General features: G+C 38.0%; 1 long non-coding RNA gene across 1 annotated transcript; it reads right to left on the minus strand.

Annotated features, from left to right (window-relative positions):
* Positions 1–30601: 30601 nt before the first annotated feature.
* Positions 30602–54259, minus strand: LOC116480838 (uncharacterized). Its single transcript, XR_004251364.1, has 3 exons — positions 54202–54259; positions 53758–53935; positions 30602–32513 (listed from the first exon to the last, which is right to left on the minus strand). It is a non-coding gene; the product is annotated as an uncharacterized LOC116480838 (long non-coding RNA).
* Positions 54260–72089: the final 17830 nt, after the last annotated feature.

Below are 72089 nucleotides of genomic sequence, written 5' to 3' on the forward strand. Positions count from 1 at the left end.
AAAGCCCTGAGAACTCATGGTCTCTGCATAGGAAGTGGAAGTGAGGGTATGCTTGGTCAGGGAAAAGGGAAAGTGAATACGAGATGCAGCAGGTATAAGCCAGCCAGGCTTGGTCTTTTTAAAAGAAAATTGAAGGCAAGTCTCCATAATCCATATTTTGGAATTGAGAAAAGCATATTGTGCTTCTAAAAACATTTTTTTTGAGATAGAGTCTCACTCTGTTGCCCAGGCTGGAGTACAGTGGCACAATCACAACTCATTGCAGCCTTGACCTCCTGGACTCAGGCAATCCTCCTACCTCAGCTTCCCAAGTAGCTGGGACTACAGGCCTGCAACACTACACCCAGCTAATGCTTTTTTAAAAAACTTTTTGTAGAGGCAGGGTCTCACTATGTTGCCCAGGCTGGAATACAGTGGCACAATCACAACTCATTGCAGTCTTGACCTCCTGGACTCAAGCAATTCTCCTATTTCAGCCTCCCAAGTACATGCATTATATACACCATACCCAACTAATGCTTTTAATGCTTTTTTAAAAAAAACTTTTTGTAGAGGTAGGGTCTCACTATGTTTCTCAGGCTGGTCTCAAACTCGTGGGCTCATGTAAACCTCCTGCCTCAGTCTCCTAAAGTGCTGGGACTACTGGTGTGAGCTGCTATGTCTGCAGATGCTTGTGCTTATTAGACCATATTCAAACTTGCTGAAGTGGCTGCAGTTTTCCTTTTCACTTCCTAACTGGAACTGTTGGGTGTGCTGCTGTTTTGTACTAGAGAAGGCATATCTGAGTCAAAAGGAAATGCCAGCAATTTAATAGAAGATAAAAGGATCCAACACGGCTCACACACACAATAAATGAAATGAGAGGAGACAGACTTATAATGTGTCTTTAATGTAATCACAACTGTATTCCAAGGATGAAGGTGTAATCTCAATTTGTATGGATGCACACAGCTTTCTCATTTGCAATCATCATTAGTGGGTTGTGTGCACCGTGGTGAAAATGGGAATCTGCCCGGTGCAAATCTAATACCCTCTAATGAAACTAGAAAACATCAATTGTGACAGAAGGGACTCGGCTGAGTCAGACCACCCACGCAGCTCAGCGGCCTGATTTCCAGTGGTCAATACCAAAGATTCTTAATTCTGCCCCGACTAAGAACAATAAAATGCACTGCCTTTGGAACACTCATGTTAGAAGGAGGACCAAGCCTCCATCTGTGCTGACATCAAGGAAAAGGCCCTATGGGGCCTGTGTGGGCACATCTTGGGTTGGGTGCTTGGGGTCATTTGACATCTCCAGTGTATTTGATTTATAAAGTGGATTTGATCCTTGTTCCTATCCCTTAGCAAAGGAAACCTATTTACATTTTAAAGAATGAATGCATTGCTAGTATTTCCCACTCCCCTGGATTACCATGACTTTTTATCTGTTTCTTATCACATTCAACCTGTCTCATGGTTATTTGTGTCTGAGGTTTATTTTCCCCAGCAGACTGTGAACGTCTGATATTAAAGTCCACTTTGTAATCATCTTTGTAATCCCCCCTTGCACTTAGCACAGGGCCTGGAAAGGAGATGACTTGAACTGTTCTTGGTGAGCTAAATTGAAACTCTTTCTCTTATACCTGCAAAAAGGACTGTTCCTCTGAATTAAATCTGTGTAGGACTTAAATTAATCAATTTTCTTTATTTTTCCTTTGTGTTAGCTCAAACCATAACATTTGTATTAGCTAAGAGTGAATTCCAGTAAAATACTCTCTTGCCAGACTTTCAACTTAGCTTACAAATAAGTTTTACGTTTGCCAAACATTGCAAACATTTCAAACTCCTCAGCAACTTATACTTATAACTAAACATAGAATATCTTTATCCAAATTTAGTCACTAACTGTAACTGAGAGATTTTGAGGATGAGTGTGACGAAGTAAAGTCTTAAGAACTAACAGATAGCAGAGCTCATTCAGATTGTGCAACTCATTCATCATATGGCCTTGGGCAAGCAACAACTTCCTGCATCTCAGTTTCTTCAGGGTTAAAACACTTGCATCAATGCCTGTGCTGTGTATCTCATAGAGTTTTAATAAAAATATCGAAGTGATTGATATCAAAGCACCTTGTAACCTGCAGAGCCATATATAAAATATAGGAAATATGGAAAGTGAAAATGGAAAGAACTGGAAGTGCTAATGTCTCTTCATGCTAATAAATCAAGGGGAGAGAGGGAGTCTCAAAACGAACCTGGTGAATGTTCACTCTAGGATTCAAAGACACCTAAGCAAGACTGTCCAGTGCATGGGGTGGGGCCAACAGAGGTCAAATTGTATAAATCACCCAGGAGCTTTCTGGGAAGAGAATGCAATTTATAAGAAAGTTAAGCACGCAAGGGTGTTCCAGTGACAGTGGGAGAAGACCCAAGTGGGAGGGGCAATTGTGAGTGTGTGACTTCCAGCTTTTGGTCTCCACCTTTTCCCATAATCCCCTAACCCACTAAATAATTCCACTGAAATCTGTGCAAGACTCTGTGTGGTGAGGAAGCTCTGTTCCAGTTCCCCTCTGACAAAACATTACTCCAGCAGAGTGAATGCCCTTTTCCTGCCTCAGCATGGGATACAGATGAGCAGGGATACAGTGAGAGTTCCATAAGGCATAGCCTGGCCTAGTCACATTGAGGGTCCCATATCCCAGCTGCAGCAGCAGTGCCTAGATCCTGTTACAGCAGTTGTGGCCCACACCTCTGGAGGCAGTAAACACCAATGACTATGAACGCAATGGGGGCTAATGGCCTTGCCTAGGACATCTGCATCTGCTTTGAGGACAACAGGCAGCAAAGTGGCATCCCTGAATGAGAGGCACTGTCATTCAGGGATGTAGGCTTGGTATCATGCAGTGTTTTGGCATGATTGACAGGGACTTGGAGGAGTGGCAGTGATATCATCTAAGAGGATTGGTATGGCATCATTAATGTTGGAAGAATTTCCATGAACTAATTAGAAAACACCAGTAATATAAATTATAGAAAATTGAGAGAGGGTATTTGTTATGGTGCAAGTGGTAGATAGAATCCAGTCTAAGAAAGCACAGATGACACAAAACTGTGAAGAACTGAGTGTCGCTCAATTCTTATTGTTTTAAAAAGGAAAGAACTGTAGGCCACTGGCCAGTGTAGCTCCGGCAGCATCTCATGGTTTTAAATAGGGGGATAATACACAGCCAGTATGCAATAACTGCTAATAAGGAATGCTGGAGCCCGTAGAGCCTCAGGGAAAATTATCCTCCGTTGTAAAGAGAATGAGAGTATGCTTGTTTCTTCCATTTACTATTCCCCAGAACCACAGCCTTCTTGAGCTCCAGCGAGTGCCTCCTTATTCCTTAGAATTTTCATTTCACAATGTTAAAACAAGATCTGTTATAGATAATTTAGCCCCAGGAAGCTTAAGCCAGGGACAGCCAAGCAGGGCTTCAGTAACAGAGAACGCCAGGCCTCTTTATTTCCTTACCCTGGGACTTTATTTCTGAGCCGAGAAGCTAACGCATCTTAATAGCAAGCAGCTGAGTTAACTAGATAAAAGGTTTCATAAACAGTTAGTGAAATCTTGAAATCAGAGAAACCGGAGATTCACAGACTTACCTTGCTTGACTGGATCTAAATGTACATCACAGAAAGCAACACAGAAGGCGATGGTGAGATACTAGGCAGTGCTCCCGTGAGCCGAAACACACCGGTTTTCATTCATTCATTCTACAGATGGATATATATTTAATTCTACAACACAGTTTCCTCTTGGCTTAAGACTGAGGATAAAGGATACAAAAGAATCAATCAACTAAAACAGATTTAATGATCTAGACAATAACGATTACATTAAACTAATGAGTACATGGAGCTAACAAAAGGCCCGTTTTATATACTGGTTGATAGTTGTTGATAGTTCAAAAATAGAAGACCTAAGAAGTTTAAATTTATAGTAAATAATGGCACACAAAAAATATGAAAAATGAGTTAAAATGAATGAACTGACATGTATTAGCAGATAGTAATAGTAAAAGGATCAGGATTATAAGTTGTGATGATTCTATGGTTAAGGGGGAATCACAGGTGCACAAAAACAGAAAAATCTCAACAAAGGGGAAGAAAAGCTACTTGGTGAGAGGGAAGAGCTCAGAGAGCTTTTTAGGATGTTGACTTTGGTGGAGGAAGGAGCTAGAACTGGCACTGGAGGTGCTGAAAGCCTGGGGCATTAGATTAGGAACTTCAGACTTGTGAACGGCTGGCTCTCAGATTGACCACCCGCAAGCAAAAGATTTTAAATAAAGTACAAATTCAAGAAAATTCCAATTACTGTGGCAGCAGTAGAAAAAGGGAATATCAAAGGAAGTATCGAGGGGAAAAATGATTGATTCTGAACAAAGAAAAATTAAAGATCAAAAGCAAAAAGATAAAGGAAATCATACTGGTTTTGGACAAAGACTACATGCATTCAAAACCTATAAATAGATAAATAGGGAGCAATTTTCTGAATAAAGTTAATGAAATGGAGCAACAACTGAGATATGGAAAATAATGATTATGTGACGATGGGAATAAAGCCAGTCAAATACTACCACATCAATTAAGGAAACAGCAGGCCTCCAGAGCAAAGACAAAAATAATACAACTTCTGAAGATCCAACATTTACAAGACAACATAAAAGAACCAAGAGAAACATGTGCCTTTCATTACTAATCTGCCTTTACATGAAATATTACAAAAAAAACTTTTAAAAACACGATTATGATTCAAATTGTAAAGCAAATTCTTCAAAGCACTGTGTACTTCATCGGAGCAAATTTCACTCAATCTCCCATGTGATCACTAAGCCACGTGCCCTCATTTTTGTAGGTGACCACTCTACAGGTAATGTCACCAACTTTGTAGATTGTTAAAACCCTTCAGTAGGGACAGAAGGGCCCTGTGAGCTTGGTGTCATGAGCATTTTTGGCAAAGTTGACAGGGACTTGGAGAATGCCTTTGCATCCCCTGAGCTCTGCATTGACTCTAAGCTTCCTTTAGAGCCAGGAAGCATGGTTTTAGCCATACCTTTTCTGGTTCCCCCCACCCAACTTCTGACACTAATGAGTAATCTGTCCATGGAGTCCATCTTGAGACACACCTGCTGAGCACATAGTTGGATGAACAGTTGGACTGAAGGATTCAGTGTCCCTGATAACCTCTCTCTTCCAAGTTACCAAACCAAGGAAGACACTAATGTTCTTTCTGATGTCATTAATTAGCTGTGCCTGACTGTTTGTAGATGGCACCGTTGAAATTTTGTTCTCAAATCTTCTCTCTTTTACTCTTTTCTCTACTGTTTGTTTTGACATCTGTTTATTTCCTCGCATCTTCAGAGCCTAGCGAAGCACGTAACTCATTGTCAGTGTCAAGAATGAAAGAACTGGCCTTCCTTCATATGGAATCCACTACACCAGCCCCTGCCTCCACTGTCTCTTCTCTGCCCACTTCTCTGGCTCTATTTCTCGTACACTCCAGCTTCAAACCGTGGGGGTCTCCCAGGATATCAGGATATCCTCTTGTCCTTTCTTCATTCTACTTTATGATTTCATGTCCCTTTTATACTCTCTTCACTTCTCTCTCTCTCTGTCTCTCTCTCTCTCTCCTCTCTCTCTCTCTTTTCCTTTTAGAAAAGAGATTCCAGGCATGATAGCTTACATCTGCAATCCTAGCACTTTGGGAGGTTGAGGTGGGAGGAACACTTCAAACCAGGGGTTCAAAACCAGCCTGGGCAACGTGGCAAAACCCCGTCTCAACAAAACAAAAATTAGCCGAGTGTGGTGGCAGGAGCCTGAAGCCTGTAGTCCCAGCTACTGGGGGAACTGAGGTGAGAGGGGTGCCTGAGCCCAGGAGGCTGAGGCTGCAGTGAGCTGGGATCACACCCATGCACTTCAGCCTGGATGACAGAGTGAGATCCTGTCTCAAAAAAACAGAAAGAAAAAGAAAAGATACATATTTCATTTTAAGGCAGTGGATAGATCACCAAAAGGAAAAAAAAAAATCAGTGAATACCATAGTATTTCTTGTCTTTGTTTTATTTTATTTCATTTCTTTTTATATACGTTGGCCTTTGTAAAGACAGAACTCAAGATCTCGTTTAATTCCTCCTAGGCACTTCTCTGAGTATGATTTCTGAGATATAGGATTTCTCATGAGCTTATTTTAAAACAGCAAACACAAATTAAAAAGCATACATATTTCTAAAACTTATATAAAATATATACCATATAAATATCACAATTTAGACAAAACTAAAACACAAATCTGTAGTTACAATGGAGTATGATTTCTACTCATTTATAACTATTTCTAGTAATTTGAATCCCATATTGGCCTTCATGCTTCTTGTTATTGCTTTTTCGACTCATCCGAATTTTTAAAAATTTGAGTTGTAAACTTCTGGTAGTGGATTTAGTAACTCTGAATATCTTATACTGACTTTGTAATTACTGTTTTAAAAATCGTTATTAAGGTACACACAAACGTAATTTAAAGAGTTAACTACTTCTTCAAAATTTCTCATGAAAAATTGGTCTGTCCTCTCCTGCCATGATTTTCCATTTTTCATGTGTATTAGTTTTCCGTTGTTTATGTAACAAATTACCAAAATCTTAGTGGCTTACAACACAGATTTATTATCTTATAGTTCTGTGGGTCAGAAGTCCAACCTGGGTCTCACTGAGCATCACTAGGCATCACTAGGGCCGTGTTCCCCTCTGGAGGCTCTAGAGGAGAATCTGCTTCCTTGCCCACTCAGGTGTTAGCAGGATTCAGTTTCCTATGGTTGTAGGGCTGTTGCTGGCTGTCAGCACAGGGCTGTCCTGAGCTCTAGTTTTTGTACATACTCCCCACATCTGAGAGTTAGCATAGGACAGTGGATCTTTCTCTTGGGGTCATTTCTCAAGTTCATCTTCTGCCTTTCTCTTCTTTTAAGGATTCATGTGATTACATTGCCCCATCGCACCCCAATAATCTCCCTTTTTCAAGTTCTTTAATCTTAGTCACATCTGCAAAGTTCCATCTGCAAAGTTCTTTCACCATGTAAGGTAACATTCAGAGGCCCCAGGAATTAGATCTTGGATATCTTTTGGGGAAGGAGTGTTATTCTGCCTACCACACTATGGTACCCACAGTCAGGCTCTTTTAGATACTTGTTTGGTATTTACTCCACTGTCTCTAAATAGTATTCTGAATTAGAGCTTGTTTGTTTTCAGTTTTTGTAATTACTCTTTGTTTTCCAAGTATAGAAGATGATGATTTAAGTACCTTTCACACTCAGCCTCTCATAAAATATGTCTGTTTCTTGTTCCTTTGTCTTCCTAATATAATTAAATTTAGATCAAATATAATTTTTATACTACTACTATTATGTAAACACTATCCATAGCTGAGTTATGTATTATAATGTTGATACTATTTTTCTGGCAAAAGTTTTTGGTTGTTAAATTTCCTACTATTTGTCTCTCAGTTATCCCATGGTCTCTTCCAGTAGTGTACATTTTTTCTCATCTTCTTGAAGAGCACTTGCTAAGAATTTTCTGACCTGTTCCAATCTGGATTTGCTGATTTCTCAGCATGCTGCCCAATTGCTTCGTAGGAATCTCCCTGTGATTTCCACCCTGAAGATGCCTCTCACCTCTTACTGTTTCTTTTTTCCCTATTTTCTCCTTCATTTCATTTGAGCACATTCTTCAGGAGCTGCTTGATGAAAAACGTAAGGGGGTGATATATTTTAGATATATAATGTATTTGCATGCATGAAAACGTATTTTTCCTGCCCTCGCACTTAACTGAGAGTTTAGCTGGTTTGGAATTTCAGACGGATACTATTTTTTCTCAGAATTTGCATTCAGTTGGAAATCTTGCGCTTCATCGATCCTCCCTGTTTACAGTGCCTTCGTAATCCCTGCCCTTATCTCCTGGTCCAGAGACATTCTGTTTTATTCTCTCCAGAGAAAAACCTTTAGGCTTCTACTGTGGGAAAGAGGTTGCATGGAGTGGGAGGAGGGACTGGGGGGTCTAACTACTTCATAAAAAAGACTTCCTATGAATCCTCCTGCTTTTAACCCAATATTTTAATTCATCCTCCCAAACAACACCTTTCCTGGGTACCTGGTTCTTCCAATTCCAGTGCCTTTGGAGATTTGGGGGTAAAAATGAGAGTGTTGCTTGGCTTTCCCCAGAATAGGATTTAACATTCTCCTGTCCACTAAGGCAGTTAGCAGCAACTATTTTCAAGCCTCAGCATTTCATCATTGTTGTTCCCGTTTCTGTTCTCTTTGCTATTGTGTTTATGTGCTTGTGTCAGTCCGTTTTTGCTTTGCTTGAAGAAATCCCTGAGACTGGGTAATTTATAAGTAAAAGAAGTTTAATCAGCTCATGGTTCTGCAGGCTATACAAGCATAGCAACAACATCTACTTGGCTTCTGATGAGGGTCTCAGGAAGCTTCCACTTATGACAGAAGGCGAGGTAGGGGCCAGCACATGGCATGGCAAGAGTGAGCAAGGGGATGGGAGGTGCCACATGCTTTTGAATAACCAGATCCCATGTGAAATCAGAGCAGAGTGAGAACTCACTCATTACCACAAGGAGGACACCAAACCATTCATTAGGAATCCACCCTCATGACCCAAACCTCCCATCAGGCCCCATCTCCAACACCGGGGATTACATGGCAACATGAGATTTGGAGGGGACAAACATCCTAACCATATCAGTCCTTTCTTAGTTGCTTTACCATTGTTTTCTTTCTTTGCTTATTTATTTTTGGTGGTAACTGAATCTCATTTGCATGGCCAACCTGCTGTTTTTAACTGGAAGTCCTCACAGCCTTTAAGAGCTCAATGATCTTTCTTTTGTTGTTGCTGCTGTTATCAAGATGAAAGTTTCTAGATGTACCAGCTTCCTCATGGTCTATTTTTAAGTAGACTCTATAAAGGACAGTTTTATCTAGATATTCTGCCACACTGCAGCTAAAACTCAACTGGAAAACACTAAAACATTCCTTTAAACCAGTGCTTCTTTCTGGCCTACCCCTTGTAACCATGGATACTGCCATTTTCCAGATTTTCAGGCTGTTCTACTCTATTCTAATTTGTCCCTTAGACCCAATCTATTAGTAAGTCATATTGATTTTTTTTTCATGACATCTTTCAAATGTGCCCTCTCTGCTCCTGGCCTTTTCTTTCTTCCTAGTCTAGGCTCTCATTATCTCCAAACAGGATTATTGCAAAACGACCTATTGACAGTTCTGATCACCCATTACCCACTTCTTTTTCTCCATTCTATTCAACCTTTCTCAATACCACTGTCACCATGACACCTTCTAGCCCTATACATAGGGCCTCACCAATCTCCTTGCTCTTTAGATCAAGTCTAGACTGCGATGTCAGTGCCTGAATACAGAAAGCATTCAATAAACGTTCATAAAGGGAGGAGCTGGATGATGTCCAAGGACTTCAGTAAGAGCTTTTCACTATATCTAACAAAGTTTTTCTCCAGATGAATAACATCAATCCTTCCTGCCTCTCATGACTTGTTTCCCCCTTTTTCTAGTCCTAATCCCACTTGTATCCCTAGGTTTAAGCTTACACTTTCCTTGGACTTTTTCCCTCCCCATGTAAATCTGCATTTCCTAGGCCAGGCATAGTGGTTCACACCTGTAATCCAGCACTTTGGCACTTTTGGAGACCGAAGCATGTGGATCACTTGAGGTCAGGAGTTTGAGACTAGCCTGGCCAACATGGCGAAACACCGTCTCTACTAAAAATACAAAATTATTCGGGCGTGGTGGTGCGTGCCTGTAATCCCAGCTACTCGAGAGGCAGAGGCATGAGAATTGCTTGAACCTGGGAGGTGGAGGTTGCAGTGAGCTGATATTGGGCCACTGCACTCCAGCCTGGGTGACAGAATGACACTGTTTCTCAAAAAAACAAAACAAAACAGAAAAATGCTGCATTTTTTTATAAGGATCTGCTCTAACTCTAACTGCTCCTGGAAATAAGCCCTGACTAATCAAGGCTACACAGTCCCCATCTTCCTATGAATATCAGCAAGACTTGGAGCTAGCTTTCTCAAAATCACTTGTGTGTTGTTTGCTCTTTTGCCTGTGTGTTCATTTTCTTCCCCAATTTCTTTAAGAGTAGGGATTATATCTAACATTTATCTCCAACTCTTTGTGGTGCTGGATACATGACTTGGCATACACAAATTAGTAAGTTTTTAACGCTTGTATAAAAAATATTCTTAAGCAAAGAAGAGTAAGGACCTTACCCTGAGACCCACATAGAAAGTTTGCCATTTTCTTGACTTATCACATGAAATCTTACTTTGTGTGTGTGTGAATTTTGCATTTTAAGCCCCAACATATTTATATCAATAGACTGAGTCCACAATTCGACTTCACTACTTAATACTGCACAACCTTGGTCCAATTACTCAGCTTCTCTGCACATCAGTTTTTTAATTTTTAAAACAAGGATTACAGCCATTCCTATCTTATTGCTGAAGTGAAGAAATAAATTAGTTCACAAAGAACACTGAATAGTGCTAAGTAGTTGGAAGATGCTCAATAAATACTAGCAGTTTTAAGAAAGATCATTTAGATGAGTTTTCCTCCATACTTAATATTCAAGTTTCTCCAGAAATATGTCATATCTGTCTTGTGGTCTCAGAGTACCAGGAGGAAGGCACGCGGCAGACTCTTACACAACAGAGTTGGGAGCCAGCAGGGCAATCACGATATATTCCTTCTTGGAATGGCTGAGAATCAATAATCTCAGCCCTGCCCCACATCACGGAGGAACTAAAACCCACACCCCCACACTGTGGCACCCTCATGCATGGCCCTCACAGCACACAAACATTCTCCACTCTTTACAACAGATGGACCTGGATGATCTGTGTCTCTCAAAAGATTTCATATAGTGGAAACCCCTACACGTCTAGATCTGGTTTTTGTTTTAGAATTGCCAGAGTCCCTGAAATAAAGAAGAAACACTTATGTCCTGAGATCAAACGTGACTCTTTTCTTTATTATTCCTTACAGACCTCTTTCAGTCTATCTCCACATTATAGTACAGTTTTACCCTCCTGTAATCTTCAGGGGAGACTGAAGCAGAGTGAGGTTTAGACCAAATCTAGGCATGCTGGTGTCACACTGAGAAGTGAGGAAAAGAGGAAATAGAAGGTCTAAAAAAGAGATTAAGATGTGCTGTGATTTAACCTAGAGTGCTGTAAATTACTTCCAGTTTGTCACTTGGCAGATTTGCTCCTCAATCCATGTCTGCTCTAAATATAAGTGCTCTGGGTTCCCAAAATACTTCTCCCTTCTCACCCCCTTTGATCATCTCATTCGTTGGCAGATTTCAGACTGGTATGAATCAGTAAGTGTCCATTTAATTCTCTAAGGCTAGATTCAGTGATGTCCTTTAAGCAGATGGACAGATATTTTAGGAAGTGCTGGAGGTCTTGGTGTTACCTACTCAGTTGTGACACATGGGGAGGCCACTTGATTTTGAAGCCAAAAAATAATGCCTTTACTGTGGGCAAATGCAATATACAGCCCTCTCAGCACAATGTCCACTTGGATGAAACACTTTGCCTCACTTCTGCCTGTGTAACTCATGTATATCCCTCAAGGTGATGTTCAAATTTTCTCTTCCAGGAAGCCCATGCCGATTCTCTCCTCCTTGCTCCTTTGGCTTTTTACTTGTACTAATTTTGTGATACATAGCCCTATCCATCTATAGTGTAGTGGGTTAGCATTATGACAGAACTCATCACCAAGTGATGAGTTCGTTCAGGGCAAGGAATGGGTCCATTTTCCATTCATCATCCTGAAATTTCATAGCAAACTTCCTGAAGCAATGAAGGGGCCAAATATAACTTTCAGAAGCCAATAGGCAATGTAGCTTGTTTAGAGAGAAGAACTACTTGAATGGATGTTCTCTCAGGGTGCTTAGAAACAAGACCCTTCTGTAGGCCAGACCTTGAACTTAGGAGAGGGACAGCTCTTCTGCGGTGCCCTTTCTCGTCTCTGCATTACTGGTGTCCTAGTGACCTCACCTTCCGCCCAACAAAACCTGCTGCTCCCAGATCACGACCTAACCCTCCTTGCACTCTTCTGGGCTCTTCTCTCTATAAGTTATCTTTCATGATGAAGGAGTTAATTTTTTTTTTTTTTTTTTTTTGCCAAAAGGGTTTAAGGAAGTAGAACAAACCTTCCAAAAGAAATTAAAAAAACAAACAAACAAACATGAGTGTCTTTGTTTAAGATACTTCTTCTGCCGGCAATAAGGTGATTGTAAAAGTGACAAAACATAGGTCTTTGGTTGGTTGCTGTTTTTCTCTCAGCCTGAGAGCAAAACAATGACTATTTTTTTTTTCCAGAAAAGCCTCCCCCTTTAAAACTGGTTGACAATAGGCGCTATTGAGAACACACCTGAAGCCTTCAGTGTACATGAAATCAATGGAGAACTCACAGCAGTCTCCAAGTCCTCTTTTTAAAATCACCTTGGACCTGGTATCTCAGAAAGAAAGTAAGAGAAGGAGCTAAATATCATTGCCATGCATAAGGCATTTCACTACTTGCTACTTTAATTTCTAAAAACTCTACAGCTCTATTATAAGGAGCACATAGTCCATTATCTCTTGATAATAACCTTAAATAAATGCAAAACACAGAGGTCTAAAATTATTTCTGGCCTCATGCATCACTTACGTTCTATGTAATGGCCCTGAGATTGACTAAAAATAATGAAATGTATTCAGTATGCAGTTTTTGTTTTTCGTGTGTGTGTGTGTGTGTGTATTTTATAGACTCTTCCAGAAATTAGTGCATGGATATCCCCTCTGATAACGTTAAACCTTTGCAAAAAATAGAAGGGCCCTTAGTGAGCCAAATTTTTCTAAAAAATGCCCTCTGTGTATCTATCCCATTCCTTGACTTGCCACTTCCAGCTGGTTCCCAAGTCCTCTTAGTTCATCCTCTTACCAATCCTACCTAAAATCCACACCTTCTTTTTTATCCTTATTATCATCACTTCCCTCCAGGTCTTCATGACCTCTCAACTTTATTTTTGCTACAGCCTCTGTCTGGTATTGCCTCACTCTGGTCTCTTCATGTTGCTGTTAGAATACTTTTTCTGACCTGTAAAATTGGGTTTTCGTAGTCTTGCTTACTTTTCCAAGTTAAAGCTAAAGTTCTAAACACTTCAAATACAACCTTTGGTTGATACTGCTCCCACCTGGTTCTATAAATGTTTTTCAGTGCAGCTCCAGAAACACTCCCCATTTTATAGTTATAATCTTGTAGCTGCTCAAGTCTCCATTCTGTTTCATCCCTGGACTTCTGTTAATTCTGCTTTATCTGTTTAAAATTCCTCTCCCTTCACTGTCTTGCTGGCTAACTCCTAGATATCCATTCAAAGCCAGTAAGTTGTCACCATTTCCAACAAGGCCAGCAACATCCTCCCTGAGCCTAAACTCCTCCTTAGTAATCTCAGTGCCCTATGCATAAATCTATCCCTATGACCCCGTTACTCTCCTTTCTTTTTCCCTGGCTACATTTTAAATTCCTTGTGGGAAGAGACCTTGTCTTTGTATCTTCAGGATTTAGCATAATGTCTTTAAGACCCCTTGTATAAAATTGATGTGTTCAGGCAAATTAATGAGGTTGACACGTTGTTAGCAAATAAACAGGAACTTACGACTTCATATGAATGCTGCCTTTTCTGAAAAAATTTTCTTTTTTAGCCTAAGGGGTAGGCTTAATCTAGTGAGGAAAGTCCTCTTTGGGGACAGCTTTTGGAGCCCATTTATGTGTCACATAAGGAAATTGGGCTCAACTTCATAGGCATGTTGCCATGTGTGACATAAAATTATCCCTCTGCTTCATCACCCGGCTTATTCATCAGAGTTGACTGAATGGCTTCTGATGAGGGTGAATTGTATTTTTGGCAACAAAGGACACAATTTGCTACCACTGAAAATTTTAAAAAGTAAAAAAGGTTCTCACCAGCCCTGAAATCCATTCTAAAGAGGAATCTTGTAATATATGTATTATCACCTGTGGGGACTGTTGGGAAGAATGGGTTTCAATTTTTGCCAAAGAATTGGTTTGTTTATTTCATCAGGCCTGTGACATACAGGCAGCATGGGCTTAGCAACAAAAGCACAGATTTTAAAATCGAGTGCTTTAAACTTGATTTCTCACCCTGACTCCTGCCACTTATGTGGCCTTGGATAAGTGATGGACTTTTGGGGGAAAGAATAGAGTTCAGATTGTTGTGCTAACATGAGGTCATAGATGCTCAAGAATGTTGGTAATCATTAAATAATAACTGTTATAAAACGTATTTTTATTATTTACTATGCGTTGAACTGAACTAAAATGTTCATAATAATTTTATCATGTAATTCTCTCAAGAAAACCCAATATAAGGAAACGGAAGCTCAGAGAGATAAGAACTTTGCTCACAGTGACAGAGCTATTAAAGGGTAGAGAAAATCAAAGTTTTCACTGAAACAGTTTGACTACTCGGTAGCCAATTTTTTTTTTTTTTTTTTTTTTTTTTTTTTTTTTGAGACAGAGTCTCACTCTGTCACCCAGACTGGAGTGCAGTGGCACGATTTCGGCTCACTGCAAGCTCTGCCTCTTGGGTTCATGCCATTCTTCTGCCTCAGCCTCCCAAGTAGCTGGGTCTGCAGGTGCCCACCACCATGCCTGGCTAATTTTTTTGTATTTTTTTAGTAGAGATGGAGTTTCACCGTGTTAGCCAGGATGGTCTCGATCTCCTGACTTCGTGAACTGCCCGCCTCAGCCTCCCAGAGTGCTGGGATTACAGTCGTGAGCCACCGTGCCCGGCCTCACTCCGTAGCCAGTATTTTTAAGCACGCTTTCCCCGTTTCTTACAAAACTATCACCACTTCCAGATCCTCTAGTAGTACAGACTCAGCATGTTGATGAATTTTAATTTGGGACTATTTATATTTCCTTATCAAGTTATATTCATATAAGCACAAGTTTTTGGTGACTCTCATTTATGAACATCTCACTTCAAATACATACAAAATTGAACACACGCACACACACATGCACACTCCTCTACTCTAGATACTCTTCAAGAGACACTATATAACTCCGCAGGGGCTTGAGTGAGGATCACTTGTGAGGCATCGTTTTGGTGAATGATGTATCTCCAAACAGAGAGAAAATCTTTCTGAAGGGCTGTCACATGTAAGAGGGTGCAGACAGTTTGTGTGGCCTCCAGAAGTCACAAGGAAGACAAATGGATGGAACTTACAGGAAGACACTAATTCAGTTTATTGTGAGCAGGAAGCAGGTGACAATCAGAGGAGCCCAAGAGCAGGGCAGGCTTCCTTGTAAGGTACAGCACTTCCTGTCACCGATGGCATCCAAACAGAAGGTGAAAGACCCCTGTCAAGGATGCCATAGACAAAACCCCCAGGAGGATGTTGGGTCACATGTCCTGTACAGTTCCTTACAGCCTTCAGGGTTTGAAATTTCATAAAGGATCCAGGACTGTGGCGACCCTAACCCGGCTCAGTGGACCATAGAGCTGCCAGACCAAATACTCCATAACTCAGAGTGAAAGGGGCTCTGGGCAGGTCTCTCAGGACAGGGACAATGCCAGAGATGACATATCAATGTCTTTCCTAGCTTCTATCTGATACAGAATGTCAGTGCTTAACTCTGTGCACAAATTAATCATCAAGTAGAAAATCAGTAGTTTATTCTTTCACTGATGTTTTACAACTTAATATTTGCAATATTAATTGGACAATGTCTGCTGGAAAAGGTATCTGAAGATCTGAAAGGCTACTTTTAAATAGGTATTTACAATACCTGTCATTGTGTACAAGTTGACTGATTTAGTGCTCTCAACAATATTTTGGAAATAGGTATTATCTTCATTTTACAGATTCGGAAACATAGGCTTAGAGAGCTGCATAGTCTTCATAACCAGAATGCGAAATGTCAGGCATGAAGACCACCACAGTGAGAGGAGGAAGATTTATTTGATACAAAGAACATGCATAGAGCAATAGATGACATATCTCCATCTGTAGGAATGGTTTCTCAGGTGTACCCATTCCAGATGCTGGGATCCACAGTTTTGATCTCAGCTTTCCTTACCAATCACTCTCTTGATTCAGTGGTTTCTTGTTTCAGTTCCTTATGGGAAAACTCAGTATCTCAGCTACTTAATGTGGGGGACCAACAGAAGCACTCAAGGAATTATAGGTTTGATCAATGTGAATTGAAATTCATTTTCAATCTAGTGTGTCAAATGGTCCATACTCAGTAGAAAGTGAAATACTCTACTGAAATAATATGTCCCTCATGTCAATAAAAAATCATTATAATTTTGTGTCAAGAATAATCCAGACTGGATTTCTAGCATTATCTCCTTCCCCCACATTTTTCTCATATTTCCTCAAATAAATTAGGTCATTAGAGTTTGATGTCTTTGCATTTAAACCCGTGTCAGACACCACTCTGTAAAACATAGCAGGTTGGTTTGAGAACTGGTAGGAAATCCATGCAATAGAATATTACACAGCAATTAGAAAGAGAATGAATAAACTACTGCTACATGTAACAATATAGATGAGTCACAAGGAATAATGTTGAGCAAAAGAAGCCAGGCAGAAGATTTCCAGTTCAATTTGTATAAAACTAAAATAAGGTATTTAAAGTAGAATGACAGGTATATTTTGGGGTAGGTATAGGTGAGACTCCAATAGGAACTTTGAGATGTTAGTGATGGTTTTTATTTTTCTTAAACCAGGATTTAAAATTTCACCAAGCCCAACATTTATGCTTATTTGTGAGCTTTTTTAAAAAGGCTATATTTCAATTAAGAGTTTACAAAAAAAAAAATGCTTAGAAGAAAGAAACCACATTCAGACCTCTGCTCTGTTTCAGGAAAGCTAGTGATTTGAGACAGCAGAATAATAGAAGCAGATGAGCATCTCTCTCCTCACTAACATCTTTCTCCCTTCCCCGTGGGATGAGTTTCTGCAAGTGCTTTCTATGCAGGTAGTTTCTGACAAAATTGAGAAAGGAAATGAACTTTTGCCTCACTGTTACCCTTTTACATACAACAACAATCAAAAAGCTGTTTAAGGACGGCAGCTCAAACATCAGGCAACTGTGAGATCCTTGCAGTGTCCAAGATTCCATCATCTAGAAACCTGGAAAGTCTGGATTTGCAAAAGATATTTGCATAAGGTCAATCAGCTCAGAAGAGCTTCCCAACCTTTACATTCATGTTTTCAAAAGTGTGTTTTTTATAACACTCATGCCATATGATGGTGATGGATGCCACAGATAAAAGGGTTCCAGAGGCAATTTAATGTCAGAAAGGCCATGTTACAGAATGCCTCATAGCCTTTCATATACCAGTTTACCTCTAGTGGACTTGTATTGAGATCCATTGCATCAGACACCCTTGTCCCCTTAAAATGAACTCTAGTTATCTTGGGAGGCAGAGGGGAGAAAGTTGGGAGCAAGTATAAACACAATGTATAGCTTGGTCCAGATCGCCAAATACTAATTTAATGTACTCAAAATTCTTAAAGGAAAATCTGCCAGGGATTGAAATCAACATTCATGGAGAATAAGAGTGTTGCCAAAGGAAGAAGGAAAAATGAAAGTTGATAAATCAGGTACTGTGGATTCAAATCCCAACTTTGTCACTTGTATCTTATACAAACCTTCCCCTCTTCTCCCACAGATATTTGTGTGGTTTGCATCCTCCATTCTTTCAGGGCTCAGCACAAATGCTACTTTCTGAGAGAGATCTCACCTGAGCCTCTTCTATAAAATAGAACTCCTATCACTACCCTCTACCCCGTCCTGCATTTCATTGTCCATAACACCAATTATCTGTTTATGTGTTTATTGTCTACCTTTCACAACAAGAGAATGAGTTTTATGAAGACAGCGTCTTTGTCTTTTTGCATCACAACCATATTCTAGTGTATAGAACTATGCCTGCAGCATTACTGCTCAATAAATATTTGGAGCGCCTTTTAAAATAGAAAATATTTGTGCAGATCTAAGATAATATTAGCATTTACTGTTGGTTATTCTGTCTGTTTATTCTCTCTAGCTCTAGATGTATGTCTATTCTTGAACTTTAGCCAGGAAAATTTGCCCTTGAATGTGCCAAAGTGTCCTCTATACCACCTAACCCTGTTCTGAACCTTGAACCTACTCAACCAGACTACATGGTACCAGCATAGATCAGCCCAGAAAACCTGCCCTGGTTTCCAGGAGTCTGGCTTCAGTAAATCACCCCTAGCCCCCTTGGCGTAATCCCAACTCAGAGGCTTTTCGAGTGTTCCTGGGGCTCCTTCCAGCATTCACAGCCACTGGATGTGAATGATTCCTCTGGCAGATAATTATGGGGTATAAACTCTAGAAAGGGTGGTCAAGACTCCATTCCAGAATTCTCCCTGAATCAGTGCTTCTGTAGCCTTTCATAGATTTGGCCAGCCTGTGTTATCCTCAATATGTTCTTCTGCTTCCAGAAAACTGATGAAGGAAGCTGTCTTAGGTCCACACTGACTGAGGGCTGCCTTTTTCAGGGGAGAGTTCAGTACTGTCACTGGCTCAGAGGCTGTGAGCCTAACATGGGGTTTCAGATTATTAGCAGATAATATTGTTTCTCTTTGGGCTTTGTCTTTAGGGTCCTCCCACCTGAAACCTGCTTGCGTGGACCATAACAATTAGCTATAGTGCCCTGAGAGTCATCTGGCCCAGGATGGATTCCTGCCATTTTGGTTAACACGTGGATTGGTGGACACATTCCTCTCACCTTTCTTAGGTTTTGACCATAAACATCATGGTAAATTAATTCTAAATGTAACTGAATTATCTTTCCTTCTGGTTTGGGAACTTATTATATACTTCTTTCAATACTGGAGCCAAGGCTGTAATCCTCACTTTTTGGATTTAATAGGAAGTCTTATCGAAAGCACCTAGTCTCTTCCTGCCCATGAACTTTTTGAGCTCACTGATGTCCATTTGGAGGTGAGAAGTCCAGTGGATGTGTTCTAACCTCAGTGCCATGGCCCAGTATCAATATGTCAGTGAGGACTTGATAGGAGAGGCAGAACCAACAGCAATAATACATAAAAAAAGGATTTTTGTAGGGATTTAACCTTATACAATTACGGAAGTTGGTTGAACAGTATTTTTAAGGTTATTGCTTCTGTGTCTGCTACAGAGGTCTGAAATCAGAATGGCAGAAAGTTAAAAAGAAAGAGGGACATAAAGTAGGGCAGAGCAACGAGAAACTGAAACTTGTGGGGATAAACCAGAACCCATGAAGACAGACTGGAATCAACATAGGCTGTCACTGTCTTCAGTGATGTGGGTGACCTACAGTAGAAGCTTGCTCCCTTCCTCATGATGTTAAACACACATGGCCCATGAGTCAGGGTAGCTGAGAAAGGGGATGGTTGAGAGCTGGGAGAGCAGCAAGCCTTGCTGCTATTCTGTGCCAACAAGGTGAGCCAGCAGATAATCAGCAAAGTACCTACCTGGCAAAACAAGCCATACTACACTGATTTTTGAAGTCTTAGAGGAATATGACCGCTCCTTCATTTCCAGTTTCCAAATCTCATGCAGTGTCTCCAGTTGCCTGTACTGACATAGAACTATTCAGGGTAGGGAATTACAAGAAACATGCTCCATATTAGCTAAATGGACACAAGATGAATCCACTGTAGTCTACCTCTTTTTAGCTTGGCATTCATATCTTTATCATCATCTTGAAAAACTATATTTAATTTCCAAATAAATACAATAGCAAAATCATGTTTTCACTGGTCAATAGACAAATACCCTTTGTATAACCTAGGGTGCAAACAAGCTGTCTCTTTCCCCAAAGGAAGATACAAAATCTGTTTATCCATATATGGGTAATATATTTATCTTCTAACTGAGTTATATTTATATTTTTGAGATCCTATAGGTTAAATAGTAAGATGTGAGGTTAATTACTTGCAACATAATAAAAAATAGGAATTTTTGTTCTGCCCTAAGTTCTTGGCACAGACCTCCTAAAACCTTTGTGCTGGGTGCATGTTTTGTTTTTGATCTTACTTCCTACACAGAATTCCTAATTCCTTGGCATTTCCTGGTGATGAGAGCAACTTTTGTTCTAATGAGATGACTCTGGATGGACTCCTGGGTGGAGGCTGGCCAATAGAAAGATGAAGCCATAATTAGAACCTTATAACTTTCAGGTCTACCCCTGACTTTCTCCAGGAAGGAGAGAGGGGCTGGATAATGAGTTAATTATCAGTCATGCCTACATAGTGAAGCCTTCATAAAAATTCCTAAGGTACAGGGTTCAAAGAGCTTTTGAGTTGGTGAATAAGAACACATCCTCAGGCTGGGGAGGAGGCACACTTCAACTCCAAGGGGTTCGAAACTCCTATGTTTGAGAACCTTCTGAACTATGCCCTGTGAATCTCTTCATCTGGCTGTTCAATTGTATGCACTAAGATATACTCCATAATAAGTTGACAATAGTGAGAAGGGGGTTGTGGGAACTTCTAATCTGTAGCGAGTCAAACAGAAGTTGTGGTTGACTTGGGGACCTGCTACTTCAATTGGCATCTGAAGGGAAGGCCAGTTTTGTAGGATTGAACTCCTACTCTGTGGGGCCTGCACTAACTCCAATTAGTGTCTGAATTGAATTGGCCAGTGTGGGGACACGGACACACACACACACACACACACACACACACACACAAGTGTTCTGTGTTGTTTTTCTCTCTACTCGCTTTTAACATACATTATGTTAAATGGTAGAGAAATGAGAGAATAAAAATTCTATGATATAAACACAAACATATTGGTATGAAAACAACAAATTAACATAACTGTTGCAGATCTCATTTCTACAATTTGTCCCTTGATCATAGTTAGTTTTTATAATTATCTTCTTCCACTGTCCATTGCACATTCCTTTTGCCTTCAGTAAGGTCCTTGGCTATTTTTGGTTCATTGCCAATGAGGTGACTTGAATCTTCATACCTGAAAACTGGGTCATCAGCAGCCCTCCCTATTGATTGTTTTATATTACCTTTCTTTGACTTTAATCAAGGGACATGGGAGTATTCAGTGGACCTCACTCTGCATTCTATACATATTCTTTCTTAACCCCATTGTTAAGATGTCATCCAATGTCCTCTTGATAGGATAAATTATGCATATCTATGCATAACTCCCTTCTTTGCCCATTTACTTACATAATGGCCAGGGGAAAGCTTAACTTTCAGGCAGGGAAACCACCTGAGTATCCTGGTAGAAATGACTATCAGTTTAGAACTAAGAATTCTAGACATTTGGAACAGCAGAGCCCAAAGCTGTGCAGACAGGAAGCAAACATTTTACTGTGGATCACTAGGAATGATAGTGAGAGGAGCTACTTCCATTTCTACCCCTTGTTCCCTGAGCTTATGAATATTGACAATAGGAGAAACACACCATTTGTTGGTTGCCAATTTAGGTCTGTACTGCATCCTTCATGATATTATCCCAGCAAGCACCCTGAGTTTTCAAAAGGTCATTTTAGGAGTATTCTTGGAAAATGTCAGAGGAGGAAATACTAGAAATCCGTGTCCCCACTCAGATAATAATTACACTGGTGGAATCTTCCGATACAACTCTTTTGGAACTCTGGAGACAATTGAAGGCTTCCAGGGTGAAGGCTTAAATGGTAAATTGTGGTTAATTTCACTCAATTTCAGTTCTTAGCTAGGCAGTAACTACTGATCTCTCACTCCCAGCCTTGTAACAGGAAGCTGTGCACATGTTCCTACAGCAGCTGACACATAGCTTCTGGGAGTCGGAGTGGGCAATAAGGACACTTTTATTGCCCCAAATATTGGGGATGTATGTTCTGATCACTAATTGTTATTTCTGATCATAGAGTTTCAGACACAGAGTTGGGGACACGTTGTTTCACCTCCTCTCATTTTTGCAAGCCCCTCCCACTCCAGGTGGTATGTCTTCCAAGAGACTTAATGAGAATTATCCTTAATAAGATTATCAGTAGATTTTACATCAGAAAATTTGGAGAGGCGATATGATGATATATTTGAAGTGCTAAAACAAAAAAAATTAATGAAAACAACCTCAACTAAATATCCCTTCAAAAATAAGAGAGAAATTGACTCCCAGAGACACAAAAGCTGATAGAATTTGTTACCACTAGTCCTGCTCTGTGAAAAATTTTGAAGGGAGTCCTTCTGAGTGAAATGAAAGGACACTAGAGAGTAGTAAATAGAAGCTGTATGAAGAAATAAAGATCTCAATAAAGGTAAGTATATGGACAATTATAAGAGCTAGTATTATAACAACATTAATTTATAACTTCACACTTTGTTTCTACATAGTTTAAGAGATTAGTGTAGTAACAAAGAGACTATTAGTTTATAAAGATTCAATTTTGTGATATCAACATCCAAAAGGTGCGGGATCAGAGCTGTGAAAGAACAGTTTTGTATGGTAAGCTGTTATAAACTTAAATTAAAGTTCTATAATTTTAGTGTTGCATGTAATACTCATGGAAACAGAAAAATCTGTAGAATATACGCAAAAGGAAATGAGAAAGGAATTAAAACATTTCATTGCAAAAAATCAAACATGAATATGTAGAAGAGAAATTCAAAAAATGACAAACAAAAAAGCTATCAAGTATGGAGAAAAAGAGCAAAACAACAGTCCCTTTTTATCAGTATTATTGTAGTTATAAATGAATTAAATTCTCAGTTAAAAGACATAAATTCACAAAATAGATTTTTAAAAGCCATGATTCAATTATATTCTGTCTATAAGAGACTCACTTTTGATCCAAAGGCAGAAATAAATTGAAAGTAAAAGGATGGAAAAAGGTATTCCATTCAAATGGTAACTGAAACCACAAGGGTAATTGTACTTTTGTTAGACAAAATAGACTTGAAATTTAAAAAAAATTTCAAGAGACAAAGAAGCACATTATATGTTAATAAAGTTTCAATCCAGCAAAAGATATAATTATAAACATTTTTGCACCTAATAATAGACCATCAAAATATATCAGACAACAGACAGAATTGAAGGGAGAAAGAGAAATTTCTACAATAATAGTAAAGAGATGTCATTACCCAATTCTTAATAATGAATGCAACAATGAGACAGAAAATAAGTAAAAAAACAAAGGGCTCAACACAATAAGCCAACTAGATATAACAGACTGTACAAAACACTCTATCCAATAACAACATCATATACATTCTTCTTAATTTCACAGGGAAATTTCCAGGATAGACCAAATGTTAGGTCACAACATAAGACTTAATAGACTTAAAAATAGATATCATGAAAAGTATTTTCAACCACAATGAGATAAAATTGGAAGTCAATAATAGAAGTAAAACTGGAAAATTCACAAACTTGTGGAAATTAAACAATACACGCTTAAAAACCAGCGGATCAAGGAAAAAATAACAAGAAAAAATAGAAACTGCTTTGAGAAAAATTAAAACAAAACACAATATACCAATACTTATTAGGTGCAGCTAAAGCAGCTATAAATGAAATTTATAGCTATAAATGCTTACTTTAAAAAACATAAAATTTCTCAAATCAACAATTTAACTTTACATCTAAAGGAACAAGAGAAAGAACAAACTAAACCAAAAGCTTGCAGAAAATGGAGATTATAACCAAATTCCACATATTCTCACTTATAAGTGGGAGCTAAATCATAAGAACACATACATATGGACACATAGAGGAGAACAACATACCCTGGGGCCTATTGGAGGGTGGAGGGTGAGAGGAAGGAAAGGATCTGGAAAAAATAACTAATAGGTACTAGGCTTAATACCTGGGTGATGAAAGAATCTGTACAAAAAATCCCCATGACACAAGTTTACCTATGTAACAAACCTGCAAATGTACCCCTGAACTTAAAATAAAAGTTAAAATGAATGAACAAATAAATTGGAGATTATAAAAATCAGAACAGAGAAAAAATGAAATATAGAATAAAAGACAATCTATATTTGTCTAGAAGACAATAGAAGTTGGAGACAATCAATGAAATCAAAAGTTTACAGCAGACATTGGGGACTACTAGAGGTCGGAGGGAGGGAAGGAGGGAGGGTTGCAAGGGTTGAAAAACTAACTATTTGGTTCTATGCTCACTACCTACCTGGGTGATGGGATCAATCATACCCTAAACCTCAGCATCACACAATATACTCATGTGACATGTACCCCCACCCTGAATCTAAAGTAAAAGTTGAAATTAAAAAAAAAAAATTGTTCTTTGAAAATATCAACAAAATTGGCAAACATGCTTGATGAATTAAGAAAAGAAAAAGAAGTCTCAACTTACCAAAATCTGAAATGAAAGTGGGGACATTATTGCTAACTCTACAGAAATGAAAAGAATTATAGGGGAGTACTATGAACAATTGTATACCAAGAAATTTGGTAACATTTGTGAAATGGATGAATTCATAGAAACACAAAACATAAAAAGATTAAATCATGAGAAAATTGATAATCTGAATAAACCTATAACTAGTTGGAGATTCAATCAAGTCTCCCAACACAGAAAAGTCCTGGACTTGATAGCTTTACTGGTGAATTCACTAAACATTTAAAGAACTAACAGCAAGCTTTCTCAAACTTTAAACAAAAAAATGAAGAGGAGGAAATACTTTCTAACTTATCCTGTAAATCCAGTATTGCCCTGCTACCAAAGCCAGACAAAGACACTAAAAGAAACTACAGACCAATTTCCCTTATGGACATTGACAAAATCCTCAACAAAATACCATCAAACTGAATTCAACAGCATATTAAACTGATTATACACCAAGGCCAACTGTATTTATTCCAGGAATCAAAGGATGGTTCAGTATAAAAATTTATCAATGTAATACACCACATTAACAGAGTGAAAGGAAAAAAAACCATAATTATCTCAATTGATGTAGAAAAAGCTTTTGACAATATTGAACACCATTTTATGTTAAAACATTCAATAAACTAGGAGTAGAAGAAAACTATATTAACATAATAGAAGCCAATTATGAAAAACCAACAGCAAATATCATGTTCAACGGTAAAAGACTGAAAGCTTTTCCTCTAAGATCAGGAACATCCCTGCAAGCAAGAATGCCTGCTTGCAGCACTTCTATTCAACACGGCTTTGGAAATTCTATCCAGGTCAATGAGGCAATGAAAAGAAATAAAAGGCAACAAAATTGGAAAGGAAGAAGTTAAATTATCATGTGTGTTTGCAGATGATTGATCTTATATATAAAAAACCCTAGAGATTTCCTACAAAAAATTTAAAATTAATAAACAATTTCAGCAAAGTAGCAGGATACAAAGTTAACCCACAAAAATTAGTAGCATTCCCACATACAAAGAATGAACAATCTGCAAAGAAAATTAAGAAAATTATTTCTTATATAATAGCAACAAAAAGAATAAAATAATTCAGAATTAATTTAAGCAAGGGGGTAAAAACCTGTACAATGACAACTATAATACATTGTTGAAAGAATTAAAGAATACATAAATAAGTGGAAATGCATCTTATGTTCAAGGATCGAAAGAAGACAATATTGTTAAGATATCAATATCATCCAAAGCAACCTACATATTCAATGTGATTCCCATCAAATTTCCAATGACTTTTTTGGCAGAATAGAAAAATCCATCCTAAAATGTATATGGAAACTCAAAGAATGTCAAATCGCCAAAACAGTCTTCAAAATGAACAAAACTAAGCAACTCACACTTACAACAAAGTTACAGTGCTCAGAACAGTGTGACATTGGGATAAAAACAGACATATACACAAAGAATCATAATAGAGAGCCCACAAATAAACTTTAATATACATGATAAAATAATTTTGACAAAGGCAGCAAGACCATTCAATGGTTAAAGGGGAATCTTTAAACAAATGGTTCTAGGAAAGCTGGATATCTTAATGTGAAAGATAGAAGTTGGACCTGTACTTAACACCATATAAAAAAATTAACTCAAAATAGATCAAAGACCTAAGTGTAACACTTAAATCTATAAAACTCTTAGAAGAAAACATAGAGTGATAGATTTACAGTGTTAGATTTTGCAGCGATTTCTTGGATATGGCAACAAAGGCACAGGAAACAACCAAAAAAATAGATGAGTTACATTTTATGAAAAATTTTAAAAATTGTATGTCAAAAGACACTGTTAACAAAGTAAGAATGCAAACTATATGAGAAAATATTTTAATTATGTATTTGCTAAGGGATTAATATTAAGAATATATAGAAAACTTTCAGCATTCAACAAGAAACAACCTGATTAAAAAATGAGCAAAGAACTTGAATAGACATTTCTGCAAAGAAGTTATACAAATGATCTATAAACATAAGAAAAAACACTCAACATCCCTAATTATTAGAAAAAGGCAAGTCAGAACTACAATGAGATACCACCTCATACCTCATACCTATGAGGAAGGCTACTATTGAAAAAACAAAAAAATAACAAGTATTGGTGAAGATATGAACGAACTGGAATCCTTGTGTACCATTAGTGGGAATGTAAAATGGCACAGCTGTGTGGAAAACAGTGTTATGTTTTCTCAAAAAAAATTAAAAAATAGAATTGCCATCTGATACAGCAATTCAGCCCTGTATACAGCTATCCAAAAGAATTGAAAGCGGGATTGCTAAAAGATATTTTTAGATGTCTCTTCATAATAGCTAAAAGATAGACGCAATCTAAGCATTCATCAAGAAATGAATGGATAAACCAAATGTGATGTATACATTCAATGGACTATTATTCAGCTTTAAAATGAAAAATATTCTGACAATATAGATGAACTTTGGAGACATTATGGTAAATAAAATAAGCCAATCACAAAAATACAAATACTGAATGATTCTATTAATATGAGGTACTTAGAATACTCAAAATCATGGAGATAGAAAATAGAATGATGGTTGCAGGGCTTTTTGGGGTGGGACGGAATAGGGAGTTATTGTTTAATGGGTATAGTGTTTCAGTTTTGCAAGATGAAAAGTGTTCTGGAGATGGTTTTTGGTGATGATTGCACAATAATATGAATGCACTTATTACCACTAAACTGTATAGTTAAAAATGGTTAAAATGGTAACTTACTTGTTTTTTATAGCAATGAAAAATTAAGAAAAATAAAGTCACTCCACCGTTCCTTTGGGTCAGCTACTTCAGGGTGATAAAGAATAAGGTAACTCTTAATGGAGTTCATAAGAATGAGCCAATGGCACAGTTTATTTGGTCTCAAATTAGTTCCTCAGTCAAAAGCAATGCTATGTGTGATGCCACAATGACAAATAAGGATGATGAGTTTGGAAGAAGCATTGTAGATAGTGAGAAAGGCAAATCTGTATCCTGGGTAAACGTATCTCCAGTGATAGCAAAGATCTGCTTAAGCCTAATCTTTATACCACTTCCGTTTGATGAAAAAATGCTGCTCTGCATACCTACATTGATGACTGCGTGGGTCAGAAAACATCAAATTCATGTTGGGTTGCTCAGATTGCATGGTAACTTAGTGGCCCATGGTTAAATATTCAGTCCTCACTAAGGGTGAGTAGCAAGCCAGAAGCTGCTTTTTAAAAAGAGAACCGTTATCTGCAGCATATGGCAAAGCTTTGCTTCTAAATCCCAAGGCTCTGTGCTAAGATTCACATATAGAAGTCTGACAAAGACTCTTTATAGCATTCTTATCTGCCCCCAACACTTCAAGCACTATACAATCTTCCAGGTCTCATGGACTAAGTGGCAGAGGAGCTTGCATGGCTCTCTATACCTGTTGCAGAGCCTTTCTTGTTCTGGGCCTTTGTCCTGGCAGCTTCTTAGGTTGCTTGATGAATGGAATAGCATGCTCAAAGTATATGTGATCTCCAAAATCCAAAAAGACACTTAAGCCTTGTAATTCATAATTAATGGTAAAAGGATCAGGAGGCAAAACTTATTCTTCTTGGAAGGCGTATCTTGATATACCGCAGACCACTAGACACCTAAAATTTCATTGAGGTGGCAGGTTCCTAAATTTTTGTAGGATTTATTTCCTATCTTCTGGAACACATCTACTTCCAAGATAAATAACCAACATTTACTTAGCAATTATTAGGTATCTGCATTCATTATCTCATTTAATTTTCTCAACTACTCCGAGGGAAGGACTATTAGTATCTTCATTTTTCTGTATAAGGAAAATAAGTCTCATTAAGACTGTGTCTTGGCCCAAAGCTGTGAAGCTAGTAATTCTTCACGTGGTTAGAATCTGATAAACTCTGATGTTAGAAGCTAAAATAGCTGCCTGGTCTGAGATCAGAGAAAAACTACCACTTATTCCTCGTATACTACCAGCTCCTAGTAATAATATAATAGACCTGCATCATGTACTATGGAAGAAAAAGGCTATCAAAGACCCTAAGGACTAGATTATGACATAGGCTGGGAGGTTAGTTCTGGGCAGACTAGTAAAATTTATTGTTGGCCTTACCAGCTAAAGGTCACTGTTTTTGATGGCCTCTACTAATAAGTATAGACAAAAAGCATTTATGAGATCAACTGCTGCATACAAGTTACCAGGGGATGTGTTGATTTGCCCCAACAATAAAACAACATACACAGTTGAAGTTACCACAAGATTAAATTTTCAATAATCCACTGTCATTCTCCAAGATCAATTGGTCTTTTGCATAGGCAAATTGAGTGGGGACATAGAAGGCATCACCACTCCTGCATCTTTGAATCCTTGATAGTGATATTAATCTCTGCAATTCCTCCAGGAATGTGGTATTAAATTTGGTTTACTATTTTGGCAGTAGGAGATTGTGATAATCATTTTCACTTGACTTTTCCTATAATAATAGCCCATATTCTATAGGTTAGAGAGCCAATGTGGGGATTCTGCTAGATGCTGGATATACCTATGCTAATTATGTACTCTAAAACAGGGGAAATAATCACAGGGTGTGATTGGTGACCCATTGGGTCCACTGTAAGTCAGAACTCAGCCAAGTTCCATTAATCATTCTACCTTCCTCGCTATTCTGATTAGTGGACCAAAGCAGTGTTCTGGGTATCTGGGAATTAAAGTAAGTTCATACCTGTTTCAGTAATCTTTGAAAAGTGTGATTAGTTTCTTTTCTCCAGTGCAATTTCCCCTTGGTAAATAACTAAGCCACAAGTTCTTTTGGGAAAGGTTAAGAGAAAGACTTGCAGTATAAATTTTGGCAATGTGGCAGCATCTTTCCTCAATGGGGCTAGGCTGCCCCTTCATTCAAGAGGTAATGCACCTGTGAATTGGCCCCAAACTTAGAATTGGTTGTGGGCCATTACTCCATTTTGTACTCATTCAAGTCAGACTTTTGCTTCTCAGACCTAGAGATTTTTACTAAGACATATCAAGTAAGATTTTAATAGTCTGCCCATTGATTTCAGTTCTAGGGACACCATTATCAACTTACCAAAAATAAATCTGATCACTGCTTTGGATCTGCAGTTGGTTAAAACACCCACTACCACCTTGATCTTGGTGATAAAGTACCATCACTTGGCCCTGCCACTCTTGGAGCCCATCAACCCCAGTGGATTTGGGGAGCTTCATTTCAATGGCAGTAATTTCCACTGTCAATCCTCATGTAGTTAATGGATCTATCAGAGAGTTCTTCAAGGATGCAAGGGGACTGCTCATCAATATATTTTTCATAGTATTAGTGAAGAATGAGTCCTCTAGGGGATATACTAACAGGGCATGTCTTTACTTAATAAAATCCACTCTAGCATTCTAGTTTTCTTAAGCCAATAGATATTTTCCTTTACAGTATGCCAGGGGATTTTTAGCATTTCCATTTAACACAATTTAGGTCAATTTCATGTCCAGCTTTTAGTTAACCCAGCAAACAAGCTAGTAGGATTATTCCCAGATCCTCAGTCCAATATTATATATATTCCTTTCACCATTATCCAACAGCCTTAGGATCTATTCCCACACATATGGATTCTATTGATATAAATTGGAAAAGTCATGCAATTATTTTGGTGTGTACTTTAATTTTTTATAGGTCTTTTTGTGAACCTCATCTTCTGGGAGTCGCTTGCTAGGATATGATACTGGTTATAGCTGAGGAAGAGAAAAACCATGGTGGGGATATGTCCTTAGGAGAATCAGAAGCCCTTGTAAGGCAAGAACATGGCAGGAAAACCATTATAAGTTCAAAAGAAAGAAGAAACGAACCTCCTCAAACAGGAAGGAAAGCTGCTTTTACTGAAAAAAATTTACGCCCACCATGAATCTTATTTCTGTCACTACATCTTTCTGTTTTCTGGACATTTCATACAAAGGGATCATATATGTGGTCTTTTGTGACAAGATTCTTTCACTTAGCATAATGTTTTAAAGGCAAATTCATGTTGTAGCATGTGTCAGTACTTCATTCCTTTTAATGGCTGAATAATTTTCCATTGTTTATTTCAATAATATGCCACATTTTGTTTATGCATTTGTCAGCTGATAGACATTTGGGTTGTTTCCACCTTTTATCTACAGTGAATAATGTTGCTATGAACATCCATGTACAAGTTTTTGTACACATTTGCCTATGTTTTGTTTTTGTTTATCTTGGGTAGATACCTAAGAATATAATTGCTGGGTCCTGTATTTCTACTAATCCTAAGAGATAACTGGTACAGTCTCTGTTTTACTGAAAAAGAAACTGGGATTCAGAGGAGTTGGACTACTGGTCATGTTGCAGAGCAAATAGAAGGTGAGATTAACACTCAGCGCTCTTTAAGTCCAGAGCTCACATTTCTCTTATGCTTCTCTGCTGGGTGAGAGCACTGCAGATGCATCAACATTCATGCATGTCATGCACACAACCCACAAGTGCAGACACACACAGTGATTGGAATGACATCAGGTGTGGTTTAAGACAAGCCTGACTTCATCATAACTATTCTCTCCCTCACACCAACTCCCCTGCTAGAAACACACTTTCTAGCTGAACCTACCTCCCTTCTATGGATTTTTCAACAAATGAACTCCAGTTTGTTTTTAGGGAGCAGAGTCAGATTTACTTTTCATATGAACTAGCCTTAGGGGCTATGCAGGGGAAGACACAACAGCATCCCTAACATTGGAATCTCTCTCTAAGACCCACAAGGAATGAACACCCCTGAATATTGCCTGATATAGAGGCTTCTAATAGACCATTAGGCAACTCACTCCCCAGAGTCACCATCTTTATTTCTCAGTATGGGCTGCTACCTCTGTGCATATATGTAAGGGACCAAGGACTCTTTACCTGAAATATAGCTCTTTAGGACTGACCACCATCTCCCCAACTAAGATGCAGAAATCATACAAACTTTTATATATTTTGTAAGAGCAAGCAGTTCAAAATTGGATTACCTTTCCACATTTTCATACAAAGTAGATTAATGTGCCCCTGTCTTTATTACATTTTCCACCCTTGTCATTTGTGATTAAGCCAACACTATGAAGATGTATTATGGATCGGCATAAATAGGAACATTAAAACACTGGCTATATATCAGAGAAGCTCAAGGCAAGTTGATTTGTGCTACATACACACACCCTTGGTGCAATGTGTCTGGAATATTTCACATCTTTTTGGACAGAGAAATCTTTCTACAGCACCAAAAGTAATAGGAAGTACAAAAGAAAGAAAAGAGAAGAAATAGGGGAAAGTACTAACTTTTGTTCTAGGTAATGGAAGAGGTCTATTCTCCCTGCAATAATTTTGATATGGAGTTTCTCATAGATGAGACTCTTAAACCAAAACCATCACCTGGATTCGGAGAAGAAGGAAAAACGTGGGCTATAACCAAGATTCCTAGTTCACATAAGGAAGGGTGTTTGATCAGGTCCCCATCTTATTGTCTTGAGCTTATATTCCATCTCTTCTAGGTCATTCCTGCCCTGAGAGTACCTTAATGGCTCAGGCTTCTTTTAGAAACAGCTAAACAGCTGAGAGGCAAATCGTGTATCTGTACAGGTGTCATCTCATTCTTAGTCATATGATGGATAATCTCCAGGCTTGAAGGCTCAGAAAATGGGATTAAGCAGTTCCGGTAGGAGAAAGAAGGGATCATGGCCCAAAAGAGCTGTTTCTAAGAAGAGGACAATCCTATTGCTCCCCTAAAAAGACTCTCACCTGTAACACACTCTTGCCTCTACTTCATAACTTCTTTCCCAGACATGTTCTTGAGAGTGATCCTGGAGAGCTCTGAGGCCTGAAGCTGCAGTACCTTTCCATGACAGGTTGCCCAGGCTACAGCGTCAGGCTCCTTCTGGTCAGCTGACACCTCTTCTGCTCTTCTGGCTCCCCTGGTGCCTTGAAGGGAAAAATAATGAATAGATCAGAGGAAATCTCCCACTTCTTGACACTTTTTTCACCTTGCAAACATAATTCCATGAATGTATCTTAGCCTGGGCCCATGGCCTGGGTCTGTGTAGGATGGTATGAATGCATTGGAAAACGGCTTCTCTTTGTTAATATTAGCATGGTTAGAGGAAAGCAAAGAGAGTGCAAAGCAGCTTCCAATTAAGCCAGGTTTTGTTGATGATGTTATGATGATCCTATATCTCTCATTGCAGTCTGGTTTTATACAGTTGTACTTTGTGATTGAATGCAGTGGAAACAACAGAGGTCGGGTCCTTATGCTAAAGAAATTTGTGGAGGAGCCAGACAAATAATACCAATAAATTGTTAGTTATGGAGAAGAAAATAAAACAGGGAGATATAATACAGTGAATTGAGGAGGCCAGTTTCTCAATAGCAGGGAAACGGCTTTTGATATAAGTCTCAGCTAGATCCGAAATTGACTGGAGGGTTTGGGGCAGTAACCTGGTGGAGCCAACATTCTGGACATGAGTCCTTAGATAGAAGTCATGGTGGGCAAGGCTGAAGAACCTTGTTTCTAATGTATGGTAGGAATTGCAATTTTTCAAACATCAGATGCCATTTCAATAGAGAATGAAAGAATTTGCTAAAATCCTACTTGAAATATGGGATTGAATCAGGAATTCTGCACTTTAACCTGTTTTCCAACTGCATCTTTGAGAAGAGGACACAGAGATTCGATGATGAATTCAACAAATGTTGATTGAAACAGAAACAGTCACTATGGCATAGAGCTTTTAATGAAATGAAAGACACTGACAGTGAAATAATGGCAGTAGTTGACACTGTGAAATGTACTATAAAGGAAAATGAGAGTGTAGTCTAGGAATAGGTAAGAGGGACATTCATTCTTATCTAGAATCTCAAGGAAGTCTTCCCCAAAGGATGTCATTTGAACTGACAGACTGGAGTTTGTGTGTTAACCAGGTGTTTTGTATAGGGTGGAGGTAGGGAGCTTCCTGGCAGAAGAAACTCTAAATGCAAAGATCCTGTGGCAGAAAGGAACAGGTTCTGTTTAGGAGCCTGGGAAAAGCTCAGACTGGGAGAGCACCAGATGGGTCTGGTGATTGGAGCAAGTGCTAGAATATAAAGAATCCTGTAGGTGATGTGAAGTTAATTGATTTTTCATCCTGAGAACAATGGCAAGTTGTTGAAGAATTTTCACCTGGGGAGCCATAAGTTCATTTGCAGTTTTAAAAGGTTGTTTTGTACAAGAGAAGAGTAGATATAGAAAAATAAATTAGGAGACTATCTAGAGAGTTCAAATAAGAAATCATAGTGCCTTAAACTAATATGATAGCAGGACAGAAATGAAGATATTAATGATATATTTACAGGGTTAAACCCACAGGACTTGCTAATGTACCAGAATATAGCAAGAAAGATGTATCAAGGTTGATCCTTGATGTGGTTAGGCTTTGTGTTCCCACCTGAGTCTCATCTTGAATTGTAATCCCCATAATCCCCATGTGTCGGGGAGAGACCAGGTGGAGGTAATTGAATCATGGGGGCAGTTTCCTCCATGCTGTTCTCGTGATAGTGAGTGAGTTCTCATGAGATCTGATAGTTTTATAAGGGGCTGTCTCCCTTTGCTTGGCACGTCCTCCTTTCAGCTTGCGAAGGAGGTGCCTTGCTTCCCGTTCAGCCTTCTGCCATGATTGTGGGTTTCCTGAGGCCTCCCCAGCCATGCTGAACTGTGAGTCAGTTAAACCTCTTTCATTTATAAATTACCTAGGCTTGGGCAGTTCAAAAAATGGACTAATACAATCTCTAAGTGTTTTTAATTTTTTCTAATTTTTATTTTTTTTTTAAATTTTAATACAATTGCAATGGTAGTAGTTCGTTTCCCTCAATAGAGAATAGGCAATGATAAATTTGGTGAAAGGAGACAAGCTGCATATTCTGTTGACAAATAATGGCTGTGAATTATTCTTGACTGGCTCAAGGATGAGGAGAAGAGGAGGAATTGTGTGGGTGAGGAAGATTCTTTATGCGGCCAAAATAAACAACTTCAGGCACAGGAGAAGCTAGGGAAGATTTCTGAAAATATTGTATTCTAAGTTCCAGAAGAAAATTGTAGGAAGCTGTCTTTCTCCTTAGAGTGAGAGAGTATTCTTTATAAAACAGAAATTAAAACTATAAGGAGAGGGAATAATGTGACATGCTGGAGGGGTAACAGGTAACATGAAAAGAGAGATGAGGGAAATTCTCAGGAAGTCTAAGAGCACAAAGAGGGTGACGAGGCAGAGGAGGTAGGTGTGATGACGCAGCGATTTAATCTGTCATATAGAAAAATAATTTAGATATCTCAAAATGTGGCTTGGCATGGTGGCTCACGCCTGTAATCCCAGCACTTTGGGAGGCTGAGGCAGGCAGATCACTTGAGGTCAGGAGTTAGAGACCTGCCTGGCCAACATGGTAAAATCTCGTCACTACTAAAAAAAGAAATAATAATAAAATACAAAAATTAGCCTGGCATGATGGCACGCACCGACAATCCCAGCTTCTCAGGAGGCTGGGGCGCCAGAATGACTTCAACCTGGGAGGCGGAGGTTGCAGTGAGCAAAGATCGCATCACTGCACTCCAGCCTGGGTGACAGAATGAGACTCCATCAAAAAGTAAATAAATCTCAAAATGCAAAGCCATAGGGTAACAAAATTTAAAAAAAATAAAAACATGATATAGTGGGCAGGGAATGGTAACACTAATTAATTACCAAACAGGTAGCAGGGAGGGGAAAATACAAACATATTTTTTTCAACTGAAGAAAGACCTATGTAGATTGAAGAGTCTCACAACATTACAGGCATGATCAGCTAAATAAAATACCTACAAACTTACTAACAAAAATTTGAATTCATTAGCGGGGAAAAGACAAAACTAGAAATGTAGTGTCTTAAAGTAATGAAATTATTGAATTTTTGCTCTTTAACACCAACAGTCAGATGATAATAGAAGAGAATTGATAGGATTTTGAAGAAACATTTTTGTAAATTGAGATAATTTTACCCAGACTCCTTGATTTTTATTTTATGTAGAAAGGTATAGGAAAACATTTTTAGATATGCAAAGGCTCAGATCTTCTATCAGCCAAGTACACTCTAAACATACAGGTGTCTGTGTGCACATACACATGCTCTTGAAGATATAGCCTTCTGATAAGGAGATGAAGAAGACATAGAAGCCAAAAGTAAGAAATGCAGATGTTATAAAGAGGTGGAAGAAAACCCATTTCGAATAAAAGTAAAAATATTTTATAACTAGTTATAAAACTAAGTCTAAATTTAAAAAAAATTGTCAAATCAATGATATATTAAAAATGACATATTTATAAATTCCAAGATTACACAGACAAAAAGAGAGAAGTATAGGAGAAAAGAAGATTCCATGTTATGAAAGGTTGGGAAACTAAAAACATTTTATTTTATCTTACCACCAATATCAAACATATGATTGAAATGACAGGGTTTGATTTTATTTTCCTGTCTCTCTTTATGGAGTAGGACAAACACTGCCTTTCTCTCCATTATGTTCTTCTATTTAGATCCTAAATTATGCTTCTAGGAAGTTCTTGACTCTGACTGGTATTGAGCTATACTGATAAAAGGTGAAAGTAGAAGTTAGACAAATAAAATTTATACACTGTGAAGACCAGCACGATGACAAGACCTTTATAATATTAATAAATTATTTTCATATAAACTGTAGTAAAGAGAGGCCCCATGACCTCATACTTGTTCTGACGTTTTCATAGCTAAAATATAAAAAATTGCATTTATACTATTTTAATTTATTCTTGTTAATTTCAGCCTAGTGCTCCCCCCTCCATCAAGGCTCCCTTATCAGACTTTGGCTCCATCCCTCTTAGATTTGAACCATCTGGAGATTTGGCCAACAGCCACTTCTGCCTTCATCTAAACTCCTGTTTGGCAAACTTTAATCGTTCAGGGACCAAAGTCACAATTTTCACACAATTTTTGACATATTTTGACATATTAACATGCAATAAATTTAATATTTTTCTTTAAATAATTTGTATTTACATAAATTTATTTTAAAATAAATTTTATAGCGTAGATTTTATGTAAATCTCTATATAAACTCATTTCAGTGTGTGTGTCAAAACTCTCATCTGAGCCACCCACCAATAGTGCAATAGTACCTTTTAGGAACACACTGATTCTAGTCGTCAATATAATGGTAGGTAGGACCACGAAGAAATGTGTACCTCATTTGTGATTCCACTTTCTGTACTAAGGCCAGAGCTCCAGATAATATAGAAAGCCACCATTTAAGGCCACTGACTGATATAGTGAAGGCTGTGAAAGTTCTCTCACTCAGAGACATTTTTTAGTCTTGACATATTTGCATTGACTTTAAAGAGTTCATATTATTTTACATAGTTTATTTGGCTCTTAGCAGCTGATGCTAAAATTATTTCAGCTGAGCTTATATCTGACTCTACATTTCAATGGTCTTTCTGGAGACTATAAATTTTCTGATTTAGGTGCAAATATGCTTGGAGCAAATCATCTGAATCTATTTGCATTTTTAGTGAAAAATTCCAGACTCAATGATCTATCAAATTCAGTAGTGGTTTTGACCAATATGTGTATCACTCCATGCAATTAAAACAAGATAAAATATAATTTAATTTGTTATGCCAGTGGGGCATGAAAGAGTACTTTTTCTTTGTTTTAAATTCTGCCTTTGTCACCCCAAACTATCCCATATACATTAGGCTACAAGTTATTATTCAGATAAGTTGATTAATACAGTTTCTTTAAAATGGATTTAAATCTCTGGTAAGGATAGAAATGGTAATATTCAATGCAGAGATCAAAATGACAAGAGATAGTCATCTTCATTCTCTAGGGCACCATCTGATCACCAGCTGGGGTCAGAAAGAAATTTTTCTGGCCAAAGAAAAAGTGTCATATAATTCATTCCAATTGATGCCTAATGCAAACACTTTCCTCTCTCAGGCCCAGCAGGTGTGGGCTATTCTTAACGATGCATCATCCTATTCTTCTACAGTCATTTTTCTCCATTATATTATCGCTCCCTCCTTTATCTCCTCCCTGTCTCAATGTCTTTCTTTCATTACTTTTCTTCTTCATGCTCTGCCCTTTTCCTCTCCCCATTAACTAATGAACTGGATATGCATTTGGGCTTCGGAACTCTCACTCTCAGAAGCTCTGTCTGTTTCTTCACCTCTAATGGTGTGTTAGGCACCCACATCATCCTGCCACCATTTATTCTGTCCAGCTATTAATTCACAGTAAAATTCTAGTGTGAATTGCAGAAGCCAGCTGCTGTTTGGACAATACTGTCAATGAGAGTGTAAAATGCAAAATGACATGTTCCTTTCTACCTAACAGGAGGCATCAGCTTAAACAGGGTTTTCAATGTCTTGAAGTAGAGGTCAATTTCAGGAAAAATGTTTTCTCATAGGAATTCATATGTTCATGGAGCCTAAAGATAAATAGCCAAGGTTCTATATATTTGCTACAGAAATTTAAATCCATATTGAGATAGACTATCTCATGTTTCATCACATGCCTTACATGGTACTGAGACATTTGGAATGTTATATTTAAGATTCCATTTGAAATATCATTGACGAAGACCAGCAGGCTACTAGTAGTAACAGTGGTAGCAGTAGTAGTAGTAATATATTAATGCATTAACTTTTTTGTTTTGCATAGCTTCTTTTAACATGTTTAGTAAACCAGTATCCAGTAAGCATTTATTATGTGCTTGGATCATGCTAAGTGAATTACATACTATTGCCAGTTTTTTTTTTTTTTTTTTTTTACATAGAAAATGGCTGAACATTAGGCATTTCATGTGAGTCGACAATTTCCTATTTAATTGTCACAACAAAGTTGCGAGGTAATTATTAGTCCTGTTCTATGTATGAAGAAACTAAGGATCAGAGTGTCTTCTGTGGACTATGTAGCAGAGCAGGGCTTCAGACTCAAGTTGTGCATGTTTTCCCTACCCCTACACAAAGTGTTCCCCCAGTCTTCTTTTGTTACTCATACATTTCTGTTTGTTAAACTAAAGTTTCAGGAAAGAACTCAGGGTCCTTAATTTGCTGCTAATCCAGCACCGTGCAGATTGTGAACATTGAATGTGAACTCCTCTCATTGTTCCTGAACCCAGGATATTTCTTTTTTCTCCTCTTAAAAACATAATTTCTAAGCACGTATGTTCTAACAACAGGAAGTTTACTAGAGCCATTATGCTCTTACTTTAGGAATTCCTATGAGATAGGGACTATGGTGAGAATAAGGGTGCTTGGTCCCTTTGTACCAAGCATGCTTGTGGCAGACAGGCCATAGGTATACTTGCCTCACCTTTGATGATATGGCCCAGAGCAAGGAAGACACCTCCAGCACAGAGGGCCTTTCATCAGTGAGCAAAGGTAGTACCTGGAGAACAAATCCTTTAAGACTGGTAAAGCTCTGTGTTCTTCCCAGTTGGCCTCCCTGGAAACAAGCTGGGTGTTCTCCTGGCCAGTGAAATCTCTGGAGCTTACAAGCCATCAGCACAGGGAAAATTGGAAAACCTTTTCACTGAAGCATTCACATACTACTGAAGCTCACTTATGTACAGCTCGAACCAGGACTTGAACCTACCAGTGTCCAGAAACCATGCCCTTAGAGTTGGAGTAGTCAAAGTGGAGAAAAGTCCATATATCTAATTATTCACCTTCTAGAAAAAGCAGTCTCATTAAAATCTCTTGTATTATTTAGCACAAGGTCCTAGGCCAAATAACTACCATTGTTCCACACTGCACCTGCTCTTCATCCTGGGTGGATTAGGACCTCTGAGTTTGCCATCATCTCCTTTCATGACAGTCTCAATCATTGCAGCCAAACACTTTAGAACCATTCGTGATTTTTGTAGCATACTCAGTTTTCCAAATGAATAATAAATATAATTCTGTCAACTATTTCGGGAAGCCATGTATTATTTTTATTTTTTTTCTGAGGGAAACAAGAAACCTATTTGCTTTTGCACAGTTTATGGCAGTCAGAAGTACATCATTCATTCACTTTTTATTCATTTGATGCATGAAAAAAAGGCATTAACTGTATTTCAGTGTGTCACCTCAAATTCTGTGCAGCCAACAGTGATGAATATGCTTGGTTCCTCAGCTGGGGTACTGTTTCATTTTTTTTTGTGACAATATCATTTGACAAGGCGATTCTGCATTGGCAATATTGTATCATATTTTTGTCTGCATGTAAATTATGTTGACAGTCTCATAAACATAAATTGGCAGGCATACTGTCCCAGAGCAATGTTTGTTAAAATACACTAATGGAATAGAATAAATAAATTTTTCCAAAGCATTAATAACACAGTGGTGTGTCACTGCATTGTGCAAGAAGGTCTATGGGATATGGTACTGTCTATGCTAAATTAATATCGCGTATATTTCTTTATATTTTATTCAATCTCATGCTTATGTTTACAGATTAGTCATTCCATTTCACAGAGCTTTGTATAATAGCGGTCACCCACTTGTGATATTTTTTAAGAAGTCAGCATTGTTTGTGGCAGATATCTATAATGGAACATGTGTAAGGTGCAATTCATGTCTGACATTGTTATTACATTGCTTTGTTCCAGATAGGGCTTCCTCTTTCTCACCTGCCAACCCAAGGACATACACTTAGCAGGCCTCTGCCCTGATGGAGCAGGCAGATTCTACAGTGGGCAGATCTAAAGCAGGTCCCTAGAGTGCCAAACAACTAGGCACATACTTCATTTATATTTTTGGACCACAAAGATAATTTCCCTTCCAGATGTCTGTGGACAGACAGGATGGGGCACTGGCAAAAGTATGAACTATTCTATACTTTTTCACTTCTTTAACTTACTAGAAATGTGACCTTTGGTAAAACTCAAAATCTCTTTGAGCCTCAATTACTGTATAATTGGAATAATCATGAATAAGGATAGATGTCAACAATGAGATGTTGATTGTATTGCAATTGATATGGTGTCTGGTTCATAACAGGCAAGGGGTATCTTAACAGAATGAATGGAGGAAGATAAAATGAGAGAAAGAAACAAATACAATGAATTTAGCAATTTTATTTGATCAGGTGATGGAAAATTTATATGCTGTGTCTCCAAACATACAAATGCCTAGAGCATAGAGAAATGGATAAAACTTTGAATTTTTGCAGAGTCAAGTCAGAGTGTACATTGGATTCCACACGTACCTTGACTCATCTGCCTCCTGGATGGTAGCTCATGTATCCCTCTTTGGGTTTTCTAACTATCATCTTCCCCATTAAGAGACCTGACACAGCTGTGACTTCTGATCTCTGGGGAGAAAAACTAGGATTTTAAGAAGAAAACTACAGGAAAGCAGTAGGGTTGGTCCCTAAGGGCCATGCCTGTGATCAGACGTGGGCCAGAATACTTGTATGGTTGTTGCCTCTAATATCTGTTGCTTCAGCTTTATCTGGTCTCTCTCAGCTTTTACCCTGACACTTTACAGAAGCACATTGTAAAGTATTCATCTAGAAGACCACATGTTTGTACATCAGTGCTAAACAAAGAAGGCTAGTGAACACAAGTCTTGCATCTGATGCATAAAACAAAACCATGTAAATATGTAGGTCATACAAGAGGAGAAAGTTCATATTTAATACGTGGCTTCACTATAAGATATTATGTTTAAAGTTCAATAACCACACTGATTAACCACAAAGATACAGTCCACCATATTGCTGTTATACCAGAGAGATTTTATCAAAGAGGTAAAATGTAAGAATTATTTATACGATTTAAGCAATAGCCCAGGCAAGAAATTATAAATGCTTAGACTAATATGGCAGCTATAGGTGAGAAAGTAAATGTGGGGACAGGTAGTGCTTCATAAAACTAAGAGGCAGGATTTTGTCTAATTAAACAGGTATTATTGAGCACCTAATACTTATGAAACATCATGCTAGACCTATGAGTAAACAGGAGAAGTTTAACATACCTTCTGTAGTTGTCAAGACTTTACAATTCTATTGATGATATAAGCCTCACATATAAGCAAGTTCTTTATGTATGTATATATGGTGGTTTCTTTTTATAGTTTAAGCCCAAAGCATTTTTTAAAATCAATTTTTATTTTAAGTTCCAGGTACATGTGCAGGATGCACAGGTTTTTTACATAAGTAAATGTGTGCCATGGTAGTTTACTTCACAGATCAACCCATCGCCCAGGTATTAAGCCCACACCTAATAGCTGTTCTTCCTGATGCTCTCCAAGAACCAGAGCTCAGCTCACTAATCCAAGTTAGCATGGCTTCTCAGATTCTGCCTCTTTAGGGCCTAGGTATCCATTTCTCAAGAGTGTTGCCCTCTGATTGCTCACAGATGAATATTCCACAAGAATTGTCCTTGGCCTAAGGTAGTTGCCTTGTTCAAAGTTACTCTATCTCTCTAGGGGCAATATAAATTCAATGACTGCTCTATGGGGAGATGCAGAGTCCCAGCCCCCTTGCCTCCATTGAGTACAGCTCTGAAGGGCTATTCTAGCTATAGAGCTCTCTCTATGGGACTGGCTAGTGTCCCTGTTGAAATGCATCACCATTCAACATAGCCCTGTGCCCAATCTTACTTTCCTCCCTTGATGATACTTGTTTTTCCTGAGAGCACTCCCCAATAAACCACCTGCACACAAACCTGCATTTTGGAATCTGTTTTCTGGGAAAGCTGATCTACCTGCCACAGCTTGTGTGTTTTAAGGTTCAAAGAGCAGTACACACAATAAATTCTGTAGAAATATTGAAGCAGAGAGAGTATACATTTTGTATAATTGAACATCTCGTTATTTCCCAGACCTTGCAAAATGCTTGTTGCATGGTCAGCCCAATATACTTTTGCAAGATGAATGGCTTGTGTGCTCAGGAAAACTGGCTAGATGTTGACAGGCAGGAGGGAAAATAACTATACAGTGATTGACTTGGGCAGCAGAAAGAATATTGTATCATTCTCAAAAATAAAGAATTGAACCAAGGGAGGAAATGTGAACTGATTGTTCTTTGTTGTGTTGAGTCTCAGGATGTTTAATAGACTGGAATTTTGGAACTGAATTAAGTGTAAGTTCAGTGTTCATTTTTCCTTGTGATATCTGACTCTGTTTCTGAAGGAATAGAGAAAAAGTCACTTATTGGTCCCAGCACTTCTGCTCTGAGGTACTATAAACCTTTCTCTCCTAGAGAGTCCTAAAGAAGAATTTTCAAAGGCAATTTATCAAATAGATATATCTATTTGAAAATATCAAATATATCTATTTGAAAATATCAGATATATATATATATGCATGTGTGTGTTTATACTTTCGTAAAACTTCCTAGAGCACAATTTGTAGTTAAGATGTGCTAACCCTTTGATATAATTCTACATTTAGAAATGTATTCTAGGAAAGTAATTCAGATATATGAAAGATTGAATCTCAAATTGATTATTAAAACAGTATTTAATGATAGCAAACAACTGATAACATAAATGCATTAGATAATTTAGATTATTTTTATTATTGATAATTTAACAATGCCATCGATAAGATAATTTATTTAACTCATCAAACATAATTAAATTATTTTGCTTCCCTCAAATGCAATATTATATGTTCATTAAATAAATGCTAGTTGAATATTTATCAATTTGGAAGAATAGTCACATACAATTTTAGAAGGTATAAAGTATTAGCTATAGTATAATATTCTTTTTTGCTTACAAAATAAACATGTATTTGGTACATATGTATGTATGTGTATATGTATTTGTATATATGTACACATACATATATCTATGTCTTTCCCTCTCTTCATATATATAATATGCATATATTATATATATATATATAAAATAACTTTTAAGGACTCAGAGGAAATAACACCAAAGTGTAATGGTGGTTGTTCAGTAGAGAGATTGTGAAAATTTTTTTAATTTATATTTTTCTGTTCTATCCTCCCTCTTACATTTTTAGTTTCCTCTCCAGATTAAGTTCCTTGATCTATTACTTTAGCTATTTTCTTGTCAATATGCTAAACTAACTTGTGATTATTATATGTGGCTGGCAAAATCTCAACTGTGATTGACTCTAACTGTAGAAATTTGTACAGTTCTATGTCCAAGTCTGGGCTTCTGATAACAGCTCAGCAAATTACACCCAGGTCAACTGGGAATGCTAAAAATAGAGGGTCACACTCGTGTGCACCATACAAACATAACTGCTTGTTTACCCATTCAGTTCTCACTCTCATTGCCTCCAGCAACCATTTCAAATTTCCTCTCTTGTCTTCAAATTTCTAACCACCTTGACATCCACGTTCTGTTACCTTTCTCAATCTTCAAGCAGTCAACATGAGCTTTAGATTTATCTAGAAAATAGAACACATTGGATGGGAAACGTCTCATTCTACAAATGAGCCAAGTCTATATGTCTGCCTCTTCCTATTCCCTTTTTCTTTTCAGTTCCACTCATTACAATGGAAGTCCAATTCTTCCAGTTCCTTGGATCCATTCCTTCACATGTAATAAAGGCCAGGGCACCATATGCTGCCTCCTTTTAACTTCACTTCCTGTATATCCTTCTCCAGTAGCTCTTTACCACCCCTTTTCTTGCCTTAATTTTATCATCCTGTTCACATTTTAAAAAATATTTTTGCTTTATAGGAAATATCTTAGATTTATACAAGGCCAAGTATGTAATGTTTCCTTGTGGATAAAAAAAATAGAGAGTAACATATGACAACATCCATGTACAAATTATTTTAACCTGCTGCCATATTTGCTTCTAGTTATTAAAAATGCAAAAAAACCTCCAAATATTAGGAATCCTGTGAAAGAATTTTCTAATTTCCTTCTTCCCTCTCTTCACCAGAGATAACTATTATCCTGAAGTTGGTATGCATTATTCCTGCTTGTGTTTTTTATACTTTTTACACTTCTAGGACACATAATCTATCCATTAAAAGTGATATAGTATTTATGGTTTTTAAATTAACTCTTAATTAAAATGAATTAAGAGTGGCAATAATGTATGCATCATTCTACTAGCTGTTTATTTTCTTACTCTTCATTATTTCTGGAATCTAATTTATACCTGTAGATCTTGTTCATTAATTTTAATTGTTGCACAGTATTTCATGGTATGCATATACTGTAATTTATTGATCCATTTCCACACTTATGGGCATTTAAGTTCGTTAGAATGTTCAGCTGTTACAAACAATGATGCAGTCAGTAACATTGGACGTGTCTCCCTGTCAACATAAGTACAAATTTCTCCTTTGAGTAGATTTTGCTTATTCACAGATAAAATTACAATAAAAGTGTGGGATTTTTTTTGCATACATCTGTTATTTTTCTGTCATCTTATTTGTATTCTCCATTTATCATTTTTCCCTCCTCCTTTTCCTCCAGTTTCCCTGACTGATTTTCTTAATTCATTTTTCTTCTCCAGGTTGATTTGAAAGTTGTGCATGCTATTTCTATTGTTTAATGATTATCCTTACATTTTAACAAAGTTATTTATTTTATGTATCTCGAACATGAGTCCTAGGCTATTCCATATCTCTCTTCCTTCCCACAAAATAAGAGTTTTAAGCATAACTTCTGTCCAAAAATTCCACCTCACCCAGTTCTTTTTTGCGACTGTTGTTTTGATGATGACAGCTTTTGAATCTCAGCAGTATAACCTTGCATGGATTATGCTTAAATAAACAGTAAAGTTACTTTCTCTTTTGGAGTATGCAAGATGAACATCTACCATGTAAAAGTTAGGACATGGAAACAGTGGACAATCACATTGGTTAAAAAGTCTGGCTGCATTTTTTTGATGCCCAGCTACTGACAGTTTTAAAGCCTTAGCCTTTCTTTCTCCCTTTTGCCCCATGTCTGGGCAAGCTGATAAAAAAAAAGCCCTGGCACTCCCTCCTTTGTCTCCAGAGGGAGGTTGGAATCACATAATCCCTTTTCCTTGTGTGGGAACCTTTACCGAAGACCAACCCCCTAACCACAATAAAAAATTTGAGCCTAAGGATGGGGCATTTTCTGGCTCTCAAGTCATTTTCAGATCTGTTTGAGGGCTTCCTGCTTGCACTGGAAAGCCTTTTTATGTGAATGTTAAGTCTTTTTATATCCTCTGGTTGCAAGTGTGGCATCAACAGTCTAGATACAAAGCAAATTTGGGATGAGGGTCCATCCTGTTTCTCTGGAGTGGTGACAACACCATACAAGTCCAACTGAGCCACATCAAATTTTCCTTCCCAATAATTCCTTAGAAATTACACCAGAAATTCTCACATCACCTCATCTTCCACTTTTAGGTCAGAGCTAAACACAGTCTGCATATTCTAAGACAAACACCGGTGATAGATAAAACTGACACTGCTCAAAGATTATAACAAAAACAAGGCTTTGTTATAAATATAAAAATAATGGAAAAAGAACATGAGGTTTCAGAAGTAAAAGGGTACCATTGGTATAGATTACTGTAAATAAAAGATAAGAATAATCTGTAAACCATTATTCATGAAGCTAATTCTGTGAAAATATGAGAAATATATGAGAAGTTCATGAATCAAAAGATGATTTATGAGGAAGGAATGGGCTAAAATGAAAAGGAAACAGGTTGGGATGAAAGGTTCCAGCTGAGATGATGATGATAAACAACTATACCAATGATACCAACAACACAAATGATGCCGCAAGGGACTGAATGTTTGTGTCTTCTCAAAATGTGTCCTTTGGGTTTAAATCCTAATCTCCAATGTAATGGCATTTTGGAGGTGGAGCCTTTTGGAAGTGATTAGGTTATGAATGACCTCCCTCATGAATGGGATGAGTGCCTTTATGAAAGTGACCTGAGACCTCTCCAGCACCTTCCAGTGTGTAAGGACACAGGGAGAGGATAGCAGGATGCAACCTGGAAAAGGTCCCTTACCAGAACCTGGTCATGCTGATACCCTGATCTTAAACTTCCAGCCTCCAGAACTGTGATGCATGAATTTCTGTTCTTTATAAGCCACACAGTCTATGATACCTTGTTACAGCAGCTGAACTGACTAAGGCAGATAACTAAGAATCATGCTAACTATTTAGTTTGATTACTATGAAGAGTTCTAGATGATCCAATAAATAACATCCTCCTCCATTCAAGTTTGAGTTCATTGTTAAAACACGTAAATGCGTGTATTAATATTAATACAAATAGGCCAAAATATTGTGCTTCTTACAGGTAAAACTGATAACTGAGGGTGTAGCTTTCCTTTACAGGCAAGGATGTACTAATACTCATGCTGAATCTCAAAATTAGACTTCCCTAGTCAATGGCGCAGGCCCAGGAAGACCTGTAAACACGGAGCAATTAACACACTTATGCCCAGTGTTTCATTATTGGAATGCTAAGCATGTGGGAGTAATTTATATCCTACTGCTCAAGGTCATCACCAAGGTTTGATTTTTCACTCATGTAAAAATTCAAAAAATTGCGACCGCAGGCATAAATGGGTTAAGGGAGTGGTAGTTCTAAACAGACAGCTTGCAAAAGGAAGAGAGTAGGATGAGCATGCCAAACTCCTTATACCTAACTCATAAGCATGGTGCATGCCTCCTTTTTGCAAAAGATAGGAGTGACTGAAGGCCTGGAAGGAGGCCAGTGTTGTAAGTATTGGTGATTCTCCATAGGAGAGTAAGCCTTAGTAATACACTTTTTCCCAGTTACCCCCATCATGCCCATAGGCGATCAGAGGTGTAACCATTCCACTTATACGAAGAGGTCAACAGTTGGGAAAGTCATATTCATACTTCATGACACCACTCATCCAATAATAAACATGGTTCTTTGGGTATTTTCCTGAGTTTACCAGTGGGAAATATGAAATTTTGTCCCCATAAGGCACTAAAATGCTTCTGAAAAATACACCAATTGATGAAGTCAAAGTCTATTCTGTACACAAAGCTTAATTTCTATAATTTTTCTACCCAAACTAGGTTTCCCAACAGTCTATCAGAGGTTCTGCAGAATAATAAACACAAATTACATACAGATTTTTAAAATTTGAACATACTTTTCAATATCAAATTCTGAGCAAGAAATTAAATTTCAAATATTAAACCCCCTTGCATTTTACAACTCGAAATAAAGATGGATTTTTTTTTAATTTTCCTATTGAGAAACAAATCCAAAGAAATTTAAATTTGAAATCTCTCCTAGAGAAAGGAGTATGGTAGAGTGAAGAAGAACATGGACTTTTGGGTCAGGATACCTGGGTTTTAATATCTGTTCTATCACTTAATTGATATAAAATATGCTTAATTGGTAAAAATTAAATGCTTCTCTGCTTTGCTTTTCTCAATAAAATGAGGAAAATTTTATTCTTGATATTAATATGAGGATTAAATGAATGACTATAAATCAGATTGTTAGTGCAGTGCCTGACATTTATACTATGTGTTGGTGACTAATATTGCAGTATTCTCCTAAATGTATCATGCTGCTCAATTTAAGCTAGAATAATTCTCGTGTACTAGATAGAACCTAGATTCTTTCAGATTTGTATTAGATCAATTCCATTCTCCTATATGTTTCATTTTTTTTTAATTGTGGGAGATAAAAACATAACATTGATCTCAAATAATATAATTATGAAAACAAGCTAATTCCTGCCTCCTAGAGCAATTACCTCAATGCAAAACATTTTTCTAGGACCCCTTTGGGTAAACGATTTGTGTTTTGAATCAGATACATCCTGCTTGCCTTCCGCCCTTGGTGTCCCACTATTTCCTACCATCTAGGATGTCAAAAAGTTGATTTCAGTTGCCTATAATTCATAGGAAATCTAAGGAGACACAATTTTTAACAAGAGGTTACTTTTGGCTAATGCTGGTCACTTGTTATTAATTGTTCTACCAATGCATGAATGAGTAACTAGATCTGCCACTTGAAGAGATTTCCAGAGAACTTCAATATCACCAGCTGCTCACTATTAATTTCTCATATATTTTAAATGCCTTAATTCCTGAGATCTATGTCCTGTGGTAAACTCAACTGGAAAAAAGTTCTCAGTAGAAACTGATTTTGGCATTATGTATTTACCATATTCTCCTAACATCTCCTTTCTGTGAAAGTAGCATTGAAGGTATTGAGACCTTCATAGTAAAGTCAGAAATTTGCAATAATAGTATTTCCAGTCACCAGGTCTTATTTGAGGTGCACTTGTTTTTCAGTTCATATATTCAAAACTTCTTCAATTTTATTTCATTTTGGAGTGCAGAATTGAGGGCGGGCTACATCTAGTGACACAGCATCTGTAATCCTATGCCACACTCTTTCCACCGCCTCTTGCTATAAATTTCCTTGTCCTGAAGACACTTGAGTTATCTCCTGGGGGAATTTTCTCACATATACTATATTAAGCCAGACCAGAGCTGACTTGGTACTAGCTATTGGGCATGACTTTTGAGTCTCTGGAAAAGACACAGAAAGTCCACTAACAATCTTTCCTTGGCCCTGGTTGCAGAATGGAATTTGGCAACTGGTCTAGGACTATCAAGCTAGTTCTGATCCTAACAATATGTAGCTAGAACCTCGCTAGTTTCAGAAGCATATGAAACGCTCAGTTATTTTGTTGGTTAAAAGAAGCAATCTTTGTTACATAAATTCAAGCAAATGTGTGCAAATTAGCCTGTAATACCAGACCCACTGCATCTATATAGTTTGAGGTCAAGCTTTACCAGGACTCTTAGGCTACGTGAGGTTGCCTGGACCCACTGGAGCCCGAAGTTTGCTTGTTAGTATCCTCACAGGCCACCAACTTTGTCAGCACTTAGCTGGTTCCTATTATCTACCCAGTTCCCTGTGCCTTTCCTGAAACCTGTACATCCTATTCAAGTTTGCTAAGTAATATGTTGCTTTGCTTAGGCAGGAGCATTCAATCTTTTGGCTTCCCTGAGCCATGCCGGAGGAAGAATTGTTTTGGGCCACATATAAAATACACTGACACTGACAATAGCTAATGAGCTAAAAATGATAATCACAAAAAACTCATAATCTTTTAAGAAAGTTTACATATTTGTTTTAAGCTGAATGAAAGCCATCCTGGGCCACATGTGGCCAGAGGGCCATGGATTGGACAAGCTTGGCTTAGAAGCTGGTGTATATAGTTCCACTGCTACAGAAACAACCATTTGTCCTTAGGTAAAAAAGTTGCAGTGACAAACCAAAGTCAAAAATCCCTCAAACGTCTGATGAATAGATAAAATATTGTATATTTACACACTTGAATATGATTCAGCCATAAAAAGAATGAAGACATGATTTATTCTAGAACATAGATGAACCTAAAAATATTATGCTAAGTGAAAGAAGACACAAGACCACATATTGTATGATTCGATTTGTATTAAACATCCAAAATAGGAAACTACATAGGGACAGCAAGTAGATTAGTGGTTGTCACAGCTGGGAACAGGGTGAATTAGGAATGACTGCCAATAGGTACACGGACTTCTTGGCTGATGGAGATGTTTTAGAATTAGTGGTAAGGAGTGCACAACTTTGTGAATACATAAAAAGCATTGAATTGAAAAAATTTTATGATATGAGAATCACATCAATAAAAAGAAGAAAGGCTTAAAACTATATAACACTGCTAAAAAACCTTCTGAATTAATGAGTCACATGAAAAACAAGCATACAGAAGCTTTTCCATCAAGCATCTGGCATTCTCCATGGGTTAAGCCATTCCCCAGCATGTCAGCAAGGCATAAAGCATCAATGATTACCTCAAGCTCAGAGAAATTCTCTACTATAAGTTAGGCATATCCAAAGAACAATATAGCAAAGTATGCTATATGAGATATCATCTTTACTCATTGTTATTCAAATGTCAGCAAGAACCATAAACAACACAATAAAGACAACCAATATTTGAACATGGAATAGAAAGTAGGGTTATGTTCCCATGAAACAAACCATCATTTCTTCTCATTTTGGAACACCTAGTTTACTCTTTGAAGCATTAAACTCAGAGTTTAGAAGCATTTACAGAATTTACTCTTGAAGTATTAAATATATACGGCTATCGTGAAAAATAAAGGAAAATCCCCACGTGGCCATTGCCTAGCATAGCACCTCCCCAGCTGACAGCCATGCACATCAGCTGTGCCATAAGCCTCAAATTCCAGACATAATTTTTATCTCTCAGAATACATTCCAAATTCTTTTCTTTAAGACGCCCAGCCTAATAAACCAGATACTGGGAATTTAAGGTGACCCAACAGACACACTGCTTGTTTTTTTTTCCACCTGAGTTTGAACCAAGGAAAAGGTAGTGGAAGAAACAGTAAGTAAACCAGAGTAACACATTTATTAAAAAGTTAAACTTTGACCAAGAGCAATCAAGAAAACATGTCTGTTCTCTTCAAGTAGGCAAGGAAATTCCTAAAGGAAGAGAGAAAAGGGGATGAGAATTTATCCCTAACCTATCCTTCAGGCAACTGGAAGGGAGGAAAAAAGATGGAGAGGAGAGGGATGGAAGTATTTCTCTACTGGATGCCTGGTTAAATGGAAGAAAACATCAGCAGTGGGGTGGTATGACCTTTCTTCCAACATTATAACATGCTTAGTTTCAAGTGCATTTTACATTTTGTTCAATTTAATCCTGACAACAAACCCATGAGGTAGGCACATTTACTGTGTCCATTTTACAGATGAGATAACTGAAGCTCTACCAGGGCAAATTATTTTCAAGAGGTCACACAAAACAGCTGGTCTCTACCACCAAAGTGGTCTCTCTCCAGATAAAATTAAAAAACAAAACCAAAAAATCCCCACTAAACAGATCCTGGGGGAAAGAAAGGAGTAAAATTAAATCCACATAAGAAAGAATAAAGTACAGAACTTCCACTGCAAAAACAGCAAATCAGTGTTGTATAGGTAAACATCGGAATGAAGAAAAAGGTCACAGGAATGAATATGAAGAAAGAAATGAATATATAGGAGAGCAAAGACCAGAGAGCTAGTATATGAATAATAGGGGTCCCCAGAGAGGAAAGCAGAACAAGTGAAGCTGAAACAACAAAATCACAGCAGAATATTTTCCTATCCTGTAAAAAAAATTGCAGTTTTCAGATAGTCTTGCTATGTTTTGAAGCAAAAATATATTTAATAACATTGAGCACTTAATATATTGCTAGAAATTTATTATATATATTGTTTAGTACTTTGATAAGAAAGAGATAGCAAAATATAGTCCTTTCCCTCAAGGGGCTAAAAGTCTATTGGAAAAAGCACATAAAAATATAATTATTTAATATATGGCAAAGTCAGTGATGGATATAATGTAGGTTTGTTGTAGCACCAAAGCAAGGCAAAGTATTGGTTAAGGGCTTAATGTGTCTGTGGGAGCAGACATCCAAGACAATATGAGATGTAAATCATGAATTATGTCCAAGCACTAGATGTAGGGAGATGGAAAGCATAGTTATTCAAGACAGCAGGACAATATGGAGGAATATATAATAATAATCAGATAATATTCTATGGGAAAATACACAGTTTCTTGTTTCTGAATCAAAGAAATCCAAGGTGGGAGTTAAGAAGCTCAGGGCCAGAAAAGTGGGCAAGAGTGAGTTTCAAAGACTGTGTGTGCCATGTTGTGAAGTAGACACTTTATTCTGAGGTGACAAGACATCATTGAAGAGTTTTTTGTAGGGTAAGGAAAATTTTCATGTAACATGAAGCACTGTTTACTTCTCAGAGGGTGTACTAGAGAAAAGGAGACTAGTTGAAAGGCTATTGCCAAAGTCTGGGTAAGAAATAACAAAGACTCAGGATAGAAGGGAGTAGTTACAGCAGAAAACAGGATGGATGTGAGAAATGTTCAGGTGTGAAAATAGAATTAAGTAATTCATGGATAGGCTGATGGGTAAAACGGGTAAGAAGGGCTCAGTGATGCCTTCCGTATTTCTAGCTTGATGACTGTGTTGTGAGGCTGGAACATGATGAACAGAGAAATAAAATGTTGCATATTAAATTTGTAATCCTCCCTAAGAGGAGATGCAAAGTTATTGTTTTATTCTTAATTTTGATAATTACTTAAATATAGGGTTTTTTTTTTATCTTAATTTTTTTTTTATTTTTATTATACTTTAGGGTTTTAGGGTACATGTGCACAATGTGCAGGTTTGTTACATATGTATCCATGTGCCATGTTGATTTCTTGCACCCATTAACTCGTCATTTAGCATTAGGTGTATCTCCTAATGCTGTCCCTCCCCCCTCCCCCCACCCCACAACAGTCCCCGGAGTGTGATGTTCCCCTTCCTGTGTCCATGAGTTCTCATTGTTCAATTCCCACCTATGAGTGAGAACATGCGGTGTTTGGTTTTTTGTCCTTGCGATAGTTTACTGAGAATGATGTTTTCCAGTTTCATCCATGTCCCTACAAAGGACACGAACTCATCATTTTTTATGGCTGCATAGTATTCCATGGTGTATATGTGCCACATTTTCTTAATCCAGTCTATCGTTGTTGGACATTTGGGTTGGTTCCAACTCTTTGCTATTGTGAATAGTGCTGCAATAAACATACGTGTGCATGTGTCTTTATAGCAGCATGATTTATAGTCCTTTGGGTATATACCCAGTAATGGGATGGCTGGGTCAAATGGTATTTCTAGTTCGAGATCCCTGAGGAATCGCCACACTGACTTCCACAATGGTTGAACTAGTTTACAGTCCCACCAACAGTGTAAAAGTGTTCCTATTTCTCCACATCCTCTCCAGCACCTATTGTTTCCTGATTTTTTAAATATAGGTTTGACTGCCGTTTAAAAAATCTGAAACTCATCACTAGGAGAATTACATGTTTGTCAACATGCCAAAATCCCATAGAAAATTATTTAAAAAAATAGCCCATGTGGTCAAATGCTGAGCCAGATGAAAGAGCAAAGTGGCAAAAACAAAACAGAAAAAGCACACCCAGAAAGCGTGAAACAGGATTACAGAATTTAATATTGGCAGAGTTTTGAAAATAAATGTACTTTAAACACATTCATTTAAAAAAAAACTCTCAAATTGGGTTAACAATATGCAACTTCTTGGATATTATGGCAGCAGCCTGGTCATGCCTGACTTACCTTTCATCGCTTTCAGTTGAACACTCCAAAGTGTCCAGCCCGAGATAAAAGCTGACAGCAACACAGCTGGCTGATGAAAAGATAAGCCCATATTCAAATTCCAGTACTAAGCCCACTGGCAGGACGTTTGATGAGATGTTCCCAGAAGCACAAACCTGACCAGAGAACAGTCTTCTGTCTGGAAAGAAACTGATTGTGAAAGTCACCTTCCACCTTCCACTACCTGTCTGTCTCCCACCTCCACATCCTGGACACGTTTCAATGTACTCTATCTCAGTCAAGGGCACAATGATCTATCCCGTTTTTATACCCGATTCCTAACACCTTCTGTATTAGTCTGTTATGCTGCTAATAAAGACATACCTAACACTGGGTAATTTATAAAGGAAAGAGGTTTAATTGACTCACAGGTTAGCATGACTGTGGAGACCTCAGTAAACTTACAAATATGGTAGAAAGGGAAGCAAACAAGTCCTTCTTAACATGAGTGCAGGGGAACTACCCTTTATAAAACCATCAGATCTCGTGAGACTTATTCACTATCATGAGAACAGCACAGGAAAAACCCACCCTCATGATTCCATTACTTCCCATCAGGTCCCTCCCACAACACGTGGGGATTATGGGAGCTACAATTCAAGATGAGATTTAGGTGAGGACACAACCAAATCATATCTCTGTCCCTTTCCTCATGCCCGCTATCCAATCTGTCAGCAGTTCTGATTATTTTACCTTCAAACTCTTTTATATTTGATTGCTTTTCTCTCTACCACCATCACCATAGTCCAAGCTACTTTCACTCCTGAACTTCTTAAGCAATTCCCCCACAATCTATTAATTTATAAAGGTTTTTCTTGAGTGCCAGAATTACATTACATGTGCGTGTCACTCTTTTTGGCACAGTAGAGACCTAAGTACTGAACAAGACAAGATCGCTGGTCTGAAAGAGCCTATGTTTTAGTTAGATTGACAACTAGCGTGTGCTTGTATTACCTTTTACCAGGTAAGCTACTTGCTGTGGGGAAAACCAAACAGGATAAAGGCTGGGTCCTTTGTGAAGAAAAGATCTTGGAGAAAGTAGAGTACAGAGACCATAGCCGAAGTCTTGGAAGAATATTGGTGGCTTGGATGGGGCGTTTAATAGATATGGTAAGAAAAGGATCAGCTCAGAACATATTTTCAGAGAAGAGCCATAGAATTTGAATTGGACGTGGAATGTGAGGGAAAGAGGACTCCTTATTGAATGAAAGAAAGGTGATACTAAATTGGTGGAGCTATTCGTTTGAAGTGTGAGACTTGGGGAAGAAGTTTGCTGCACAAGTGGAAATAATTCAATGGTATTCTTGAACTTTTTTTGATAATAGATACTAATATTTTGTACATATCAACTTTCATAGAAAGTCTTTTAAAATGTCTTAATCCACTTCATGCTTTATTAAGTGGAGTCTAATGAAGAAATTGAGTATTTTCTGCCTGATGCTCTTGCGAGTCATTATTGTCATTATTCTGAATATCAGTTGTCACTATTCAGGCCTCTGACATGAGATACGCAAGATGAAGGAGACTCTAGACAAATAGAAGTACCACAGTGCTTGATTTCAAAATTTTCAAAGAAAACAATATGTATACGGTGCACTGTGCTTGCTACCAGTAAATTTTGTGTAATTTTAGTGATTTTTTTTCTGCTTTTTTGCTACTTTGTGTTTTCCAGGACTCCCAATGATAGCAAAATCTATGGGTGCTCAAGTGCCTTGTGTAAAATGGTGTAGTATTTGCGTAAACTATGACATCATCTCATATATTCTAAGTCATCTCAAGATTACTTAAAATACCTAATACAATTTACATGCTGGGTAAATAGTTGTTATACTGTATTGTTTCAGGAGTCATGACAAGAAAAAATGTCTGCACATGTTCAGTACAGATACAACCATCCATATTTCTTCTGAATATTTTCAATTCACAATCAGTTGACTCCAAATAGATGTGGAACCCATGGATACCGATTGACTATTACAGTGTAATAATTTTGTGTGCTTATTCAGCTATAATACGTCAATACATTTTTCACTGATTAAGATCCAGGTACTACTTAAATATTCAGAATCAAGATATGAAAGTGCTTCCTAAGACTCTCCTTAAGATACCCATGTCAGGAAATTCCGATGTTCACATTTCACTGTATATTGTTCTGGGGATTTTCCCCATGCCTTCAAATATGTCTGTCATGTCTTCTTCTTAAGTTTTTCTAAATATCTGTATCTACACAAATACATATCTTTTCAATGAGCTCACATGATATGTACTATTTTAAAACTTGCATTTTTCATTTGATAATATGTCTGGAATTTACTTCTGCATTGAAACATGTAGTTATCCTTAATTATTAAATAAATTAAAAATAAAGCAAAATAGAACAAAATCTGCCTCATATTTCATAGAATGGGTTAAACATCATTTATGTAAACATTTCTCCATTGATTTATAGTTCTTTGTTTCCTATTTACTAGTAAAAGTAGTGCTGCAAAGAATATTCTTAACTGTGTATTTATACATGTGTGAGTACTGCTTTTTTAGTTTGCAAAGAGTGTTAGATCAAAAGGTATGCACACTTTCAATTATTACCGATAAAAACAAGTTGCCCTTCTTAAAGAATTACCAATGTAAAGTCTTATCATTAGTGCATAAAAGTTTTCCTTTCTTCAAAGCTGGTCAGTAGTTAATTATCATAGGTTAGTTGTGGGGGTTTTATTTGTTTGGTTTTAGAGCATATGTGATGGAAAGTGTAAGAGAGCAGAAATCTAGATTCCCATAAACCCCACAAGGGTCTTCAAACCTGCTATTTGACATAGGCAGAGATTTTTCTCCTTAAATAACGTGCTTTACAAATAGAGTTTTGAAGCTCCCTTTCTAACCAGATTGCTTTTTATATTGCCTTTTCAACTCAATAGTTATTTAAAAGGCAGTGTAAAACTTCCCAAGTTAATAGATTTTATGGTAGTCTAATTTATATTTAATTTGTATTTTTTTGGCTGCCTGCACTTGAAGAATATGGTTATAATTTACTGAGCTCTTTTTTAAGCCATCATATATGAGAATATGTTTCATGTGTATTTGAAGGAATGTTTATTTTCCATTTGCAGGGTATGGTGCTTTATTTTTCAGGGTAAGACTTGCTATTTGCAATGCAGTTTTATTTAATTTTTGATACCCTTATTTATTTATTTGTTTTTTCCAATACAGGGAGATGACACTAAATTCTTCAGTAATGATTATGGGTTTCTCATTCTCTTTTTGTGTTTTTTAATGAGATTGTTTTAAATATTTCAAAGCTATAATAGCAATTTTAAAATATCTTAAAATATTATAGTCTTTTGGGTGAATCCATATGTATGTTTTATTTTGTCTAGTTTACAACCCTCTATTCCTTTGCATTCTATTTAATCTTATTTTAACTCTATCATATCATCTTTTCTTCCCTTATCTTTTGCTTGGCATATCTTTCTCTAAGCCTTCATTTTCAAGTCATTGAACTATCTACATATGATCTTTAAATCTTGCTCGACCTTTAAATCAGAAGATTTGTATCTTCAGTTATTTTTTGATGCTTTCTTATTCTACTTTCTGTTCTCTTTAGCTGGATTTTCTGAATCTCTCCTTCATGTCTCTTAAATTTCACTCTCAGACTTTCCACCTACTTTTCCTTGTTTGCATAATTGGAGAATTGAGGCGAATCCCTTGGCTATATCTTTCCAGTAACTAATTTTCTTTGTATCTACGTACGTTCTGCTTCTTAGCCTGTCGTGACTCTGATTATGGAAGTCATGTATAGGGATACCCCAGTGTACACCAATTTGACTGTCAAGAATTCTCAAAACTCAGCCAAAGAATATTGCTTTGCATTTGAATTGTGTAGACTTTATGAGTATCTGAATACCATAAAAGGATCTCAGCTTTATAGTTGTTGTGTGTTATATTTTGTGCTTGACTAAGAATACTCAAATTTTCACAATTTACTGCAATGGTAATTTCATGCAGAATGATCATTATAATAAAAAACTCTTTGAAAGTGTGATATAATTTATATTATTTCTATTGATTCATTTTGTACTTTAGAAATTGATTCAGATTTTTAATGAAAGGGTGACTTCACAAACATTGGGTAAAATGTTTTTTGCTTGTTTGTTTTGTTTTAGAGACAGAGGCCTCCCTCTGTCACCCAGGATGGAGTGCAGTGGCATAATCATAGCTCACTGCAACCTCAAATTCCTTACCTCAAGTGATCCTCCTGCCTCAGCCTCCTGAGTAGCTGCCACTGTGCTCCATGGGTCAAATGTTTTGTTAGTATTTCTTAAGTGTACAGTATCTAGTATCTACACAAGTGTTTATTGAAAGTAACCAGTAGATTATAGACTAAAAGTACAAGAAAAATGCATTGTTATTTTACGTATCAATAGCTAATACAAATTATCAGAGCAATTATCTCCACTTTAATATAATTTAGTGCCATTTTAGTATAAAAGTACGTCAAATTGGGAGCTCAGGAATACATACTTTTTTCACTATTGAAACAAAAAATTTCCTAAAGGTTTTAAAAATAAAGTCAATTACTCCCCAAATATGGGAAAAGACATCTCTGGTTGTCTTCTCACCTTTGCTTTTATGATTCTTGCTCTGCCATTGAGTGAGAGATAATTTTGAAATGCCTGGCCTGTCTTCAGTGACTCCAAGGGAAGGAGGAGCTTGCCAGAGATAGTGGATAGTGATCACCCAACTACTTGGTATGCTGACACCTCTCTGGAAATTAGGACCTTTCAGGGACAATACTCTGTCCCTGGAGCACCATTCTTCTTGCCTTGGTGAAGATGGAAATCTCTCTGCATCCCTCTGCTGCACACAATCCAGAAAAATTCAGTTGGCTTGGCTGTTGAGTTCTCCAAATCATCCCCTATTCAAGTTCTATCCTTCCCTTATTGCCCAGGATTCTATTAAGCCTAGATATAAAGTTCCTCAGAACTGCCCTTGACTCTGCAATAGTATTCTCTATGAGTTTGGCTGTATTTTCTCTGGGTTTGCTTTTACATAGATCCAATTCTGCTTGTCATCTATCTCTTACGAAGTCCTGGAACTTTCTGGTTTGTTAATAGCACTGGGATAGTAATTTATTTTAGAAGCACATTTTCTGCCCTTTCATGTGATTTGTGTGTAGTTGGATCAGGGTTGACATAAATGCTTAGAGATCATCTAAGCCAATCTCTTCCACATAAATATGATTTATAATTTGAAAAATTGCTTTATTGAAAGATGATTATAATTTTTTTAAAAAATCGTAATTACTATTCTCCCCTTCCAAAAGTTAAGTAAAATCTAACTCAGCCACTGCCTGCTACCAGAGAGGAATCTGGCTGGCTGTGTAGAGCTGATGAATATTTGATATTTGTGATAGAGGTTATAAAATGCTTTTTATTACGAACTAATTAATGACTGCTCTGCCATTGTCATCCTAAGCAAGTAGAGAGCAGTGGGAAACTAACCTGAGTGAAATGTGAATAGGAAAGAAGACTTGGAGGTGACAGATTTTATTTTTAGGCTTTCTGTGTACTGCTTAGCACTACAGATTATAGCCACTGCGAGGTGAGCTGCAAAGGGCTTGCTGGGCCCACTTTCCCCAGTTGCACTTAGAACAAAGGCAGCATCAGGAAGTGCTGGCTGCATTCTCTGTGCTGGCTGTGCAGAAGGGCCTCATAGTGGCATCAGTAGTAGCTCGAAGCCCAGGGATTTTTCTTCTCTAAAATATGTCTCAGACAAGGAAAACTTACTGCTTGATATTCTCCAGGTCCTGCAGGCTGCTTTTTTCCAGGCATTATTTGTAACTCCTATTATATTTGTTAGGCAGAACTTCATGGAAGACATTTTATTTTGCTTTCCTAATATGTATATTTTTGACAACCTCAATTAACCAGAATTAAAACAGAACTTTCAGTTCAGTGGTTTTGCTTTTGCCTTTAGCTATATATCCACTTCAGGATGAAGAGAAAGTTTTGGCAAAAATGCATGATTTGGTTCAACATAATACAATACCACACGATACACACGCACAGACACATTGGAACAACTGATGTAGCCTGGCAGGTACATTTCAATGAAATATCCTATGATTTTTGTGCCTTGAGCAGTAAAAAATGATCCTCAAAATGATGCCCTTAAGAATATGCAAAGATAGTCAATTGATCAAAAAAGGAATATTAGATATTGTTCTCTATAGTCTCCTTACTCAGGAGTATGTGAATAAAAAGAGTTGTACCTATGGAAGACTTTGCCCAGTAGGAAGTCTAGTCATAGAAACACTGTCACTAGCAACTAGTGACCTGGCAGGAAGTCAGCCCAGGGGGATAACTACTTTGACCTCTCTCTTCTTTGCCCTTCGGTTTCCTGCTGGTGTCTCACAATAGCAGAAAACAACCAGAATCCAGAGGGCAGGGGATCCTGGTGTTGCAATTCACAGATGCCACCATCTCAGAGCCTTGAGCAGAGTGAAGAACTGTGGAGGGAGGGTCTGATGTACAAGCAGAGGATACCCACCTCAGCATGGGAGGCGATGATGATCTCTCTTCACCAATACTTGGATATTCTTTATTTTGACTTCAGTGAACGATGGGTTTGCTGGTGCCTGTCATTTCTATTAGTAGCACTTCTTACCTGGACACACTGATTCCAACTTTTGGTGATTCCCTGGGATCCTTTTGTTTTCAGCTCTGACTTGGAAGCACAGAAGACTTCTCAGTTTCCAAATCATGTGACAGTACCTATTTGCTTTTGTGAAAATTAAGCTTCTGAATGATTACTAAATTCAGGCTAGGTCACAGCTAATATGTGGTAGTAGATCTGAGGTTAAAATCACTGTCTATTGGCCGGGCGCGGTGGCTCACGCTTGTAATCCCAGCACTTTGGGAGGCCGAGGCGGGTGGATCACGAGGTCAGGAGATCGAGACCACGGTGAAACCCCGTCTCTACTAAAAATACAAAAAAAAAAATTAGCCGGGCGTGGTGGCGGGCGCCTGTAGTCCCAGCTACTCGGAGAGGCTGAGGCAGGAGAATGGCGTGAACCCGGGAGGCGGAGCTTGCAGTGAGCCGAGATTGCGCCACTGCACTCCAGCCTGGGTGAAAGAGCGACGCTCTGTCTCCAAAAAAAAAAAACACCTCTTCCGATCTCGCTGTCTATTTGGCTCCCAAGTATCTGCTTTTTCACTTGTCTTAAAAGTCAGTCTTTCTACTTTATTTACTTATTTTTCACACTCTTCATTTTTTCCTGGAGTCAATCTCTTAAAATTTCTTAGTGGAGTGTTCCACTCCATATTCTCTTACCCTTCTTCTCCATCCATTTATGATATTGTAACCAGTCCTTCTCCAAAATCCTCAGTGCTTTCGACTACTTGAACCCAAGCATGTGACAGATCCCCAAGCTAGGACCATCAGACCATCTTTCTTCTTTGCAAACAAGTCATAAAATCAGATGTAAATGCTCTACTCTACAGCAATGCTTTCTCTTCCCTTCTGTATGTACAGAGCAATTTTAAATGCCCTTTCCCCCTTTTCTGTTTTAGATTTCCTTTTGTATCCTCTGAAGCCAAACCTTAACTGACTTCCTTAAGAAATCAACATAATTTATGTTTCTTTCCCCTACAATAGATGACTTGCTTCCTATCACACTGAGAAAATAATGACCCTCAGCCATGAAATTTTTTTTACTTTCATTCTACCTAAAATTCATTGATATAGTCATCTGTCCTTGTCTCCTTGCCTATGGATTCCATTCAATGAAATCCAATAAACCTTTATTTGAGCACATACTGTGAGCCAATCAGTGTGCAGCATCCTTGGATATAAAGATTATTTGTGTACAAAATGGCAGAAACTGTGTCCAGTTGTTCTCCATTTGATTTGTGTGGAGCAGAGGAAGTGGGAAGACAAAATTGTGGAAGATCTAGGTACAAGAAAACTAAAACACATATACTAAGTGCTGTTGTAGGCACAAGGGCAAGGTACTGTTGATTCCAGGGACAAAGCAGCTATCCTCACCTGGGGGAGTCAAAAGGATGATTCACAGAGGAAGGGATATTTTCTCGGTCACTCATGACATCCCCACCGATCCGTTCCAATTTCTTCTCTACTCATGGGAATTATTTTTTTTTCCATTTCACTTAGAAATTGTAAAACCTCTACAATTTCTGTAAAATAAAGTCCATCCTCTTTGGCATGCCTTTAAGAGGCACTAGTTACATTGCCACACTTTTACTTTCCATGTCTACTCCTCGCACTTTCCTTCTTACATTCTGGACTCCAGCCATCCTACAACACTCTCCATCTTCCAAATATCCTTATTGTCCTTATCTGGTGTTCTTTGCATAGAATTCTTTCTCCCTAATTTTTCTACCTGTACAAATTATCTTCTTCTGCCAGGGCTAACTAAAATACCTCTAAAAAGATTTACCTGATTTTTCAGCCATAGGCACTGTTAGTCTCTCCCTTGTCCACACTCTTATCACACTTTATTTACGTCTCTCTTACAATACAGGTGACTTTAATGATTTCTTACCTGGTTTTCTGCTTAATTTTTGAATGCAAAATCCACAACTCATGCATTGCTTCTCTACACATTTCCTGGTATATTGTGAGTGTTCAGAAAATGTGTATTGACCAACATTAAAACATGCGTAACCACAAATACATCCACGTACATACATTTTGAAGTAAAGACTTGACTCCAGTACTGGGTGAGTAGTATTCAGATGATTTGTGAATCCTTTGAGTCTCAATTTTCTGTAAATGGGCATTATAATCCCCTACCAACTATACATCACTGTTGTGCAAAAATCTATGTGAAACTGCTTTTAAAAAAGGTAAAATGAGTATAAATAAGGATAAATAAGCATTCTTATAAGAGATGTTTGTAGCAGAAAAGGAAACTTAGGGAACCCACAAACAAACAACTAATTTTATGAAGTGTTATCCCTTTTACTTATTCAATAGCTACTTGGAAGTGTTGCCCGAGTTACACTGATGCAATTGCAATTGCAAAAAAGCACAGCAGGAGAAGTCAAACATATTTGCTCACGGACAATAGTGCTTTGAACAAGAGCAGGGCATTTGGGTTGGTGCAAATGAAATGAAAAGGCCTTGGTATTGGAAGGGAAACTTAACTTTAAATCTCTCATTAATTCACTTTTCAAACATGAAAGAGGACAACTGTATCTCCTGCAACGAATATGGAATTTTTAAGCAAAAGTGTGCTAGGTCACAAATTAGAAAGTTAACTTTTCTATCAGCTAACTGTATTATGATATGTACATTAATATATGCATGTAGAATGCATTTTACATGTATCAAAGCTTACACCCCCATTAGGTATGTGCACAAATGTCCAATGTTACTTATTTGCTGAATATAATTAGAAGAGTGGTTAGGAGCCAGAGTCTCGGATGATTATCTAAAGTCTTGGCTCTGTCTCTTCTGAACCATTGTGACCATTCTGAGCATGTTTTTTTACTCAAGAAATGCATGTAGAATTATTTGATGAGTTTGTTGCAAGAATTAGAGTAGTAATGTGAAGCACTTTATTTTGTACCTGGCTCCTACTATAGATTATTTGATGAGCCCTGGATCAAAACTAACCTAAAAACTTCACACATCAGCTCAGACAGCTGACCCTATTCAGTCCTTTTGCCCACGGAGCCAGATTCACAACCAATTCACAGCCTATGTGACTTAAATTGAATGCGAATTTCCTCATTTGCTCATTGTTGTGTTTTCAGTATAAATCCCATTTCCATTAATTTGTCAGAGACCAAAGTCGCATCCCATGTAACTCAACTGGGAAATCTGGGCCAAGCAAAGTTTGGGATTTACTTGGTTTCAGCCCTGCACAACGGCTCTGTGTGCGTGATGTATGGTGTGTGACGTGTGGTCCTGCCCCTCAAGGGGGGTGCTTCTTCTGTGTTCCAGGATGCCAGCTCCCTTCTGTAGAAGGGGGATTTGAGCTCCCCTGAGGGTATCTGAAACTCTTACTGGGTGTGCTTCATTAATCTTTTCCCGACTTCCCATGCCTCTGTATGCTATGCTTAACTTGCTGTGACTGGTGTTGATGGAAATCGAAGAGCAGAGGCAATTTATGTCTTGTAAACCATAGAACACTGGACATCCCCCTTATGGCACATCTGGAGAGACTTGCGTTATTTAGAGCCTTTATTCTTCCCCACTGTCTCTAAAGTCTTCAAGCATGCAGAGCAGCTGTCTCTTAGACTCGTACCTGATTATATGCGGTCTCTTAATTTTTTAATTGGAGCATGAGAGTCAGTCACCCTTTTCTCCCTGCAGACTATAAACCTCTCCTGGACAGGCCCAGGGTGTGATATTTATTTCACTGCCTGCTGGCGGCACTAAGCTCAGTGTCACCAGCAACTGGGTCGATGTTGGCGGCTTAATCAGGCAGAGTTAATACGTAAGTCAAGCTGTAAGTTTTGAAAAGTGAGATGTGTTAGGTATAGGAACTTCTCTAATAACTTCACCGAAAGAAATGGCAGATGTCCTTAATCTGGGATCTCTCTCACCTTGTCTTAGGCAAGGTGGCCTCAAAATCAGATGCTGAGACATTAACTTGAGAGCAGGTACTTTCTTTAGGTGGTAATACCTAGATGAGGGAGGGGCAAAGGTGACAGGGAAGGGTACAAAGCCAATCAAGGATGCCTTAATAAGCAGGTAACCATTGAGGATTCCGTCTCTTTGGGGTGCTCTGAAAAACTGCATAGACTGAAACTCAGTATTGTCAGTATTGTCTCATTAAGGAACAAGGCACTGAAATGCACATGTATGGATTTCTATCTCTTGTTGATTACGGCTTACCTTTGGAGAGGTGAATCTCCTAGCACTCTGGACTCCAAGATCCTGGCTTCAGAGAGGACCCTCAAGCAGAGGACCTGAGATCTGTGTGTGTTTGGAGTAGGCAGCTGTTTGCATGTTTGAAAAATCTCCCAGAGTGTAGGTGGACTGACAGGTAAGCTGAGGGCCTATGGAGTGGGATAGCAATGGCATTTGCCACTCACCATCCCCTTACAAAAGGGGTGGAGAAAGAGTCAATATTCCCAACAATCCGAGGTGTAAGAAACAGTGAAGAATGTTCTAAACTCCATGTAATTCTCAAAATACATTTTCCCAGACTTGCATTTTGCACATTTGCAGGTCTCTTCCCAACGTGTCAAAGGCAAGTTTACCTTTTTCATTTTCTGAGCTTCTTCAGTACCTTTGTCTGTTTTGCACCCTGTGTCCTATACACTGGACACTGGTGATATCTGCAGTGGCTTGGGTGGGAGAGAAGTATCTCTATATGAAATGGGCTATTAGAGATCAGTTACCAGATCTCAAACAAGCAAGAAAAGCCTAAAGAGACTTTGTAGTTGGATAGTCTAAGGATTCAGTCCAGGTTGTGCTACTTATTACTGTGTGATCTTGAACCCAGGACTTGTCACTCTTAAACCCTGTTTTCTTCATCTGCAAAATTGGAATTATATTGCAGGAATATTGTTGGCATCCAGTGAAATAGTGAATGTAAAGCAATGTTATTGTGTCTGGTACACAGTAGATGCTCCAAAAACCATACTTTTCTTCATCATCATCATCATCATCCTTTAGCATTATGCCCTTCACAGAATAGATCTCAGAAAATAGTTTTGCTGAATCAATTTATTTAATCCAATTCAAATCAATTGGTTTTGCTCATGGTTTGAAGACATGGTGAAAGTTGATGGAGTAGTTGAAATCCTAAGCAGTAGCAGAGCTGCTGGGTAGAAATTTCAGACCTCCCGGTGATCCTTGTGTTCCTCAGAATCATCAGTGAAGTTAGCTGCTGTATTATATAGACAGCAAGCTTGTCCAACCTGTGGCCCATACATGCAGCCTGGGGCAGCTTTGAATGCCACCCAAAACAAATTTATAAACTTTATTAAAATGCTATGAGATTTTTAAAAATATTTTTTGACTCATTAGCTATCATCAGTATTAGTGCATTTTATGTGTGGCCCAAGACAATTCTTCTATGTGGCCCAGGGAAGCCAAAAGATTGGACACCCTGATATAGAGGCTGAAGCCCTTTGTTCTGGGGTTGACACAGTTTCCTTGTGGTCCTAGCCTCTCTTAAACAAAAGGGGAGACAGTTGGAGAACAGGAAGTCATTGGAGAAGGCTAAAGATCTATCACTTAATATGAAAGATAATAATTACAGTATTTTGAGTGCTTATTCTCTACTAAAAATTGTGCCAGTACTTTAAATACATAATTTAATAGTTAAAACAGACTTGTGAGGTGGGGACTCCATTTAAGAATGGCTTGGAGGGTTTGGGCTTATCCGGGCCACTCAGTCACTTTGCAGGGCAAGAGTGCATTTGAGCCATATTTTAGTATGACCAGAAGCCCAATACACTTGGCCACTACTCAAATGGGAAAATGGAGAATACACAAAACTTCTCTGGATACAGTCAAAGAAATTGATACCAATACTTGTGTTTTCTCTCAGAAAGTTAGTCTTGTGCTGAAAACCTGGACCAAAATTCAGGAGATTTGTCCTGAATCCCTTTCTACCAGCCAGCTGCATGACAATGCATGGGATAAAATGGTGGTTAGGAGCATAGACTCTGGCATGAGACTGGGCTTGAAGGAGGCAACCTTTGCTTCCGTGTAGCTGTGTTACATGAGAAAGGAGCCCCATTTATGACATAATTTTTTTTCCACTAGAATTATTTTCCATGAAGCCAGAACTGAGTTTTCTCTGTTTTGCTCAGTGCTGTACCTGAAGAACTTTGAATAACGCCTGATATGTAGTGAACACTTAAAACCTTTACTCGATGAATGGGCGTATCATTTTCAAGTCTCTGGGCCTCTGCAGGCTCATGTGTAATTTGGAAATAGTACCACACGGCTTACAGAGTTCATTCACAACGTTGCTGTAATGGCCAGATAAGCTGCTGGTTGCCTAAAGCCCTTTAGAAAGGTCTCAGGGGCCAGATCAATGGGAAACTCTGCAACCTTTGTTTGAGCAGTTTTCAGTAGAAGGATAGCACAGGAGAGAAAGTGTTAATAAGAATGTCCTGAGGGTACAGATGGTGCTTATGAAGAAAAAGCCTATTTTTCAATTTGCAAAAATTATTAGCTAGGATCCTACTGAGTTCACTGCGCGGGCCACTGCTAGTTTTAATTTGTACCAATAGGATGGAGGGATGGACTTTAATGAGGATCTGTGTTTTCTAATCATGGGCAATGTTCGAGAAAGTGGCAGAGGGGGCAGGGAGGGTGACAGATAATTGGGAGATTCAGAAGACGGGGCTGTTTCTTGGGGATGGATGGATGCTTTGCTACCTTCCAAAGCTAGAATCCTATCATAGTGATTCTCACCTGGCTGAAGATGGGGGTGGGGAAATCATCATTATGCAGAGAAGCAGGTAGCATGAAGATTCCAAGTACATGCTCCATGATGAGACATCTAGATGGGTTTGCCACTTTACTGTGTGAGCTTTTAGGTTCTGTTTCCTTATTTGCCAAATATGGAAGACAATTATATTTATATCACAAAATTATTGTGTTAAGCATGATAATAAAAATAAAGGACTAAGAATAATGCCTTACATGTATAAAGTTCTCAATAAATTTCTGTAACTTAAGTTTGTGAAATTATTTCAGTTATAAATGCCCACCCATCTGGAGAAAATAGCACAGTATCCCCTAACCCTAGAAAATCCCTTCTTTCAATATAGCAATACCCATTCCTTGAATGTCCCTTTCTCATGGAAGAAGAAAATAGGGTATGCGTACTGTGATAAAAGACTACTGAGTGATTTTGTTGTTATTCTCCACCTTTAATATCAGTTAAGAATCATTCCATGGGCCGGGCGCGGTGGCTCACGCTTGTAATCCCAGCACTTTGGGAGGCCGAGGCAGGCGGATCTCGAGGTCAGGAGATCGAGACCACGGTGTAAACCCCGTCTCTACTAAAAATACAAAAAAATTAGCCGGGCGTGGTGGCGGGCGCCTGTAGTCCCAGCTACTCGGAGAGGCTGAGGCAGGAGAATGGCGTGAACCCGGGAGGCAGAGCTTGCAGTGAGCCGAGATTGCGCCACTGCACTCCAGCCTGGGCGACAGAGCGAGACTCTGTCTCAAAAAAAAAAAAAAAAAGAATCATTCCATGTTAACAGTGGAGAGGTCTGTGATGAGTGCATTGCTGGTGCAACAGCAATGCATAGATTCAAACCACCAAGGAGAATTTCCTGCAGAAGTGATTTGAATTTAAGCAATGGTCTTAAACTCTCCCATCCAACATTTATCTACATACGTATGTGGGGTTCACACAGTGGCTCTATGTGCTGGAGTAGCCCATGTGTTCTTTTCCTGTGAATTTCAGAAGTAAATATTTGCAACTTGAAGACAATAGTGATCATTTTCCTGAGAGATATAAAACACAACGAGATTTTGCTGTACTCCAGTGCAACTCAAATGCAAGACCAAGATTGTCTTTAATTGGTTGGCTTGTATCAGAATCTGATGACTATTTTGGGGAATGAGAGCAGAGGAGAAAAAGTAAAAGGATTCTTCTAGAGTAAGTGTATCTGTTTTGAGGAGCAAGAATAGTCTATATATTTCCTACAATTTTATGAATTTTTAATACATGCACTTCATTTAGGAGGGAATTGATAGACTCACCTGAGTCTGAGATTCAGATGGTTCAAGGATTACTGACTTAAAAATCAAGCAAAATATTTTCCTATTTTCTTCCAATTCGCATAGAGATTGGAAAATGAAATAATCCTTTCCTTTAATGAGATCCTTGTCTAGAAGGGGAGAAAGACATAACAAACAAATAATCACAACATAAGTGAAATAAATGCTATGGGGGCACAGAGTCCCTGGAAAATCAGAGGAGGATTTAAGACATTTGAACAGAATGAGAGGGTTTTTTTCTGGACAGGAGAAAATTCCCAAAGGTATTGTGCAGGTGAAACCATGGAGCATGGTGGTTCCCTGCCTCTGACATAATCGCTGGACAGCCACAGCCCCCTACAGCCTAGTCATCTGTATGCCTCAGCTCAGAAGCTATATACTTTATTCTAAGCCACCTCAGGGAAATGTCCCCCCATCAGCCTCACTCAGCAGGTTTTACCCTTCAGGGCTCTGAGTCTTCCTTTGAGGACACTTCAATTCATTTGCTCAGGAGACAGGAGTGAAAAGAAAACATAAAACAATCCTCTAAAACATATCCAGGAAACATATTGTTGTGCAAGCTAATTAGCTGTTGAAAAAGCACTGCTCTAATCAAGATTTCTATATACCGTGCATGGCCTAATTATAGAGACAATAATACCCTGGATTTACAAAAAGCCTTTCAATATCTATTTCTGCAATTATTTCAATTATTCACCAAATATCCTTAGGGAAGAAAAGAGGTAGATGAAAAAGCTGAGTTTTGCAGGAGACAGTGCAGCATACATTATTTTCATGGTTGGAGCGACAGTCTTGATACTATTCCATCCTCAGGGTCTAAAGCCCTGGTTGCAAAGAAAAAGAAAAAAAGAGATGATAATTCTAGAGATTATGCTACAATTGATTATTTTTTGTTGCTGACTAAAAGATTCCAGGTTATGGTCTTGCTCATGCTTATCTCTCAACTATTTTCTAAATGAATACATTAATAAACAATTTAATAAATCAATGAATCCTATGGACCCAGATTTTGGCAGAAACAACCCATACAAAAGTAGTGGTCTAGGAGTCCAGACCACATATGTCAGATGTGAATCAATCACAAGATGATTAAAGTTCAAACTGGCTGACATGATAGTTTAGAAAAGTCTTCTTGGAAGAGAAGGAGCTCAAAGACAGTATCAGGAAAAACAAGTGGGAAATTGCTTTACTTGTTTAAAGCTGTAAAGAAAAAACGTGAGCAGTGAGTATGAGATAATGAAGGAAGATTGTCAAGCACATGGTAGGCACTTAGTAAATAACATAGAGGCTTAGACATGTCCTAGCTATGTCTTTTCTAAAATGACACCAATGCAATTATTTTGTCTTCAGAGTATGGAGTCTCAGTAGCTTCCAGGAGAGTTCAAAGGGATCTATGTTTCCTGAAGTGTCTCCTCCAGCTTGCACTCAGCAGCTTATACAGTAGTTTCTTTCATGATTTTCATTTCTGCCATATTTATGACTTTGAGGTGACTTAGTCTTTAGTTAAACATGGCACATAGGAATACGGCTCTTCATTTTCTGATTTCAGTCAAAGGCCTTGCTGTCAAGAAGACTTCTCTTGGTTTTATCCTATTAAGCCCACCCCTTTAATTTTTCTTTCAGAGACATCACATGGGGGTATGTGGGTAGGTGAGGACAGATACTCGGATTGAATACTAAGCTAGGTAGCAGAGTCAAGTCAGCAAAACAGAACAGATAAAGTAGTTGAAGGTTCAAGATTTGCCCAAGGACAGCCACAGGGATCAGGCAAGGATCAGCCACAAACAGGACCGAGTTCCTGCATTCTTCATGATTTATGTTGGTGGATATAGACCTGAAAATGCACACTAACAGCCAAGTATGGCATATGCTTCAGTGAAGGAGAATTGCTCCATATTAGGACAGATAGAGACAGCCAGTTCCTCTGGAGAGTCTAACAGCCTAGAAATTATAGGTAACAGGATACAGAATATAATGTGTCAGGAAGACCGGTTATGGAATGACTGTCTTTACATGTGAGCACCTGCTCTCTATAATACTGCAATACAAATATTATTTTTCCTGCCAAATAATCTCACAACAGCCTTTCTATTTTTCACATTGAGTATGTATATCCCAGTTACATTCCTAAATTCTCGGTCTGCAAAGTATTATTTTCAACTTAAAAAGTAATGCATCCTTTCATAGTATCTATCCAAAATAAGTGAAAGACAAATGAAGGCTATGACACAGATGAAAAATTACCAGGAAACTTCAATAGAGATACTCTGTTATAGAATGAAAATGCCAGCAGAGAAAACTGTTCATACATAGAGTGATTCTGAGAATGATTGATGGATCAGTTTCCAAGATATTTGGGACTCTGCAAACTGTTCAGAAAATAAATTGTGAATGAGCACAATTTTATGGATTTGGAGCTTCCAAAGTAAGTTTTGATTTTGACTGTTCGTTAACGCCAAGAAATAAAATTATAAATTATAAACAATTCACAATAAAGATTTTCCTCCAATTATACTCATAGTAATTTATTTTACTGTATTAGATAGATACATCCATGGTAAGTTGTTCTGTGACATTTGACTTAAGGCAAGTGATGCAAGGTAATCGTGGGCAGAAAGGCTGCCAAAGAGAGAAGTAATGTGATCAATAGGCTTCTTTTGTTGTTGGCAAACACTGTCGGGATGATCAGCGTCAGAGCTTGGAGCCAGAGAAAGCTAATAAGATGAGTGGCATGTTTCCCGCAATATGCTCCAAGTATTTATGTGCTGTTCAAAGCAAGATCTGTAAACACAATGAGGACAAAGAGAATACAACATTATTGATGATATCCTCCTGATTTATGTTTACAGCATCTGTGGATAATAACTCCATTTGTCAGGGAGACCCTCATGAATACTAATTTGGGGTGGCAATTCAACCATGACCAGACTGGCTTTAGGTGATGCTCTTTCACTCTTATGTGGTTTGCTGGGAATGTAGTACTTGGAGTGTCCTTAATCTCTCTCTCTCTTTTTTAAAGGCACACTGGATTCAGGAGATTTGAGGTATAGTAGGTTTTCAGAAGTTTGCAGGTGTTTGCAAGATCACATTTAATAAAATAGAGGATGTGCAGTATTTCTGAAATCAAATCTGTGTTCCTGAAAGAGATTCTGAGTTTAATTCTAAATGTCTCTGAGTACCAAAGAGAAGCCTAACTCCAACCTCTACTTTGGATAAAATATGACAAAAGAGCAAAGTCCTTAAACGTATTTTCTTTAAAGCATAAATACATGATCTTGTTTTCTCCTAATGTTTGCTAAAGTACATTTGTTAGGCTGTTAGAGGCAATGTCTTAGATCTCAGGAAGGTACACACTGTAAAGGTAGGGAATGGAACTAATAGGTCATTAGAAGGGGTGAAATGAATCATTTTCTATACTGCCTGTGAATCTGTCAGAAGGTATCCATTCTCTTTGAGAATCTTAGCCAAAATTAAAGCAACCTAATATACTATCTGTGGTTCTGAAAATTCCCTTGTATTTCAAGATTCTCAATCCATATTAAAAAGAAATTGTTCTATAGATTGTGCTATTT

This window comes from Hylobates moloch, unplaced genomic scaffold (assembly GCF_009828535.3).
Source record: "Hylobates moloch isolate HMO894 unplaced genomic scaffold, HMol_V3 SCAFFOLD_13, whole genome shotgun sequence".
NCBI classification, from domain to species: Eukaryota; Metazoa; Chordata; class Mammalia; order Primates; family Hylobatidae; genus Hylobates; species Hylobates moloch.